Source organism: Tasmannia lanceolata, unplaced genomic scaffold, assembly GCF_043159265.1.
Source record: "Tasmannia lanceolata isolate RefF3 unplaced genomic scaffold, GAP_Taslan_0.1 ptg000013l, whole genome shotgun sequence".
In the NCBI taxonomy this organism is placed as follows: domain Eukaryota; kingdom Viridiplantae; phylum Streptophyta; class Magnoliopsida; order Canellales; family Winteraceae; genus Tasmannia; species Tasmannia lanceolata.
This window is the reverse complement of record NW_027518690.1, coordinates 38,137,599-38,209,687: the sequence shown is the minus strand read 5'-3', so window position 1 is coordinate 38,209,687 and position 72,089 is coordinate 38,137,599. Positions and strand designations below refer to the sequence as shown.

The 72,089-nt window shown below is 42.5% G+C and overlaps 2 protein-coding genes and 1 long non-coding RNA gene across 6 annotated transcripts; 2 read left to right on the top strand and 1 right to left on the bottom strand.

Moving 5' to 3' along the window:
- Positions 1-9,511: 9,511 nt before the first annotated feature.
- LOC143891425 (large ribosomal subunit protein uL11) lies at positions 9,512-20,332 on the top strand. 2 transcript variants are annotated; one of them, XM_077395998.1, is made up of 2 exons: positions 9,512-10,076; positions 20,236-20,332. In XM_077395998.1, the coding sequence occupies exon 1, from the start codon at positions 9,573-9,575 to the stop codon at positions 10,071-10,073; it is 501 nt and encodes a 166-aa protein (XP_077252113.1). In that variant the 5' UTR covers positions 9,512-9,572; the 3' UTR covers positions 10,074-10,076; positions 20,236-20,332. The 2 variants fall into 2 exon arrangements, with proteins under 2 accessions (XP_077252113.1, XP_077252114.1); XM_077395999.1 differs by having other exon boundaries at positions 20,218-20,238.
- A 12,912-nt stretch (positions 20,333-33,244) lies between these two features.
- LOC143890055 (aquaporin PIP2-4-like) lies at positions 33,245-35,802 on the top strand. The gene is made up of 4 exons (XM_077394596.1): positions 33,245-33,673; positions 34,275-34,570; positions 34,721-34,861; positions 35,449-35,802. The coding sequence occupies exons 1-4, from the start codon at positions 33,358-33,360 to the stop codon at positions 35,566-35,568; spliced, it is 873 nt and encodes a 290-aa protein (XP_077250711.1). The 5' UTR covers positions 33,245-33,357; the 3' UTR covers positions 35,569-35,802.
- Positions 35,803-54,290: 18,488 nt separating this feature from the next.
- On the bottom strand, positions 54,291-67,559 carry LOC143891424 (uncharacterized). Of its 3 annotated transcripts, none has more exons than XR_013255330.1 (4): positions 67,173-67,559; positions 54,689-55,234; positions 54,457-54,575; positions 54,291-54,381 (listed from the first exon to the last, which is right to left on the bottom strand). It is a non-coding gene; the product is annotated as an uncharacterized LOC143891424 (long non-coding RNA). The 3 variants fall into 3 exon arrangements; XR_013255329.1 differs by having other exon boundaries at positions 54,457-54,887; positions 54,984-55,234; XR_013255328.1 differs by having other exon boundaries at positions 54,457-55,234.
- Between the last annotated feature and the right edge of the window lie 4,530 nt (positions 67,560-72,089).

The window sequence follows — 72,089 nt, the reverse complement described above, 5'->3', positions numbered from 1 at the left end:
TTTTTACAACATCTCACTTTTGCGCCAGGCGGCCAGCTACTGATAGTATTTTCAGAGGTTCCTTGAATTCCAGGCGTGGGGTAGTTGTGCTCCCTGAGTGTCTCTAGTCTGTAACTCTCCGAGCGAATTATCTCTTTCACTCGGTACGGCCCCTCCCAGGTCGGGGAGAGTTTGCCTACCTTCTTTGGTTGGGAGATAACAGCCTTTCTCAGGACTAGGTCTCCTGCTTGGAATTCTCTTGGGCGTATCTTCAGGTCGCGATAGCGGGACACTTTCTGTTTGTAGGCAGCGACTCTGATTCGGGATTCTTCTCAGGCTTCCTCTAGCAAGTCAAGGTTTGCGCGGAGCCCATCTCCATTAGTCTGCTCATTGAAGTTAATGACTCTGGGAGACGGGACGCCAACATCGACGGGTATTACGGCCTCGGTTCCAAAAGACAAGTTGAATGGCGATTCCCCTGTAGCGGTTCGCAGGGTGGTACGATACGCCCAGAGGACATGATAAAGTTCGTCTGCCCATCACCTGCTTTCTCGTCCAACCTCTTTTTGATCCCCTAGAGTAGGATTTTGTTCGTTACTTCGGTTCGCCCATTCGTCTGAGGGTGTGCCACTGAAGTGAATCTCTGTTCGATCTTCAAGTCAGAGCAGAATTTTCGAAAGTTCCGGCAGTCAAACTGCCTACCGTTGTCCGTTATCAAGACGCAAGGAATACCGAATCTGCAAGCGACTGACTTTCAGAAGAAGTCTGCACGTTTTGCTTTGTAATCTTGGCCAGAGGTTCAGCCTCCACTCATTTGGTAAAATAGTCAATGGCTACCACGACGAACTCACGTCTCCCGGAGGCAGGCGGGAAGGGGCCTAAGATGTCCATCCCCCATACTGCGAAAGGGAGCGGGCTGATGATTCAGGGCCATTGACACAGCAGGTTGATGGATGGTGGGAGAGAACTTTTGGCATCTCTCGCACCATTTGACCAGGTCCAGAGCGTCCTTCCTCAAGGTTGGCCAGCACAGGCCTCTTAGCAGTACTTTGATGGCCAAGGCCTTGCCCCCCAGGTGCTCTCCGCATATTCCTTCGTGAGTCTCTTGCAGAGTGTATGCGGCGTTGCTTGGCCGGAGGCATTTTAGGTATGAAATAGTGTATGACCTTTTGTACAGACTTTCACCATCTAGGGAAAATCGGGCTGCTCTCTGTATCACTTTGAAGGCTTCCTTCTTTGCTTCGGGAAGCTTCCCACTACGCAGGTAATCAATGATCTCGTCCATCCATCACGGCTCGTGCTCGACCTGCATCACTTCGACAGCCTCATTTTCGATACTGGATTTCTTCAGAAATGCCATACATATACTCTCAAGGGTGGTGAAACCGGATGCTGCCAGCTTAGATAGCACATCCGCTTTTGCATTCTCCGTTCTAGGGATTCTGATGACCTCGAAGTTTTTGAACTTGCCGGCTAACTGGCGCACCTTGGAGAGGTACTTGATCATGTGTTCGTCGCGCGCCTCATAGACTCCTTGGATTTGGTTTGCGACCAGCTGGGAGTCGCAATACGCCTTCAGCCTTTGGGCGCTGGTCTGGACTGCTAGGTTCATTCCGGCGATGAGAGCCTCGTATTCTGCCTCATTGTTGGACGCACGGAATCCGAACCTCAGCGCATAATTCAGAACAAAGTTATCGGGTCCAGTGAGAACCAAACCGGCTCCACAACCAACCTTGTTTGAAGATCCGTCCACATATACTTCCCAGAGCGGTTCGTTGGACAATGGATTTTGTTCTACCGGTACAGGGATGTTTTCCGTTCTCACTGGTTCAGTCTCAGCTTCTGTCCGTTCCCCAGTTATAGTTGCATTCTCTACAAACGGGGTTTGGGCAACTTCGGATTTGATGCTTTGCTGGTGGATGGTGCACTCGGCCACGAAATCTGCCAGCACTTGAGCTTTTATCGCCGGCCTAGGCAGGTACTGGATATCGAATTCACTCAGCTCTACGGCCCATTTCACAAGTCACCCTGAAGAGTCTGGCATGTGGAGAACTTGTCTGAGCGGCTGATCGGTCAGGACCTTTATTGTGTGGGCTTGAAAATACGGCCTCAGCTTTCTGGCCGCCATGATCATGGCGTATGCCAATTTCTCAACCCGTTGGTACCTGATTTCAGCGTCGTGTAGGACCTTGCTGACATAGTAGATCGTTTCTGTTGGTTGTGCTCTTCTCGGATCAGCACAGTTGCCAGTGCCAGGGGGCTTACGGATAAGTACAAGAGCAGCTCTTCCCCCGGCTTCGGCTTTGTCAACAGTGGTGGAGAAGACAGATACTGCTTCAACTCTTCGAATGCGACTTGGCACTCCTTTGTCCGGGGTGCTGTCTTGATTCCTTTGACGGCGTTGAAGAAGGGCATGCATCTCTCTGCAGACTTTGAGATAAAGCGCCCCAGTGCGGCCACCATCCCGATTAACCGTTGCACTTCTCTGATGGCCTTTGGTGGGGTGAGCTCCACCACTGCTTTGATCTTTTCCGGATTGGCTTCGATCCCTCTCCGGCTTACCATGAATCCCAGAAATTTTCCCGAACTGACACCAAAAGTGCACTTGGTGGGGTTGAGCTTCATGTTATGCTCCCTGAGGACTTGGAATGTCTCTTTCAAATCAGAGACGTGATCTTGCGCGCTTTGGCTTTTGACCAACATGTCGTCTACATAGACTTCCATGTTGTGGCCAATCTGTTCCTCGAAGAGCTTGTTCACGAGCCTTTGGTATGTGGCCACGGCATTCTTTAGGTCGAAAGGCATGACACGGTAACAATACGTTCCCTGATCTGTTATGAAGGAAGTCTTCGGTATGTCTGATTCATACATCATGATCTGGTTGTACCCGGAGAATGCGTCCATGAAGCTCAGCAGTTCGTGACCTGCGGTGGCATCTATCAGCTGGTCGATTTTTGGGAGCGGGTAGCTGTCCTTGGGACAAGCTTTCTTCAGGTCGGTAAAATCAACACAGGTCCTACACTTCCCATTGGCTTTCTTTACCAAGACCACGTTCGCCAGCCAGTCCAGATATTGAATTTCCCGAATGAAGTCAGCTCTCAAGAGCCTCTCCACTTCTTCCTTGATCGCCTGCCGCCTTTCCAGGGCAACATGTCTTTTTTTTTATTTCACCGGCCTGGAGGTTGGATCAACACCGAGTCTGTGCGTGCTGACCTCCGGGTCTATGCCGGGCATGTCTGCGGGAGCCCATGCAAAGACGTCTGCATTGACTTGAAGAAACTGGGTGAGGCTCTGCCGGGTGCTACTGCCTAGAGAGGAGCCGATTTGAATGACCTTCTCACTATCGCCTTGGCACAGAGGGATGGAGATGAGGTCTTCGGCGGGCTGATTCACCTGGGCTTCATCTCTCAGATCAAGCAGCTCAATCGGCAGCGACTCTGAGGCGTTCTTGCCTTTGAGTGCCATAGCATAGCACTCCCTGGACTGTGGTTGATCTCCTCTGACTTCACCCACGTCGTTCGGTGTTATAAACTTTATTTTCTGGTGATACGCTGAGGCGACGGCGCAGATGAGGTTCTGGCCAGGTCGTCCTAAGATAGCGTTGTAGACCGAGGTGGCCCTCACTATCAGGAAGTTGACCATCGCGAAGGCTTGATAGGACGGCTCCCCGACGAGGACTGGGAGTTCAATCTGTCCTTCTACTTTCACGATCTCTCCCGAGAAACCGAACAGGTCGGAGTTTGCTGGCCTCAAGCGGTCGTCTCCTATCATCATTTTCTCAAAAGCATGATAATACAGGATATCGGCCGAACTCCTGTTGTCGACAAGGATTTTCTTCAACTCCCAGTTCGTGACGAGCATGGTCAGGACCAGTGCGTCGTCGTGAGGTAGTATCAAGTTGTCGAGATCCTCATCTTAAAAGGAGACTTCGTTCTCCGTCTTCATCTTTTTGCTGCATGTGTGCACGGCATTGACTCGGCGTGCGTAGGCTTTTCGAGCAACAGATGATGTGCTCCCGGCTGCCGGCTCGCCCATAATTGTGTTGATGACCCCCTTGGGCTGGGATCGGTGTATCTCCGGCCATGGACTCGATGGTGGGGGGGGATTGATTCCGCGCAGGGGACGGCTACGACTGCCGAGGGCTCTGGCTCTAGAGACTCTTCTCCCTGCACTCTCTCCTGTGGCTGTCATTTTTGACATATTTTTTTAAGTATCCCCGACCGATCAGTAGCTCGATTTCTTCCTTGAGTTGCCAGCACTCGTCTGTGACGTGCTCGTGGACCCTGTGGAACCGACAATACTTCGACTTGTCCCTCTTGTTTCCCTTGGAGATCATCCTGGTCGGCTACCTTACGAATTCCTCTCCTTTGATCGCGGCCAGCATGTGTCTCTGGGATGTGTTGAGAGGGGTAAAGTTTTCCTCCCTCCTCTGGGGAGATCTTTCTCTTCTGGGGGCCTTCTCATCCCTACACTGCTTGGTAGGGTTCTTTTCTTCAGAGGTTCTCCTCCGGTTTGAGTCTAAGGCCGCCAGAGTCTCCTCAACGGCTATGAACTCCTCAGCTCCAGCCATCAGATCTGCCAGTGAGCGAGGGTTCTGGCAAGCCACTGATCGGCAGAAATCATTGGATTTGGCCCCTGCGAGAAGTGCGTTCATGGCGGCTGAAGGATCCAAATTTGGAACTTGGAGAGCCTCTCTGTTGAAACGGCTGACGAATGTTTTCAGAGGTTCATTATCCTCCTGCCGCAAGGCCATCAAGGATGCTGTCGTTTTCCTTGGCCTCCGGCTGCTCATAAAATGGCGGACCAGGTCGTCCCCAAAGTCCTCAAAGTTGCTAATGGAGTTCGGCTTGATCCTCGAGTACCAGTCCTGGGCTGCACCAGTCAGCGTGGTAGGGAATGCTCTGCAGAGAAAATCGTCAGAGGCGCCGTGGAGGAGCATCATAATCCTGAACGTCTCCAGGTGGTCCACAGGGTTGGTGGTTCCGTCGTATTACGGAACCGTCGGCATTTTGAACCCTCTGGGTGCTAGCGCGTTCATAACATCGCCTGTGAACAGCGGTCTGCTTGAGAACGTCCTTGCAGCAGGTCGTCCTTGATCCTTTGCCAGCTCTTCTATTCGGTGGTCTATCTCTTCTATCCTCCGCAGCATTGGATCAGGCCTCCTGTCTGCTCGGTCCACTGATCAGTTCCCCCCCCCCCCACAGAGGGACTAGCTGCAGAGCCGGAGTGACTTTCTGAGCCTTTTTTACGATGTCCGGGCCTCTCTCTGGGTGCACGGTCCTCCTGAGCTCGGTGCCCCTGCACTGAGCGAGAACGTGACCTGTGGTGGTGGTGAGGTTCCGTGTGGGCATGCCTGGTCCTGGAATGATGAACTCTCCTCGTAGAGTGGTGAGTCTGGTCTCTACTGAGAAGTGTGGGCTCCCTCCTGTGGGCGTTCGACCTTTCCTGCGCAGGCCTTGAGGCTGCTGGGTGATGCTGGGGAGACGCTTAGATCAGATTCTGGTATTGACCAACAAGAGTGGTAATTTGTTGAAAGAGAGCTTGAACTTGCTCCAGAGTGGGAGCGGGGTTGAGGTGTTCTGAACGAGCCGGGCTCTGCTCTGCTATTGCTGAAGGAGCCACTATCTGTGAGGCCACTCGTTCGCTCCGAGTCCTGCGAGGCGCCTTAGCTCGGGCTGTCCGAGCGGTTGGTACCCGGGCACTCCTCCGTCTTGCCCTTTTATAAAAGGGGATTTGAACAGCTTTTAGTTCAGGGTCCCACGGATGGCGCCAATCTGTTAGGCCTAAAATCGGTAACAGATATGGTAGTGACGTAAGAGTTGAGCTGGAGGACCTGACGAGCTGAGTCCTGCACAAGAGCGCACGAGGTCAGAAGACCAACCCGGAGTCGTTGCTTCGGACGGGCCCTTCGACACTCAAGTCAGTATGAGCAGGAGTGCATAGCCAAAAATTTAAGAGCGGTATCTTATAAGTTATTACCCTTTACCTTGAGCCTTGAGAGGCCTTTTATAGAGGAAGGCTTGGGGTGGTTGGATTACCTACCCCAGGACAGGTGTTGGCCCTTCTCTGGGTTTAGGTTTACCTACTCTCGGGTAATTACCGGATTACCCCTGGACAAGTGTCGAATTCGTGGTGGGCCCTTCCGGGACCACGTGTCGACAACTCATTAGTTGTTGTTTTTCATACCCAGTCAGATATATCATTTCCCTAGATGTTAACCCCACCAGCATTAATCAAGAAACAATTGTTCATTGATTGGTCAAAGGGGCATAGTGGGTCCCACTTGTGATTGATCTTAACCATCTGCTTTATAGGCCGGCCTCACTTTAGGTCTCTTAAGGCTCCAAAAGAATGCCAATCATCCAATCCTAGCATCCAATGACATGTATGTTTTTGTCATTGAACATGAATGTGTGAGAATTACATATAGGTTTGAAGAAAAAATACACATGATTACCTAAGGTCCCGTTTGGATAGCACCGATTTTTTGGAAAGTCTGAAAAGGAAAAAAAATTTCTAGTAGTTCCAACCTGTTTTTGACACATGAAAAAAGAGAAGTTGTACTAATCCTGTTCAATTTTATTTAGAGGGCTTTCAATTTACGATGATATCCCCTCTAAATTAACCACAATATTATCATTCCCATATAAATAGTGAAAAGAAAACATATCCAAGAAGTAATTTTCCATCATAAATGTGTTTCTTGCAATCCAAACAGGGCTTAAGTAAAGCCCATTTTCAACCCAAGCCCAGCTCGTATCCAAGCAAACTCAAAATAAAGAGACCCAACAAGTATGTAGGGCTGGCAAAATTGGCCGAACCGAACCAGAACCGAGCCGAAACCGAACTGAAAATTCGGTTTCGGTTTGGTCAACCAAACCGATTCAAATTTCGGTTTGGGGATCAAACCGAACCGAAACCGAATACGAATATTTCCAATGATTATGAGTAAGGGGTGGCAAAATTGGCGGAACCGAACCGAACCGAAAATTCAGTTTCGGTTTGGTAAAACCATACCGATTCAAATTTTGGTTCAGTTCGGTTTGATCCATTGCCACCCCTACAAGTATATTGCCCAACCCAAGAAATGAATATGGGCCGAGTTCTGAATTTAGCCCTTTAGGTATCCAAATTCAGCTCATGTTAAGTACCTTTGTTACCTACTTATGCCCCTTATATAGTGAGACAATCTTACAATTCATTTTAGTAATATCTTACAAGGAGTTTTTTTTATGCTGTGTGCCCATGAAGTCTAGTATTTTTCAAAATGTACAGTGAGCCCCACTTCATAGGACGTTCCAAATCGTTCATTCTTTGGGCCATAAAGTAAATAGGCTGTACCCGTATCATATCCCTCTTATCTATAAAGGTTTCTATAAAGTGTAGTCCCTCAGCAGATCTGAGGGTTACAATCACCCTACAGAGATGATCTACAAGATATAGCCTATTTGTGTTGCAGCCTAACAAATGAACGGTTTAGATCATCCTATTAAGTGGGGCTACTTTTTTTTCTTCTTCTTTTCTTTTTTTTGAAAAATACTGTACTTCACATGCACACAACATATAAGATCTCATCGCACTTGGATAAGTTTACCTTAATTTTCTTCACTGTTGTTCACCACCAATTTTGTTCTTGTAATATTTTAACCTAGAACAAAAACTCGAGCATGAAAGGATACTATCTAAGGATAAGATAAGCCCTGACTTGCAAACCCCCAACGACGAGTCGATGACCCCATTCTTCCCATTCAATTCACTTCCATTGTGAAAATAACTAAGGGTACCCTATGTCTCCATGGCATATGAAAGCGACGATTTAGAGGTATTTATGGAAATACTAGGGCTACACCGTCTTTACAGAAAATTACACATTGAACCCTTCTAATTAGGGTTGCAACTCGGGTCGGACGGGTCGAGATTTCCAAAACCTTACCCTACCCGATAAATTATCTCGGGTCGGGCCAGGTCAAGTTTTTTATGGAAAAATCTGAGATTCATAAACCCAACCCTACCCGAGAAAATTTCTCGGTTTGGGTTGGGTTTTTAATATTAGGTTAGGATAGTGACTATTTTTCAAGATTGTAGAACACAACAAATCTTGACACAAAAAATCCCTACTGTTTTTTGCCGATTTTAAGTAGAAAAAGAGGCATAAAATTTGTTTTACACCCAATTTACGTTGAAAAGAATTGGGGCCTAAATGACTTAATTTCAAGTCATAAAGTGCATAAATTTAAGGAAACTACTTTCACATAACAAACTTAATTTGAAGGCAATATTATGGAAAATGTTTTGTTAAGTTATTCAAGAAATATTCAAGAATTTCATAATAGAGTAATGCTAGGAAACAGAGAGTAGGACCTAAAAGGGGACCCAACAAATTGATTCTCGCCACAACATGCCAAATGATGTGAGAAATCCCGTAGATTTAGGAACATCAAGAAAAAGTATAGTTTTTTGTACACATGTCACTTTCTCATTGCAGGTCTCATGCTCGGTGATACTCTCGGTCTCCATATCAATTTCCTTTATAATATGACTATAAGAGTCAGGTCAGGTTCCGACTTTCGGTAGAATACACTTAGACCCCCTGTGGTTTCTGACACATTCAACTTAACCCCTAATGTTTAAAAAGTTACAAGTTGGCCCTCCTGTGGTTTCAATTTGTGTAAGTTAGACCCCCTCAGTTGACGGTTCGTCCACAGATTGAAGGGTTAGGATGATCAGTACCCAAAAAGTCAGCTCCATCCGATCATCCTAACCCTTCAATCTATGGACGAACCATCAACTGAGGGGGCCTACCTTATATAAATTGAAACCCCATGAGGTCTACTTGTAACTTTTTAAATATTAGGGGTTAAGTTGAATGTGTCAGAAACCACAGGGGTCTAAGTGTATTTTTCCCTTTTTTATTTTAAACTTGACCGAACTAAGAGTTTTTCAAACCGAAACCTGACTCATGATTTCTAAACCCAACCCAAGTTGCAACCTTACTTCTGTTTCGTTTAAATGGAGTTTTTACATTATGTAAATCCCGGTATTTTCCAAAAAGTATTGTACAGCCAGCTTTGGAGCCCGGACAGGTGTGGCTCTTCGGCATAAGTCTCGGGTTTGCTCCCTGGGGACGTGCGATCGAATCCCACCTGGGGTTACCCGATGTGCGCATCCGTAGGGAATAGTCCTACTTCCGAAGGGGGTGAGGGCACCCTAAGTCACGAAAAAAAAAAAAATTGTACAGCCACACCATATGATGATCTAAGCTGGTCCATATATTGGCCACTACGAAAATAGCCTGTTGCACAAAAAATCATTTTCATAGGATGATCCCAGCCCTCCAAGATCTAGAGAAACTGCATATCATCGAAGCCTCTACACTTTGGAGGGTTTGGCTCATATATCCAATCAAATGGACGGTTTGGATGTTGGCCGTACAGTACTTTTTGAAAAAAGTACGGACTTTTCAGAGGGCAATTTGGTCACTTCGTCAACCCCTCCAGAACCCTAACTTTATAAAAACCCTATACTCAACATCATCACTCCCCTCTCTTTCCCCAAAAACCCTAGATCCCCTCCAAACCCTAATTTCTGCAACAATGCCGCCAAAATTCGACCCATCTCAGGTCATCGACGTCTACGTCCGAGTCACCGGCGGCGAGGTCGGAGCCGCCTCATCACTCGCCCCAAAAATCGGACCACTCGGACTTTCCCCAAAGAAAATCGGAGAAGACATTGCAAAAGAAACAGCAAAAGACTGGAAAGGACTCCGAGTCACCGTAAAACTCACCGTCCAAAATCGTCAGGCGAAAGTCGCCGTCGTTCCTTCTGCGTCGGCTCTCGTAATCAAAGCCCTAAAAGAGCCTGAGCGTGACCGGAAAAAGACGAAGAATATTAAGCATTCAGGTAATATATCTCTTGATGATGTGGTTGAGATTGCTAGGATTATGAGGCCGAGATCTATGGCGAAGGATCTGAGTGGTACGGTTAAGGAGATTCTTGGTACTTGTGTTTCTGTTGGATGTACTGTTGATGGGAAAGATCCGAAGGATTTGCAGAAGGAGATTTCGGATGGTGATGTTGAAGTTCCAACTGATTGATGAGTGAGGATTTTTTTTTCTTCCTGGTTTTTACTTATGCAATTATCTTTTTAATTGTTGGGTTAAGGTTGTTTTTGATACTCTGGCGATGTAGGCTTAAGTGTTAGTGTTTTGATATGGTTCGAATTATAGATTGGATTCTTATTCTGCTTTTATATATGATGCTTTGTTCTATTCCTCTGTTCTTTTAGGTGTAGTTTTTGTGTGGGTTTCTGGAAAGTATTTTAATAAGATGTTGTTTTAGTGGAATTCTGAAAATTACTTAATTACACTGTGGATTTAAGGTTGGTAGTAGATTTTGAGTTGCATTGGGAATGTATGGGTAGTAGTCCATTTTGATTGTCCAAATGTGTTTTTTCACTTTGTGCTTACTGTTTATGGTCATGTGTGGGGCTGCTGGATTCGTTTTTTAAACTAGCGGATGTGCATTTGGATCATTTACAGTGTTTAAAAACTCCTTGACTCGACAAGGAACTCGCCCGAGTCGACTCCTTTTTTCCTTGGCCGCGTTCCATGTTGCACCACATCTGCGTTCCGCGTTTTGCTCGACAGAGTCAATAAAGTCCTTTTACTCTCCCGAGTTATGACCGCGTCAACCGTGTTCTTGGCCGCGTCCGCGCCGAGTCGACAAGGATTTTTCATGGCTGTGTTCCGCGTCACATCCGCATTTTTAAACACCGACTTTTATATTGTCAAACAATTAAGTGTGAAATTTAATATTGTTATTGGACAAGCAGAAAACTAGCTCTGAGACATCAGTTTGTGCTGGTGAATTTCTTGATCATATATAATTATGTGCTTTGAGTACATTAACCACTTCATTCTTCTCTGTCATACATTTATAGAGTCCTTTATTCTTTCAGTGCTGCTAAGGTGCTCTTGTTTATTTGCATTTGCATGTCTGCATAAACGTGGTTTATCATTTGTACCACATATGAGCCAAAGTGTAACTTACCTTATACCCAATTGAGAGAGAGCACAGACATTGCGGAGTCTCAGGGCCACCTTCGTTTACCTTTTACCCAACTAGGAGGGGCTAGAGAGATAAAAGATTTGAGACCCATTAGCCTCATCAACATTATTCACAAGATTATGACCTAAGTTTTAGTTGACCAGCTGAAATCTGTGAGGGCTTTTATCAGCTCCCCGTTTCAAAATGCTTTTGTGGAAGGAAGACAGATTTTAGATGGAGTGCTTATCACCAATGAATGTTTGGAGTCATGGCATGAGGAAAAATTATCCGGGATGGTTTTAAAATTGATTTGGATAAAGCTTACGACCATGTGGATTGGGTTTTCACCATGGTTTAAAATTTCGGTTTCGGTAACCGTTTCGGACCCCACTGAAAACCAAAATTTGGTAATTTGGTTCAAAATTCCGGACCGAATTTTCGAAATGATTTCGGCGGAAATTTTGTAACATTTTTTTTTAATAAATAATGGCATTTAATCGAAATTTTGGACCGAACTTTGGTAAATGGCGAAAAATGAAATTTCGGTAAATTTCGGTTTCGGTCCCCACTGAAATCCGAAATCCGAAATTTCGGATTTCGGTCGAAATTTAAAACCATGGCTTTCACTAATTATCTGTTGGGAAGAATGGGCTTTGGGTTAACTTCGAGGAAATGGATGAAAGAATGTATCACGAACCCTTCCTTCACGGTGATTATTAACAGGAGCCCAAGGGGATACTTTCAGAGCTTAAGGGGCTTAAGATAGGGAGACCCTCTTCCCCTTTCCTTTTTATGATTGTTGGAGAAGCCTTAACCAGGATGTTAATTAAAGCTAAGGAATCTGGCCTAATTGAAGGGGTAAGGATTAGAGGCATGGGAGCCATATCCCACCTTCAATTTGCGGATGATACGATCATTTTTTGCAAAGCATCTCAGGAACAAATTGAGAATCCTCAGATCATTATGAGGTGGCTTGAAGTTGTTTCAGTATTGTAAGTTAACTCGGGAAAAAGTTCTATAGAGGGATGAAATGTGGATCAAAGTCTCCTACAAAGTTTGGCTGAATTATTGGGTTGTTCCACTGCTTCCTTTCCCCTTGTTTATGTTGGTTTACCTCTTGGATTGGGTATTCCTTGAGCAACCTTACAAAATTTGATAGTTGAGCAAATGGAGAATAAGCTGGCTGGTTGGAAAAAGACTTCTATCCTTGGGGGTACACATCACTCTCAATCTCTTAGTGTGCTTTGTGTCTTTATTTAAAATTCCAGCGTCGGTTGCAAAAAAAAAAAGAAGTTAGAATCCCAAGGAATATCCTATGGGAAGGTAAGGGGGATGACAAGAAACTGAGCGACTTGGTAAATTGGGATCAAGTGTATCTGTCAAAGAAAGAAAGTGGTTTGGGAATATAAATTCTGGTTAGAAGGAATTGCTATGGCATTTTGGTAACGAAAAGGAGGCCCTTTGGAGAGGAGGTAGGTAGTTTAGATAAGAGACGAGGGTTTGGGGGTGTGAACTGTGGAGTTCAATGTATACCCTTAATGATAGTTTTACCCAGGGAATTAGATTTAGGACAGTTTTACCCTGATCCTATCCGCAAGCTGAGCCCTGAACAAGCATCCCTCCTATCCAGAAAAATCTCTAAAGATGAAATTGAATATGTTGTGAAAATCTAGTGATGGGGACAAAGCCCCTGGTCCTGATGGTTTCAATGGGAAGTTTTTCCAGAGCTTCTGGTATCTTATTGGTGAAGACTTCATTAGAGCTATCCAGTACTTCTTTAATACCATTAACCTCCTCCCTGAAGTTAATGCTACATTCATATCCCTTATTCCTAAAACCATCAATGCATTCTCTCCTGAAACCTTCAAGCCCATATCCTTGTGTAATTTTCTTTATAAAACCATAACAAAGGTCCTTGCTAACCGCCTTCGAAATGTTATGAATTACCTCATCAGCCCCCAACCAATCTGCATTCATAAAGGGTAGGCTTATCCAAGATAACATCCTTCTGGCCCAAGATCTTGTCCACAAATTTCATCTTAAGAAGAAAAAGCCTGCAATGTGCATTAACATGGACTTAAAAAAAGCTTTTGATAATGTTAATCCCGAGTCCCTCATCCTCTTCATGGAAAAGCTTGGTTTCAATGAGGTTTGATGTAGATGGATAAGGCAATGCATCCAAATTGCTTCCTTCTCTGTTTTGATAAATGGCTCTCCCCATGGATTCTTTCGTTCCTCTAAAGGCCTAAGGCAAGGAGACCCTCTTTCTCCCTTGCTGTTTTGCATTTGTATGGAAATGTTTTCTATCATCTTTGATTCTACTCTTCTCTCTGGAAAAATCTCAACCCCATTCTCTCGGGGAACCGTCTCTATCTCCCACATTTTATTTGCAGATGATGTTCTGGTGTTTGCTAATGCTAATCCTGGGAACTCTAGAGGCATAAAAGAGTGCATCAATATGTTTAACTCCTGCTTTGGTCTGATTGTTAATGTCAACAAAAGTGAAATTTACTTCACAGCTGGAGATTTATGCTTCAAAAATCAAATAGTCTCAACCCTGGGTTATCCGGAAGGAAAACTTCCTATCAAATACCTTGGGCTCCCCTTAATCACTACAAGGCTCTCCACTGCTGATTGCCAGCCTCCTTGGAAAAATTCAAAAGAAAATTGCTATGTGGTCTAACAAGCTCCTATCCAGATCTGGTTGAATCGAGCTCACAAATTATGTCCTTAATGCTTTCAACTCTACTGGTCTGCCTCCTTCCACATCCCCTCTAAAGTGCTTAATCGAATTGAAAGGATTCTCAGAAATTACATTTGGGCTGGGAATAGTCAACAGAGATCCTATCACAATATGGGATGGGATGTAATGTGCATGCCTAAAGCTGAAGGAGGAATGGGCCTCCGAAAACTCCAAGATATCAACCTGGCCTGCAAGTTTAAGCAACTGTGGAACCATATCAAAGGCAACAACACCCTCTAGTCTCGCTGGTTCAATGAAAAATATGTTAGAAATCGAAATTTCTGGACCATCAAAGCCCCTTCGATCATGTCTTGGGGAGCCAGAACTGCTTTCAAACACAGAGACATAGCCAAAAACAGTATCTGCTACATTGTAGATGATGGTAAGGGAATTGACTTCTGGACTCAGCATCAGCACCAAGATGGATCAATACTCCAACAATACCCTCAAGGTCATACATTGAGAGCTACCCCTACAAATATTAGTGTTGATCAAATATTCTCCAATGGCTCATGCGATCAAACTCTCATTCAAAGTCGTATTCACAGTATTCTTAAAAAATCCATTTTTATTCCAGGTTCAGGCAATAAAGCGATTTGGAGAAACCCACCTCGAATGGCAAATTTACTTTGAAAAGCACCTGGAATCTCCTTCGCTCCAAATGCCAGAGGGTCCAATGGTTCTCATCCATCTGGTTCAAAGGGTTCATTCCCAAACACAGTTTCATAGGTTGGCTTGCTATCCAAAATAAGCTTACTTCTCGAGACAGATTGGTTTTTCCTGGCCCAAACAGAGATAAAATGTGTTCTCTGCAATTCCATGAGCGAAAGCACTGATCACCTGCTCTTCCAATGCTCATTCTCAGCCTGGATATGGAGAACCGTGCTTTGGAGATTCTCTATCCGTCGAAAACCCTTTAAATCCCTGAAAGATGAAGAGGATTGGATAAGGAATAACTTCAAAGGTAAGCTGCAAGCTGCCACCGCCATTTTCCATATATGGCTCGAAAGAAATTCACGAATTGAAATCCACTCACAAGCAGAGTATTCTCTCTGATATTCTCTTCTCCATTAGAACCAGATGTATCCACCTCCATCTTGATGAAGCTCCATCTTTCAGAGGGAAATGCCTAGCCAGTAATCTTCACCTCTCCTGTTTCAATGCCACAAAACCAGCTAAGTTCTGTTCTTGGGTCCCTCCAGCCACCCACCTTGCTAAGCTTAACACAGACGCATCTCTTTCTGATGATGAGGGAGGTTTAGGAGGATTAATTAGAGAAGGCTCCGGCAAGATTACAACTATTCTCCATTAATTCTGATCCTAGTCTCATCCAGGAACTTGAGTTAGAAGCCATACATTATGGTTTAAAGCTTGTCATAACTCACAACCTGCATAGTGTGTGGATTGAATCCGATTCCCTGTTAGCGATCAATATCATTAATGGCAAATTAGAGTGTCCCTGAAAAAGTTACAGACTCTCTACAACATTCAATCCCCCAGCTATCCACTATGGAGCACTGGGAAGTTTCACATGTTTGGAGAGAAGCCAACCGTGGTGCTGACTTCCTTTCCAAGTTAGATTGCCAGGTCAAGGGGGAGAACATTCCTGTGCATCTTGTTCCTAAACCCCTCGTTGACATTGCTGTGGAAGATTCCCTGGGAGTCTACCCTCGAAAATAATGTTGTGGCTCTCCTGTTTCATTGTGTGCTTGCTGCCTAGCTTGTTCTCCTCTTCTGAGGTAGTTAGGTTCATAGACCACAGTGTTAGCTATTATAATGCTGCTCTTTTGATTTATTGGCTTTTGTATTGCTGGGAGCTTGTTCCCTTTTTGCTGGCCTTTGAGCCTCCTTAACTCTTGTACATTTCCTTATTTTAATGCATCTGGTCGGGGTCTTGCCTAACCCCAATTACTTACCCAAAAAAAAAAAAAAAAGATTTAGGGCGGTGGATGGGAAGAGAGTTGGTTTTTGTTGAGATAGGTGGTGAGGTATTGTTCTGTTATGCCATGAATTCCTGAGCCTCTTTAGGATTGCCGGGAATATAAATGTGAGTCTCAGAATGCTTCCAAAGGTTGGGGAAGGTTGGTTTGGGGGTAGAGTTGTATAGTAACCTATCAAACTTTTAATTTGTTTGTTATTCTAACTTCTTTGTAGATTAGAGGATTCTTACTCAACCTAATCGATGGGTATTTAGCATAGACTCTAGGTGCATCTTCTCTTTCAAGTCTTTCTTTAGTTTCTTGGGCCACTCCACAGTCACTAATTTTCCTTGGCAGAGAATTTGGACCCTTAATCCCTTCTAGAGTTTAGGCTTTCTCTTGGACGGCTAATCAGCAAAATAAATACTTAGAACAGGCTCAAAGATCTGCATTTTCAATTGGCAAACAGATGTTACCATTGCACAAAGGAGGAAGAAACCATTTCTCATCTGTCCATTCATTGGAAAGTGGCCTCTTTTATTTGGAATCAAGTATTCAAATGGTTTGGGATCAGCTGGTTTTTTCCTAAGTCAATCCAAGAGTTGATTCAGGCCTGGGGATCAATAAGTCTAGGCTCCCTTGGATTGATACTCTGGCAACTCACACCTTTTGCAGTCTTATGGATGATTTGGACGATACCATTCCAAAAAAAAAAAAATGGATGATTTGGACGAAGGGAAATTTTAGGATTTTTCAGGATAAACCGATAAAGATTCTACTTTGAGATGGATGGTATGGAAAATCAAATTCACTGTGGTATCTTGGACTTTGCAAGTTTTAACATCGTTTTTTCATAGGTTATTCGGTGGACAACATTATTAGAAATTGTTATTTATTTCTGATTGTCATCCTCCCTAAATCAAAAGTAGTGGCTAGGTGGGAACATGATTCAGCGGAAAGTTAGATCTGAGCAGCAAGAGTAGGTTTGTGGAAGGAGATTTTCATCCTGCCTAAGTCTAGGGACTGTTGCCTTTTTTAACATAAGTTCCTCCATGAATTCGTTCCATTTCTTAAAAGTAAGGAAGATTTAAAAAAAAAATCAAGTAAAAACTCCAAGGAATGAGAGAGATATGGATCAAACAATGACGTACTATAATTCTAAAATTTCTACTGAATTTCTTGAAATGCTCGCAATTCAAGCTCAAGAACTGAGTTTAAATCTCATATCTACGAAAAAAGATGATAGCTAAGGCATCTTCAATCATGGAAAACAAAATTTCAAGGGGGGTCTCATCCAATTCATGGGAAAAGCTTCAATTTCTCCATGGATTCGACACTTGCAGCTACTATGCACTTTCTTGGAAAGATCTACACTCTGTGATGCTTTACTTGAATGTTTTTTCACCAAATCAACTTCAAATCTTTCAAGAGGATGCAAGAATTCCAGAAGTGCCAACTAACTGATGAGGACGAGAGTGAGATTGTCATGATTCTTTTTTGATTTACTTCATTGTCTATCTGTCAAAGAGTAGAAGAGCATTTGGCTGTTTTGGGATATTTGGTAAAGGACTCCGAAGGTGTAAGCTTAATTGTTAGGGTTCGGATATCATCTGAAATATAGCATGGGTTCTTAGTCTGCTTTAATATATGATCCTTTATGCTATTCCTCTGTTCTTTTAGTTTTCTTTCTTATGTGGAATTCTGGAAATTATGTAATAACACTGGGTATGTAATCCTGGTAGTACATTTTGAGTTACATTTGGAATGTAAGGGTGGTAGTATATTTTGATTGTCCAAATCTGCTTTTTACGTGTTTTTCACGTTATGCTTTATCATTGTGTATGAGGCTGCTGGCTTCATTCTTCAAAAAAATGTGCATACTTCTTTGAAGAACTTGCCCTTGAGTTCACTAGCTTCAAATTCAGCCTTATTTCTTACTCTCTTCCGTGCAAACCCCATTTCAAACAATGTAAGCCTTCACTTGCTTGCTTGCTGTCCTTTAGTCTCTTTCTTGGCATGAGAACAACAAGTAGAAGCGTTTTCTACATATATATCAGTCCCCCTGCTTAGTTTGTACATAGGCAACAAAGAAGTCATTGCCGGCAACGATTACACTTCATTAAATTAGGAACTCTATATAATCGATGGAAGAACCTTCTTTAACCTCTCCGCAAGTACCTTATTCAGTAAATACCTCACGAGGCTAATGAGGTGGAAATCCATAATATTCGTTGCACCTTTTTTTATTAGTTTTTGATTTAAAATTGGGAGAGGGCTATTTGGAGAAGGAAAATGGTGTGTTACTTGTGTTGGCTGAACTTGTGTAAGCAAGGAGATCTTTTGGAGCTGGAAACCTTAGCTCTTTCTTCTTGTTTTATCATCAATCCTTGTGTTTTTGCAAGGCATTATTCTTGCAAGTGAACAAGCATCTCCTTGCTTGGTTACTTGGTTAATTTCTGGAATGCAATCAAATTAGCAAGGAAGAATAGTTGAAATCGTCACTTTCTGTTCATGCGTGTTAGACTGCTTCCACTAGATGTTATCTCTATGCTTTGAATGTGAATTCAAGGCTATTCTTGGCAACATTCTCAATCATGTTGACCGTTTGATCTGAAGAATTCCAGAGATCAGAACCATAAGTGCATTTCAATCTCTTAAGAGGAAGGGGATGCTGTTCAATACACAAATCTTCTATGGTTGTTCGTGTTTGCCAAGTGATTGTTGCTAAATGTCTCTTTCAGGTTTTGGTCTTGAATTCCGTTTCTGATTTCTTATCTGGTAAGAATTACTTGTGTTTACTGGTTGAAGCTCCTTTAACTTTGAAATTGACATAAGAATCTCGAGCCAACACCTGAGCTATATGCTCAGACCTGATCCTGGGTTGGATCAATAGCAGATCTGAACCAAACGATCTAGATCTGGAGCATTTCGTTCATGTACAGATCTGAATGCATGGCCTTATTTCATGAAATTCTGTATAGAGCCGTGCTGTCATGCTGAATTTTGAGCTTGGGAGATGCATAGATTTTAACTGAATTGTTTTCGATCATTGAAGTGCCAATCAGACCTGGAATTCGATTATCTCATTCCAGATCTGATCCTTGAGTTTTACTCAGTAGTTTTACAACTGTAAGACAGCTGTCTATGATGAGATCAATCCTTGGAACTGGACTACAGAAGGTGTTGGATTCCGATCAACTGATTGCCGCTCGTTTCTATAGATATTGATTGGTCTAAGTTGTTGAAGATTGTTAAAACTGTGGTTTAATATCAGAATTTGATAGTTATTGTTTCCTACGAATTTGAAGCCTTAGATTTGATTTTGAAACAACCTTCCTTTGTTCACTTGGAACAAATTTCTGGCGATCGGTCTGATCCAAAACAGAATTGCATCTGCTTTGCATCTACGAGAGCCTATTGGAATTGTCGTGGTCATTATCCATTTCAGTTTCCATTAGGAGTTAGGACTACCTTATTTGCTGGGTTTGAAATACCTTTCAGTGTCAGCAGTAAGGCTGGGAAGTCTCAACTTTTTTTCAGTACTGGTTGGCATTATTTTAGAAGGAGCCTTTCACGACTTTGTTAGAATATGTTATTGACGGTAGAGCTGTAATTTTCCATTGAAAACCAGAACCATACTGCATTTTCTCGATTTTTGTTCACTTCATATATGCTGAAGAAAATTACAGGAGTTGATTTCTCAGCTGAGTCTTCATTTAGTTTTATCTTTTGTTTGCTTTGGTGATGAGAATAATTGACAGCAGGATAGTGATGAGTACGATTTCAATTTTACTCAAGTTGTAGACTTCTAGTTCCTTTGTCTACACAAGTCGCTTCCCACACCTGAGCGTTGATTCCCCTGCAAGATACTGCATCAATACCTAACCTAGCATTGTCTCATCACAGGTCCGATAAAATTTGAAAGTAATCACTTCTTGGGTGTTATCCACCATTCTACCATTAGTGTAAGGTATCCAATATATCGTTGATTTGACGACTTTCTAGATGAGTGTGATAAAATCCTATGACACTTAACAGCTTTGACAAGGAGTTCATAATTTATTTTTGAAGGGACTGGTTCAATGAAGCATGAGCCATGATGTTGTATTGACTTTGGTTACAAAGGAGAGATGGATCATGGTGTATACACGTAGATATCAATAAGTTCATAGTGAAGTACTATTTTCCAGTTTTGCAATTTGGCATATTAGACATTCCATCTGGGCTACTCATCTTCAATATTGACTTGATGTGGTATCACGAGCTTTGTATTTTAGTGCCATATGTCATTTTAGATTGAGGATGGGTTGTGCGAATTGATCAAATGCCATGTGCACTTATGTGTACAATGACCTAGGTGCTTTGAGCCTTCATTTGTAATCTTGTCGTTGTTGACTTTGATGACATACATGACACCATGGTAAATATGACTAACTTTGCCAAATAATTAGTAGTTCTACTACAAAGACATCTATACACCTTGTTGGGCTTTGCTTTTATGACATGCATCACCATAACAAACATGAAAAGTTGAACTGCCTTTATCAGGTGGTTAGATATTAACTCCAAGGATAGCTATACACCAACTTGAGGAAGTGCACCTTTGCGAAGAATTAAGTTATCTCCAAGGCTGAGGGAGAGATGTAGAGTTCCCTTGGAGCAAGCACACTTTTTTTTTGTTAATTCATTAGAAGATTGGCACACTTGTTTTGTTGGGGTCAATCTATGTATGAATGGTCCATTTGTTGAGACTAAGATGATGTGGAAAAACTTCCAGTTAGCGAAACAATGTTTCAGTTTATGACTAAACAGTAAACACCAATATGGATCTCTAGCTAGCGACTAAGGCGATATGGAAAAGCTTCTAGTTAGCAGATGCAATGTTCCATGTTATGACTGAACACCAATATGGACCTCTTGCTTAAAAATGTGTGAGGTGGATTGTGGCAGCCTGTCTTGTTAATATTGAGATTTTCTTGTGAAAATGTTAAAACTCACATCCTTCACCAAAAGCATACTAAAGCTCTTAAGCGACAGAACATAAGATATTGAAAGCTATCCAACTCTTTTGACTTGTGAATAATTGGATACAGTATTTGATACACTAGTAATTTGCCAATTCCCAATTGTGAAGATTCGTTACGTTCGAATTCATAGAATTACAAATCTCTACGTGCAAATTGTAGTGCATTTTCGTAGGGTAATACCTTCAGAATCAAGTAGAAGCCAACATCAGTAAAACAAAGTTGAGTATTTCTTGAGTTGCTGATCAATTTTATTGTGAACAATTTGGCTGACGTGGATGAATATGCTCCGATAAAGATCACTATGAAGGATATCTAGATATTTTTGCTGGGTATGCATAGAGGGACTATGATGGCCATTGCTCATTAGTAATTACATGTATATCTTCTACAGCATGCCTTTGGCATTCCAAAATACTTTTTATTTTTTTTATTTTTTATATTTTTTGAACGGCTCCAAGATAATTATATGAAGAAACTATGTCAAAACTTATTGGTTGAGGTATAAGTGGAATCTCTCTTCTGATACATCCATTGCTTTGATTAAAGGTCAGCGATGCTGTCTACAATGGGATGTTAAAAGGTCTATTAAATGTCTGAAATTTTGATTGGATGAGGATAATCCCAAAACACTGGATTTGTATTTTACTTCAAATTTGTTCATCACCAAATTGTTCCCTTGGAGCAAGCACACTTTGGTCAATCGAATTGTTGGCGAACCCCCTTTGAGGTAGCATATGAGCACAATAAGTCTTGACCTTGGACATGAAGATTGGGTTGGGGGGGGGGATGGGTGGGGGGGGTGTTAAGGATGGATAGACCAAACTCTATGTAGTCTAATGAGGAAATTGTATACATCTTTGATGTATGGAATGTGCATACTTGACAAAGGGTTGTGGCTACAACAACTTTTTGTTCAAATGAAATGGAGATAATGGATAGACCAAACTCATGTAGTCTAATGAGGAAACTGTATACATCTTTGATGTGTGGAATGTACATAGTTGACAAAAGGTTGTGGCTACAACAACTTTTTGTTCAAATGAAATGGAGATATGAACTTGGAGAGAGTATGCTGGTAACTAATTAAGGATCTTCTTCACAAACTAATGAAGAGCTACAGGAGAGGTATAAAAATTGATCACCCGAACTGTTGGATTGATTAAGTTCACTATAGCCTCTGTAGTTTCATCAACAAATAGAGTAGCAAAAAATAACTCATGGAAGATAGGGTTGGCATTTCTTGGGTCGGGCTCAACCTGATTTTGGCGTGGGTTGGGTTGGCATTTCTTCGGGTTTGGAAAATCCCAATCAGATTTAATTTTGGGTTGGGATGGGGTTGAGTCCTTGAGCAACCCTGCCGAACCCCCGATCTCAGTCCTCTAATTTTATCGTCATATCTTATGTTTATGTTTTTTTTTGGATCTAGGTTAACCTCTAATTTTATCGTCATATCTTATGTTTATGTTTTTTTTGCTCTAGGTTAACCTGAACCCAACCTGACTCAACCCGACCCAATTCGGAAAGAATAGGTTAGATGGGTTGGGTTAGGGTTGAGAGATTTTGAGGTGGGTTGGGTTGTGGTTGACCATTCTTGACCCGAGGCTCCAGTTAGGTCGGGTTACAGTTAAAGGGAATTCTATCTTGGGTTGGGCTAGGGTTGACCTCAACCAGATCCAACCCGACCCGAGTTGCACCCCTAATAAAAGGGATTTTCATATGGTGTGTGGTTTTACAGTCAAGTTTTTTTCAAAAAATGTACAGTACAGCCCACTACATAGGATGATCCAAATCGTTCATTTGTTGGGCCACGGCGTATATTTGGTATGCCCCCAAAATTATTTCCATAGGATGGTCCTAACCCTCCTATCTGTAGAGGGACTGCACATGATGGAAACCCTATAAAAATCTAACACATTGTGGAGGAGAGGGCCCTAGGAGGTGATGGTAGGAGAGGGTCCATGGGGAAAACAAGGGCCCTAGGAGGTGATGTACAAGTCTGAAATGTACAGATTGCTTTACTGAATTTATCTTCTGCATTAGAGACTCACTTCTGTAGGAAAAATACGTGTTTCTGCTTTTTGGACAGAAACTTGATTTCAGCTACTCACAAGCTCAATTCAGTACACAACATGTTGAACTGAACTTGTTCAGACAGAGTTGATACAGCCAAATTTGAGTTCTTATCAACATGGACAAAACCAAGATAGGACTGAGCTTGAATTCTTCTGCTACTGTGCTGTCTCTTGTCACAACCTAACTGAACTGAATATAATTCAGTTTTAACGAGTGGGGCAAAACCCATATACATACTTTTACACTTGTGTTGAGATTCTTCCCTCTTCGTTTCGAAGTAAAAATGGACGTAAAATTTGTTTTATGTTCATTTTTACAACACAAAACAAATTTTACGTCCATTTTTACCTCGAAAAGAAACGGAGTATAAAGTATGTGTAAATTCATTTTCCCAAGGGCAATTAAATGATGCTTAACTAGTGGCACTCGTTACCAAAACCCTTTTAACAATTGCTGCTCGCAACTTCTTCCCAAGCAAGTCATATTTGAAGGAGATCCTGTGTATGACAGCAGATCAAGAAACTGAACTTTTTATTGAATTACAGCAAATTCCTGTTAATTGTAAACAGTGCTTGATTGACTGATAACAGTTCTCATCACCTTCGGATGGAATGAACTTAGATCTGATCTTCCTCCTATACGGATCCGCACGGAATTGAATGTAGAATTTTACAAGTCGCCTGGAGGTTTAAGAAGTTTTCAGCAAAATGACTGTTTATAACAGAAACGACTTCAACTTTTGCTAATTTTAAAGGATCCAAGTTTAGTTTGCAGAGGAAATTAGATCTCATACGTAGACAGTCATGTGAGATTGCTGAAAAATCATGAGGATTGTACTAATATCAAAGGATCAAGGAATTAATTGCGTGTTGTGACACCTTAAAAACAGACAATAAGGAAATCTGAAATGCAAACTGCTGATGGTAATTTGCAGGTCATTTGAAGTAATGAAGTTTCATTTAATTATTAATTTCCTATATAAAGTTTCCTTTAACCATTAAATACTTTGTTTATGGAAGGTTATAAAATACATAATAAATGTAAATTTGTTACGGTCTTGAGCGGGGGCCTACCTAGGTACGGGACTAGGTGGGACCCAGCCTGGTATGAGACAAGTTTAAAGGGCTTCGCCTAACACGTTCCATTAGCTCTGGAGCTTTTAGCGTATTAAGGTACCTAACACTTGGTATCACAACAGTGACCACGTCCCGTGTTTGAGTCATGGAAGCGGTGACCTGTGGAGAGATTTACTTGGAAAGGGCTACCTGGGAAAAAAAACCAAAGGGAAAGCTACCAGAGTGAAGTTGCCAAAGAGGGGGCCACCATGGAAGGGGTGCCCTGTGGAAAGGCTACCTGGAAAAAAGGCCAGAGTAAAAGTCGTCACAGAGTGGGCCGCTGACGGCAGATGCGAAGCGTGGTGGTTACGGTCCTGAGTAGGGGCCCGCCTATGTATGGGATTTGGTGGGTATGTGACAGGTTTAAAGGTCCTTGTCTAACTAGTTCCATCAACTCTAGAACTTTTGGCGTATTGGTTGGCGTATTGGTAACAGTTCATTGCTTTTCAGGGGATTGAATGCATTGTAGGTGGCTTACTTGTTTTTCAAGTGTCTCATCTCACCTTTGGGTGTGATGTAAATTTTTTTACCCCGGTTGGGGGAGTTGGTTTCCCAAGTTTTAATTTCAAGTTGATGCTATCACCCTCAAGAATTGATGGATAAATAGAAGTTATTAACAAGAGTTCGGGCAACTTGCTAATTTCCAAGATGTTTGGTTAGAGAGCATATTTATTATATGGCCCTTGTAATCAGAATAAGTTGAGTTTGGTTTTAATTGTTTTTGTCAATTGAATTGTTGTTGAACTCATTTTGACATTGCATATGAACACAATAAAGATGACCTTGGACATGAAGATGAGGGGATGAAGGATGGATAGACCAAACTCTATGTAGTATAATCAGGAAATTATAGTAATTCTTTGCTCTATACAAGGTGGTGGCTACAACAAATTTTTGTTCAAATGAAATGGAGAGCATCATTGATAGCCAACGGCCTAAACACCGCGATCATTGGTGAACTTGGAATCAGTGCGGATATTGACATCGGCGCCGGAGTTCCCGTCGTAGAATGTAACTGGGTAAGGATCTTCTTCACAAACTAGTGAAGAGCTACAGGAGGCGTATACTGTTGCGAAGTTAATCACTCCTACTGTTAGATTAATAAATAGAGTAGCAAAAACAGACAAATAAAGAGGGATTTTTATTTTTTAATTACGGTACGAAACTCCATAGGATGATCCGAAGAGTTCATTTGTAAAATATGTCTGCTTGTTGAACTGAAACTTGATTGCAGTAAGTCACTAGCTCAATCCAATACATGGCAGGTCCAAATGAACTAGTTGAGACTGAAGACAGAATTGATACAGCCAAATTTGAACTCTTATCAATGGGGACAAAACCAAGACATGACCGGGCTTGAATTCTATTGCCCACTGTGTTAGCTCTTGTCACAATCGAAATGAATTGAATATATTTCAGTTTTGTAATGAAATTTTATCAATGGATGCTCACAACTAACTACTTCCCAAGCAACCTACCAAAAAAATACTTAATTCTCAAGCAGAGTTAATGCACCTTACTTGATCTTGTCTATGACAGCAGATCAAGTAACTAAACTTTGTATTGAATTAGAACGAATTCCTTTTGGATTGCATGAATTTTCTGGAAAAGTTTGGAAAGGAATTTTTTTTTTTTTTTTTTTTTAAAGTTCCCTAGTTTTTTTTATAGTAAAAAAAAAAACTTAACTTGAACCAACCCTAATCAATTTTAATTTAGAGGGACCCTCAATTTATGATGATAACCTCCTAAATTTTTTTTTTAAAAAAAAAAAAACCTCGTAAATTAATCATTATCATATTATTTCCCTCTAAATTTACGAAAGAAAAAAAAATCTCATAAATGTTTTTTCTTGCAATCCAATTACAGAAGTTTAGAATGATGAGAGGTGGGAATTATAGAATGTTTGGTGCGAGTTTACGGACCACATCATAGGATGATCCAAACTGTCCATCAGATGGAACACAACGTAAATAGGTTGTTCCCCAAAATCATTTCCATAGGACAATCCTAGCCCTCCGATATGTAGAGGTTCCTAAGATCCAAACCGTCCATAAGATGGAACACAACGTAAATAGGTTGTTCCCCAAATATCATTTCCATAGGATAATCCTAACCCTCCGATCTGTAGAGGTTTCCATAACTTGCAGTTCATTTATAGATGGGAGAGTTGAGATCACCCTGTTGAAATGAGTTTTTGGGAACAACCTATTTAGGTTGTGTTCCATCATAGGGACGGTTTGGATCATCCTATGATGTGGTCCGTACAGTATTTTTTGAAAAATAAGAGACTGTAAGGGCTTACACCATATACAATCTCGGTTTGCTACTGCTCACTTTCAATGTGTTGGTAAATAATATGAACAGTTTCCATGTTCCCAGGGTAATTCAGTGGGTAAAAACAATGAGCCCACGAGGATCAATAGTGGGTGCCGACTTAAACAGTGGTGGTGGCAATATCAGTTTCTTTCCATTTTTGAAAAATTACTTGAAATGGGAAGAGAAAGAGGTGAGGGTATCGGGTCAACAAGTCAGCATGGTAACGCCAAAAATAGCCCACGCCTAAGTGTCGGATAGTGACACGTGGCAAGCTAAAGGCCAAGTGTTTTAATAAAAGCAATTACGTCTCCAAGTTGTCAGAGAGAAACAACTAGAAAGCTGTAGGATGATTCCCACCCTTTTTTGCACATAAAAAAGTGCTAAAGTCCGCCAGAATTCTCGTTAAAAGGGGTGCGAATCATCCTACAGGGGGTGCGAATATATCATTACCCAAAATATAATCATGAGATTGCAAATTTGCTACGACCGATTATCATTTCGTACTGTTTCCTTGAGACATGGACAAGTCAGGTCGGCGATTCGTAACACGTGACAAGATATATCTTCTTAACACGTGGCATCACTGAGGCCATTAAAAAATATACAGAGAACGTGTACTCCTTTCCTTTCTCTCTCCCTACGTAACCTTTGATAAAATCAAAAAAGCTCTTACTACTTTTTGGTTGATTACAATCAATTCCAAAGAGAATTCTACCATGCGCAAGAAAACAAAAATAGATCACATCCCCACATATGCTAAAAACCATGTATTTCTTAATTTTCAGAATGGGATCTCATTTTTGAAGTGTTTTCCTTTCTTTTTTTTAATCGGCTTCTTAGAGCTTTTTTTGGGAATTGTAATACCTAATAACAGTTTTTTAAATAATAAAAGAGAAGATGAGTTGGTGCAATTATCAAACCATGGTATATCCTTTCCATAATGATAGGTACATATTGTTAAAGTATAAAAGATATATAACGCCTTTCTCCAACAACTTAGTTATTGGAGAAGTTGGTTAGTTAACTTCCCGGATAGCAAAAATCCACATGCGATGGTAGGCCTAAAGTGGGACCACATGTGCCACATGCTTGCCAAGTGGGTCACACGTGCGGAGAGTGTTAATATATAAAAGATATATAACGTTTTTCTCCAGCAACTTAAGCTATTGGAGAAGTTGGTTAGTTAACACATATTAAATACATGAATCATTCAAATTTGGGACCACATGTGCCACATGTTTGCCAAGTGGGCCACACGTGCTATAATGCCTTTCTCCAACCGCTTAAGCTATTGGAGAAGTTGGTTAGTTAACACATATTAAATACATGAATCATTCAAATTTGGGACCACATGTGCCGCACGTTTGCCAAGTGGGCCACACGTGCTATAACGCCTTTCTCCAACAGCTTAAGCTATTGGAGAACTTGGTCAGTTAACACATATGAAATGCATGAATCATTCAAATTTGGGACCACATGTGCCACTTGTTTGCCAAGTGGGTCACACGTGCGAGAGAGTGTTAAAGTATAAAAGATATATAATGCCTTTTTCCAACAGCTTAAGCTATTGGAGAAGTTGGTTAGTTAACACATATTAAATACACGAATCATTCAAATTTGGTTAGTTAACACATATTAAATACATGAATCATTTAAATTTGGGACACATGTGTCACATGTTTGCCAAGTGGGCTACACGTGCGGGGGAGTGTTAAAGTATAAAAGATATACAACGCCTTTCTCCAACATCTTAAGCTATTGGAGAAGTTGGTTAGTTAACACATACTAAGTACATGAATCATTCAAATTTTAGATCATCTGTACTTGGGAGGATAATGTCTGTATATTTTATTCCGCGAAGTAGGTAATGCAACTTTGTGTAATCAATATTTTATTCTATTAATCCCGCAATTAGTTACTATCATTCTATTATTCCGTGATGGGTTTCTTGTTGTTAGGACTAATTTATTGACCTTAGTACATTTCATATGTTTCTTTAATTTTACCAGCGGATCGGTGATGTGGCAACCATGTAGCACAAACAACCTAACACGTGGCAATATGCTTGAGTTTTTACTATTTTTTAGAGTGACACATGGCGTTTCTAAGTGCATTACAAATGCCATGTAGAGTTATTTGCTGCTACAATTCTCTTATGCATATCTTTATGTGCACTATATGTTAGTGATTTTAGATTTTCAAAATCATGTATTTTGCATATTTTAGTATTTTGGAAAATGTTTTATCAAAAGCGTTTGGAAAAAAGAAAATGTTTTCTTGGAAAGATTTGCTTCTACAAAATGATGTAGGAGTGTAGTTGAAAAGATAGTCCCGTACTGGATGAGAGAAAGGAAATAGAAGGGCTTATAAAGCACTACACTTTTCTAATACTTGTTAATTGCACATTGGGTTGAACTCATAGTTGGACCCGCGGGACGGTGCAACGCACCGTTCGCACGCGCGCACGCGCGGCGTGGGCAATGGGTTATAGGGTTATAGTGGCGCTTTTTTAGGCGCACTTGGTGGTCTACAAAATGTGCAGAATTCAGTCATTTCAATATAGAGAAACGAATTGGCAATTCTGACAGACTTTACACTCTCTTCTACACTCCTACAAAATCCCCAAGTATTTCTACATACTGTTCTTCTTTTGTTTATTGTTCTAGATACTGTTTTTCTGCAGAAACAGTATCTATGAATTTCTCTAAGGCTTGAAATTTCAGAAGGGCATTTCGGGTTTGATTCCGCTAGTGCTTCGCGTCATCAAACATTAGTAGGGCTTCCCTACTAGGCTTCATTGTATCTTGGAGGCAATTCGCGGATCCCCTTTGCATACTACTAGTGGGGGCGAATCTTGTCTTAAGGAAAGTGATATCACGCCTTGAAGCAACAAGTTTCTGTTTTCTATCAACAACAATACCCTCAATTTTTTCTAACACTATATATTGAAAACTTGCAATAGAGTCCACCTGAGACTCATCGAATGTTCCTAATCGTTAATCAAATCAAACCAACTTGTCTTTGAAAGGTAAGCAAAACTAACACCTAACGTTCCATTGAGACAAAACGTACCCTTGATGGGTTATATTTAAAATCATTTGATTTATCCCAAATGCATTTCCACCCTTTTGTTAATCTTTTCCTGAAAATGGTTATATTCATGAAAACGAGGTAAAATCAAATAATAGAAGGAATAAAATGCTGAAACCCCTTTTGATCTTGAACATTAGTTTGAAAGATGTGATGACATGGCGTGACACTTGTTTCCCTAAAAAAAAGGAGGAGACAGAAAAGGGGATATATTCATAATATTTTGTTTCTTAAGTGGGCTATATTTATATGGTCGATCTACCAGAAAAGAGGATATATTCATGATATTTTGTTTCTTAAATATGAGATTTTATATGGTGTAAGCCCGTATAGTCCAGTATTGTTCAAAAGTTTTGGACTGCCCTCACCATAGGATGATCCAAGCCGTCCATTTGATAGACTGCAGCGTAAATAATTTATGCCCCAAAAATCATTTCTGTAAGAAGATCCCAACCTTTCGATCTAGACCGAGTTCCTCTATAGATTGGAGGGCTAGAATCATCCTACGGAAATAATATTTTGGCCATGACCTAAGGGCTAGCTCATGCCAATTTGTTCTACACTCGGTTTCCCTAGCATTACTCTTTTGAAAAATTTGATTAAACCGGCTTACGCCATATAAAATCTCCTTAGATATTTTTATGGAAATGATATCAGCACACTAACTTTTTGTTATGGGGTGCTCTAGCTTGTTTTTTCTTTTCTTAATTGGCTTGTAATAGTCTTTTTTGGAACCCTAATGACCTTTTGACAGCTCTTTAAATACTGGAGGAAGACAAGATAGGTGAGCAAATATCAAAACATGGTTGTGGTGATATCATTTCCCTATCTCTATGTAAAGTTTCAATTTCTCGCGAGAAACTCGGAAAAAACCTGGCACGGAAAAGCAGGCGGTCGAACTCATGGGACGGTGCCGGATGAGCTTCGCTGGCTAGCCAATGAGATTCGTTGAAAGTGACTGTACTGTGTGGGTCCCACATTTTATGTGTTTGGAATGATGAGGCCGAAATCCCTTTTATAAGCATTGTCTTTCTTTCTTTTTCTCATCATTCTCTTATTTTAAGCGTATCTTTCAATCTATTCTCATCCACTAATCTTAGCTGCGGAGTCGTGGGCCTCATCCCACCAATAACATGAGGTGTAAAGTTGTGGGCCTCACCATATGGATGCGTTGGGGTGGAGATCCTGGGCTCACCACATCAAAACATGAGGTGTAAAGCGGGGACCCCGCCCACGTGACACTGCTATGCTTGGGTTCCTATCAAAACAAAACATGAGGTATAAAGAAAAGGTTTTCCAATAAAAAATTTCTATGGAAAGACACATGCTTAGTATATATTAATGATAGATTAGAGGTACTTATGTTGGTATAAAGTTACTCATATTGGCACTGCCATGTTTTAATAATTCCACTAAATCATCCTCTCTTTTAAAATTTATACAGGTGTCAAAGGCTAGTATAATTCACAGAAAGATCCCAAGAGTCCAACACCCCCAGTTGAAAAAGAAAATAAAAGCTGAGTTTAGACAGTTATTAAAACATGGTAGTGCCAATATGAGTAACCTTATATAATTATAAATTTGAAGTAATAGCCTCCTGGTTTTGATAGCTACAACCATCTTGTTATTCAAAGCTCTTTTACTCTGGCTATTAGGACTCCTTTGAGGCTATAAAATTAAGAGAATCTACATATCTAATCTATTTTCCATATAATGAGAAAACTTGGGCGGCCGCCAATGTTATTTAAAAGCATATATAATTTTCATATGATCATTGCTCACGTATAGAGCATGTCATTTTGTTGTAGTGGTATGGATATAATTAGGGCTGCAACTTGGGTCGATCCGAAGATAGCTTGGGTTGGGTTCATGTTTCTCGGGTTTCGGGTCGAGCCGGGTCTACGATCCAAAAGCCCGCATGAATCTCGGGTCGAGCCGGATTTGAAGGGGCCCGACCCGAGTTACTTAAATTATAATATGTATTTTTTTTTTCTAAAACTTTGTTACTTTAAAAGTGAAAATTTAAATATAAAAGTCACGCTCGCACACAATCACAGAGACTTTTTCCATCTTCTGTTTATTTCCCCCCTTTAGCTCTAGGGTTTCAAGTTCAACTAAATAGTTAATGCATTAAATAGTTTGTTGTTTTTCTCATATGAGTATAATCATTTTCATTTGGTAATGCATCAATTTATTCTCTTTGAACTAGTTATTAGTTAATGCACTAAAGAATTTGCCATGCTTGAGTTTTTCTACTTTTATCAATTAGTTGCCTTGCCAAACAAGAGTTTTTCTTAAAAAATTAAGTCAACGTAAAAAACCTGACCTGACCCGAGATTTATCATGGGTAGGGCCGGGTTTGGATCGTGGGTTTTCAAGAAAAAAATCCGACCCGAGATATTTTTCGGGTAGGGTTGGGTTCTTCAAAACCCGACCCGCCCTACCCGAGTTGCAGCCTTAGTTATAAGACATGTCTTAGGGTGTCATGTTGCTAATGAAAAGTATAAGAACATTATTATAAAGAAAAAGAAACAAAAAGCTCGTGTATTGGTTTAAACTGTACAAATGTACATAACATTTCTTTCTTTCTTTTCTGTCAAGGACATTTTCGTGCTCTTATAAATATATGGCAGAGTCAGAGCACAGTACGAGAGACGCCGCGGGGCCCCACTTTCTAGAGACTTCCTATTGGTACAGCCAACTGAATCGCCAGGGGATCAGGTACCGTTGATTTTGACACGCGTCGAAATCCCTCGTAACTGTCGCCATCTCTCCCGTTCTTTACGATATATATTCGTTGTTTATAAAAACAACTGGTCCTTATTTAGCCACGTGTCATCCATGTTAAATCTGAAGTGAAGGCCACTTATCTTTGAAGTAATTTCTAAGCAACGTACAAAGAGTGCTAGTCTTCTACTTTTCTACGCTCTTGTTTTGACCGTTACCTGCCACATATCAAATCAGAGTAAAAGTGCAAGAAACGCAAATATATGGGTGCCATATTCACACACCCAAGTTTTGGTATGAACACTCTCTCTCTTAATTACTACGCGTATGCGAATATTACTCCTTAACATTTCCACCCCTTTACTTTGTCTTTTCTGAAATATCCTTTGTCATTCTCCTAAAACAGTAGTCTGCTATTTTTTCATGATTTCTTTTCTAATTGCTGTGTCTGAGAAAAATAAAATAAAATTATATGATCCAAATTAACTTAAATAACTAGAATACCCTCATCCACACAACTTTCAGATGTTCTCGTACTAAAATGACGTAACCCTCATCAATCTCCACGTTTCTTAAATTTACACGACAAATGACTAAAATGCCCGTACGAAACTAAACGAAATATTTAGGGTTGCAACTCGGGTCGGGTTCAACGTGTTGAGTTCAGGTCGGGTTCAGGTTCGGGTTGACTTTTCTCAACCTAGGTTGAGTTCGGGTCGAGTTCGGGTTGAGGGTTTGGCAACCTGAGTAAAATCCGACATCTTTTATTTTTGTAAGCTTAAAAACTCGGGTCAGGTCAGGTTCAGGTTCAGGTTGGAAAAATGGGTTCCTTGGGTCGGGTCTTGTCTGCCTCAATCAGACCCAACCTGACCCGAGTTGCACCCCTAAAACGAATGTTACTTGTCTCAAGTCCAGTTTCTAGGGAATGCAACGCAGTAAGGACACCCAGAGTCGCATGCCCCCATCCGGACTTACAATGAAGCTAAGGGTATTTTTGTCATTACAAGTGGTTTTAGCAATTAAACTACTTTAATTCCGGTTCTGAAAAAGAAATATTCGGTAAAAAGGCTAATAAAGATCAACAAGAGAGAGCGAGAGATGGGCCCCACGAAAGCGAAATAATCGAATTAGTCGGTATTGGGCGGCAGATTTAACATAATTAAGCTCCTTTCTCCACTTTCTTCATTCCCATAAATATCCTCTTCTCTCCCCTTTCTCTCCCATTCTCAAACAAACAATACACACTCTCTTGAAAGCTCTTCTAATTTATCTCAAAACGGTGCTTCTTTTTCTTGACACTTTCTCTACAAAAATCTTCTGAAATGGGGAAGAATGAGGAGGTAGCTGAGCCAGGCGAGTTCTCGGCCAAAGACTACACAGACCCACCTCCAGCACCACTGATAGACTCCAAGGAATTGACGAAATGGTCGTTCTACAGAGCGTTGATCGCCGAGTTCATAGCCACACTGCTGTTTCTCTACATAACTGTGGCAACTGTAATTGGGTACAAGAGCTCGGTTGACCCCTTAACACACACTGGCCCTGATGTGGCCTGTGGTGGGGTCGGAATCCTCGGCATCGCTTGGGCCTTCGGCGGGATGATCTTCATCCTCGTCTACTGCACTGCCGGTATTTCTGGTCAGTATATGACAAAACCTAACAGTGGCTAAAACCAGTATCGCTCGGGAAGTCACTAAAAATCAGGAAACAAAATACTCTACTAAAAATAGTATGTACTTTTTCCTGATTTTTAGCCACTTCTCATTCTCCTCTTTGAAGAAAGGAAAAATTTCCATCAGAGATGTTTTTCTTGCAATCCAATCAGGGCCTAAATAATCTAATCTCTCTCGTATTTTGGAGTTCTTGTGGAAGGTCCGTCGTAAATATAGGAATTGTAGTCTCTCTTTCGACCTTTTTAATGTCTTCTACTCTTATTGTTTTTATTATTTGTTTTGTCTAGAAAATAGATGGCTTTGGTTAGTGCTAGTAGGATCGAAACTCGGAGAACACCTTCCATTTTTCATTATTTTTTCCCAAGCCTATTCTTTCATTACAAAAAAAAAATCTTACCAATTTCCTATAAATATCAACTTCGTTTTCCAAGCCTCTTCTTTCAAATTTCTGACTTGGGTTCTCTTCTCTAACCGTTTTTTTTTTTTTAAAAAAAAAATTATTATAGACGCGATCTCAAGTAGGCGCAGATTAGCACAATGTAATTGACGTTTTCTATCGTGTGCAGGGGGACACATCAACCCGGCCGTGACGTTCGGTCTGTTCCTAGCGAGGAAGGTATCTCTGATCCGAGCCGTGATGTACATGGTGGCTCAGTGCCTTGGAGCCATATGTGGAGTGGGCTTGGTGAAGGGCTTCCAAAAGTCTTACTACGTTAGGTACGGGGGTGGAGCCAACGAGCTGTCACATGGCTACAGCAAGGGCGTGGGTCTAGGCGCCGAAATTATCGGCACCTTTGTTCTCGTCTATACTGTTTTCTCCGCCACTGATCCCAAGAGAAGCGCTCGAGACTCCCACGTCCCGGTAAGCTACCCTTTAGTCCTTAGCTAACGTGCGCCCCCACTCCCTTCATGTTGCGTATCTTCTTGTGGTGCATAGTACGCATGGTGCAGGTTTGGGGGATAATTTGAACATTTGTTATGAAATTGATCTTCAATTCAATTTCTCCTGCAGGTTTTGGCACCACTCCCAATTGGGTTTGCTGTTTTCATGGTTCATTTGGCTACTATTCCGATCACAGGCACCGGAATCAACCCTGCCAGGAGCTTCGGCGCTGCGGTCATCTACAACAAGGATAAGGCTTGGGATGATCAGGTCTATTGTGTTATCCTTTCACCTTTGTCACTAAAATAGTTCACGAGAGTATTTTTGACATCATATGTTAGTGGGTATTTGGTTGTTGGTTGGGTGTGTGGCTCGATGTACTTTGAGGAGATTTTATAGGTGTAAGCTTTAATAGTCCATTATTTTTCAAAATGTACTGTATGGCCAGCACAATAAGATGATCCAAACCGTCCATTTGATGTGGCCCAAAAAATTACCATATCCTAGCACTCCGATCTATAGAGTTTTCCAAAATATGTAAATCACAATAGATTGGAGGGTTGGAATCATCCTATCTAAATGAATTTTGGGCGACAAACTATATACGTTGTGGCCCATCAAATGGACAGTTTGGGGCATCCTATGGCGCAGCCCCTACAGTACATTTTGGAAAATACCACATAAAAACTAGAGCTCGAAAACTTCACACCCTTCATTCTCACTTCAAATTTTAATTACTCCAATTTTTTCATTGGCTAGATAGAATGGCTAGATTCCATTCCCCGAGGCCGGAATCAGCCAAAAGATCGATCTTGATCGATAAACTCATAAATTTTCTTTCTATGTGTTTGTTTCAGTGGATCTTCTGGGTGGGGCCTTTCATCGGCGCCGCCATTGCTGCCGCCTACCACCAGTACATTCTCCGAGCAGGGGCCATGAAAGCTCTAGGGTCCTTCAGGAGCAACCCCCGCGTCTGATTTTCCCTTGTTTTTCCTTTGTTGTTTGGTATGGTGAACTAGAAGGATCTTTCCAAAGAATAATGGAGTGGAAGTCTTTATAGGTGTGGTCATGTGTAGAGTGGGGGGAGAGAGATGAGGACCATGGAATTGTAGATAAATCCCTTGTGAGGCTTTATGTAATCCCATTTCTCTGTCTCCATGTTATTAGCTTTTTCCTTGAATATATTCAAGTGTTTTCTTCTTCTTCTTAAAGATGGTATATGCTGTTATGCTTTCATTACAGAGTAATGTCCTGAAGTTAACCTCCGGCCATGGCGATTTCATCGTTAGGGGTTATCTTTTCTACAGAGAAATGGTAAAAAGTTTCAAATAAACAAAGTTTTGGCTGAGCTCAAGGAAATTTGAATTTTAGCCAAAATTATTAGGAGGTAGAAATCAGAGGGGCTCTTTTTCAACTACTCACCTACCTTCATTTTGGGGAAAAATATTCTTCTATTGGTTTGGTTTTAAATTCCACACAAGCCCCGGTTTTAAAAAAGGGTTATTGGTTTTAAAGTTATATGGTAATAGAAGTAATTATAGATTAATGGGTAGTTAAAGTTGGCTTAACTACTAGTTGTATTAGAATAATATTCTATCTATAATTCTAGTCTATCTTTGATGGATGCATATCTCTTTTCAGTGATTAAAATTAATCAGTGAATTTTGAGAATTCATGATAGAAAACGGTTTGTTGTAACTTGAGTGCCTAACCCCTTCCAATTCCTTAAATAGACATTGTACCCATCTCTTGATGGTAGACAGATTAAATTTGAGTCATGTTTATTATTTTAAGAGAACTAATGAGCTATGTATAAGTTTGGTCTAAACATTTTTTTTGTGACACTTATAAGAAGCATTTTGATATTAATATTAGAAGAAGATGAAAGAGAGAGGACAGTGGAGATTTTTCTTCTTCTTTGGGGTTGCTATGAGCAGATGGATTTGGGTTTATCGTCATCCATTAATGCTTAATAAATAATTCAGTAAATATGACGAGATTATTAGTTTTGAGTTTCTCCGAGGAGAAAAGGAATAGGTTTTTAAGGCAGCTTCGGATTCCTTGCTTTGAGCTGGAATTTTCAGTTTCCAAGTTTGTGTGAATAATTAATTAGTTTATCAAACTTATCTTCTACTTATTTTCATGGCCGTTTAGCCTTTATTTTATGGACTTGGTAGCTTTGAACTGTTGGGTGAAGTTCCTATGTTTAGTGGTTAAATGGCGGATGACCTCTTTCTTTAATTAGTTTAGAGAGAGAGACTTTTTTGCCTTTGTTTTATGGGTTTTGCTAACTAGTTAAGGAGAATTAAAAGCTCTCTGTTTTACTCGTTTTCAGATGGCAGCCCATCTTTTCCCACGTTTCATTAAATGCCCGCTACTTTTGTCAGAGGGGTGTCTATATCAAAAACAGCTTTCTATTATTAGCATAGTTAAATAGTAAGAATAGTTGCTTTGATATTGACACTCCTCAAAAGCCTCTCTTTTCTAAGGCTGCCAATGGGGCGTGACCGGATGTTGTATTCCCCGTGTCCCCGCTTCGGGGATGGGGGGGAATACCTAATCCCCATCCCCGCCTCACACAAAAATTCTCACTTCAAAAAAGCTTTTTAACACCCAAAAAAAGGAAAAGACAAGCCGTGTTTGTGCACTTATAAAAATCTGGTAGTGCCAATATCACTAGCATAAAAAAATAATTACTGTTAACTTAAAAAACACTAAAAAAATACTAAAATAAGAGGATATTAATAATGGCTTGCATATTAAAACGGGTCGGGGCGGGGCGGGGCCATCTCCATCCCCGCCCCCGCTTCAGGGAATTTTTTAAGTCCCCATCCCCGCCCCGTCCTCTCTCCAAGTTGGGGAATCCCCGCCCCTTACGGGCCGGGCCGGGGCGGATCCTCGTTTTAACAGGGGAAATTGCCAGCCCTACTCTTTTCTTATCCCTACCTATAATAGAGTTAGTATAGGAAAAGACAAACAAAAGGGTGAAAATTCAGGGAAAGGGTAGAAGAGAAATCATGTGATGGGTGCCCATACACACCCGTATTTTTCAAAATGTACGGTTTGGCCCACTCCATAGGATGTTCCAAACCATCCATCTGTTGGGCCACAATGTAAATAGGTTGTGCCCCAAAAATCATGTCCATAGGCTGATCATAACCCTCCTTAACCTTCAATCTATTGAAGTTTGCTATGGATCGGAGGGATATGATCATCCTATGGAAATGATTTTTGGGGCGCAACCAATTTACGTTGTGGCCCAATAAATGGACGGTTTGGATCATCCTATGGAGTGGGCCGCATCGTAAATTTTGAAAATTATGGGTTTGTATTGCCACCCATTAGCCCATCACAACTAGAAAAAATGGAAAATAATGACGATATATTTTTGGTCCATTTTTTTTTACTTTTTACAGCCCCGTCCAGTGCATTTATGACTCATCTTTTACACTAAAGTGGGTTGTCCCAAGTAATAAAAGGGTTGAATATGTCATCCCCTATATTTGAAACCGGAAACTTCTCGTTTAGGCACAAAAACCGCATCCTCTTATTTTGTAGAACGAATGGGACATTGGGACCTAGACCTAGCAAACGCGACCTGTGCTTGCGGGTCGACCTAACTCACCCGCAAATTTGCGGGCACGGGTCGGGGTTTTAGTGACCTGCTGTGGACCCCGATCCTAAGAGGACGGTGAGGGAACGAGTCCCTAACACCCTCTGGATCTCCACAACGTGAAGGAGAGCTCTGCCAAGGAACTCTCGAAACTGTTGCCACCCTCACAGCATAGCATGAGTGACGATACAAAACAAATGAGATACATCCTGATCGGGAGCCAAGGCTCGAAACCGAGATGTACCTAAAAATAACTCAGAGTCGCCATCCATGGATGCGCCATGTAACAAAAAACAAATGCTCTGTTTGCAATGGATAACCAGAGATACAAAAGGTCTGTGCCTGATGACGAATGGAGAAGGTCCGAAGAGCGCCCCCAATTCGCCCGAGTGCGAACACTTGGTCTCTTATGCCATTTATTATTAACTTCGAAGAATTTTTGGGCAAAAATCATGTGAAATGGGAACAATCCTCAGGAGTCGTCTATCTAAGCATGCATTTCCTGAGAATAAAAATAATAAGCATACACAACATAAATGAAAGAGGTGTCACCTAAATATTGCTAGGTTATGAGTGACATACCTAACTGGTGTCTAAGTTCTGGTGGACGAAAACATGCATGCTACAGCTACAGGTATAAGGTCTGCGCATGAAAGTAAGAAAACATAGCAAAACACACAACATAACAAAACAACAAATCCTAAGACTCTAAACGATTTAGCCCGAGTCCTCGGATGGTCTGATATTCATCCAAAGAAGCCTACGTATCCCCGCCTCTACGAGAATCAAGGCAACGTAGTTCTTCGCGCCTATTCTAAACTAGGATGCCTAGACTCGATTTAAAAGACCGGACCAGTTATTAAAGTTTCTTGAACGATTATTTAAATTCCAGTGAATTGTAGATTTTAGGACACCCTATATGCCCTAACTAAATGCAGGTTAGCCCTAAGCTAATGCAGGTGGTTCCTACAACCTATGTGTAACTAGGCTGTGCGTCCTAAGAAAAACAATGTGATCACTAGCGTATCCAAGACCTAGTCATCAGTCGGCGATGTGAATCGCCAACTGACCGGACGGAGGCGTAACAAACCCCTAACTCTAACACAAACACAAACAAACACACAACAAATCAAAGACAAACTCCTAACTCTAAACCTAACTCTCTATCTAGGAGAAACTCCTAACTCTAAAGGAAGAGCTTTTTAAAAATACGGTTTTTAAAGAAAAAATGGTTAAAGTATATTTATTTAAAAAGTTTGGCTGGACTTGAGATATGTATCCCATGCTGCACTACGTACCTCGTGGAAGAGGATCAAGTCAACGTAGTTTGAAACGAACTTTCCTAATACTCTATAAAACTCAACACTTTAGATTTTTTAAAGGTTTTTTATGTTTTCAAATGTTTTTGAAGTGCTTTTATATTTTTGACGTTTAAAAAGTGTGTTAACACCCTTCAGCTAAAGGGGATCCGATAGAAGAGCCTCCTTACCAACCATATCGCGGTAGAGTAATTTTAGAGGGAAACGGGATCCCTAAAGCTTAAGGGGAAAGAAATCAAAGCAGAGGGGACTAAAATCCCCAAAGAGCAGAACAATATCAAAGAGACGAAAACAAAACTAACGAGCCCTAATCAATCTCCAAAGGAGACGATATCAAACCCGCGAGGAAAAACCCTAAACAAACGATAGACGAAAAGCTTCCTAAACAAAAAGGGACCGACAACAACTCTATAAGAAAAACTATTAAACGATCAGTCACTTAGAAAGGGTCCTAACTGGCTAAACACTCTAAGAGGAGAGAATCCCTTAACCTGCGAAAACTCTAAGGCAGGAAGAGAAGAGGCTGGCTTAAGAAACATTCCATCGTTGCCGAACCCAAGAGAAGTGTTCTCAAAATCGATGGAATCTCGAAACTCGAAAGGATCCCGAGGAACGTGCAAAGAATAGTCCCGAAAAAGAAACAAAACCCCTCAAACCTTGTGAAGACCCTAAGATGGGAAAAAAGATAGGAAGGGCAAGGGGCTGGCTCAAGAAATATTCCGTCATCACCTGAACCCTACGGAAAGCTACTGAAGGCCATCTCATACTTCAATGAAAATTTTAACAACAAGAGGAAGACTCAAAACTTGATGCGAATATCAAACACCAAGACAGCCTCGAATTCTAATGAAATTCCTAAAAGCATCTGACGAAAGTCTGAAAGAGAACAATACACCATTCTAGGATAACTTGCAATAATGCTCCACAAGACATATATGATTTCATGAAGATAGAGGAGGGGGACAATCCACAGGGTGCCAAGATATCAGCTTGATAAAACCAAAGATATTTCAGAAGCAAGACATAAAATAAGGCAATTTATGCCCTTGCACCCACAACACGGGGCAAAGAAATCATTTAATCACTATTATCCATTCATCCTACATTACTCTCCAATAAAAAAAATAAGAGAACAAGAATGTAACTCAACAAAGAAACTGCCAACATGCATTGGGGAGGGTCAAATTTAAGAAATCTGCAGATGCTCCAGAATCCAAGAGAACAAGCAAATCAGTTATCCATCTAGTAACACCCATAGCATGGGGTCTCCTGTGAAATCAGATGATACTTGTATCATCTGATTTCTTACATCAATTAGGCATACGCCACTTCAACCTCTATTCACCATAGAAATTGAAATTGAAATCAAATCCAATAAGCAAATTGACATTAAACCCATGAAAGAATGATATACTACCAGTAAACGAAGTAAATATCTACACATAATTCGGCAGTAGAGAAGAGAATTAGGAATATTACCTGAGCTTGTCGAAGGTAGAAACCAACAAAGAAATGACCAGAGAACAATTGTAATACCGATGAGACTGACGATCGGAGAAGATGAGATGATGGTATAGCTCAAATTCCAGCGCCTGAAGGGGAATCCAATGGAGTTTGCAGATGTGCGAAGATAGTGATTAAGAAAGAGGTTTAAGTAGTGAGATAAGTGGTCAGAGGCCGGTTAAAATTTCCAGAGAAGAGGGTTCTGAAATGGTCTCCAAAATCTAAAGTTCAAAGAGGGGTTTTTGAAATGGGTTTCGGAAAAGGGGTCCGTGAAGATGGAAAGGGATGTGGAGAATGGAATCTGCTATGAAATGGAAGATGGGGTCTGAAATAGGGGTCGATTCGAACGGACGAGATGATCAGAGATATCATGAAGATGGGCTGGAGTTTAGAGACAATGGTGGCAAACTAACAGCAACGACAGGTCTCCAAACCCTCCTCCTTGATATTCTACATGAAGTCACCGATCCTACACTTCTCCTTCTTGCTGATTTGAAGATGAAAATGAAATCGACGGTGGCTGGTTTTAATGGCAATCGGTCGGATTCCGGCAAGATTGCCGGAATAAGTGGATTTGGGTTTGGAGGTGCCGGATTTAATGGGTTTTGAAGTGGTTTTTAGTAACAGAGAAGATGCCGAAGGAGGTTGGGTACGAAAATGGTGGCGGTGGCTTGTGGTGGTGGTTGGGGTTCTTAGGATCGGTTGAAATGGGTTTTTGAGGAGAGAACGAAATGGGTTTGAGGGAGAATGAAATGGTGGGAATGGACTTTATGGAGGTTGGGGTGGAAATGGGTTTGGGTGTTGCAGGTGGTGGTAGAGGGATGGGGGTTGTCGGATTCCGGCGAGAATCCGACCGGAGAAGAAAGGTTTGGTTGGAGGGAGTGGCCGGATTTAATGGCGGTGGGTGGTGGTTAAAAAAAAAGAAGAGGAATGAGAAAATGGTGGCTGTGATGGGGGCGATGGAGGTGACCACAATGGTAGGTGGGTTTTGAAATGGATGGAAGAGGGTTTGAAGAGGGTTTGAAGAGGGAGTGGTAAAGAGGAGGTGGCAGTTAGGAGAAAGGGTTTGAGATGGGTTTGCAGAGATAGGATGGGGAAGAGGAAGATGGATGTGTTGGTGGTTGTGGATTTGGATAGCCGGATCTTGACCAGAGCACGGCCGGAGCTCAACCGGAGAAGATGAGAGGGGGAAATGTTAGGGTGGAGATGTGGGTGTCGGCTGGAGGAGAAGGAGTTGTGGCGGCGGGTGGGTTAAGACCGGCCTTTTCTCTCTCTTTGTATTTCTCCCTCTGCTCTGTTCTTGCGGCTGCCGATGAGGTCCCCTGTTGGGGAGAACAAAATGAAGGAGAACCTCCCCCAAAACCCTAGTCGATTACCCTTTTAAAGAGAGTGCGAGGGCTGATACTTGCACCCCCAAGTTTTGGTAATAGCACCCGCCCAACTTGTCTTTTCTCTTTTGGTTATATACTTGCAGGAATTGGTGTTGGCACACCCATGATTTGATAAACTAACCTCCTTTTACATGGGAAATGATATACTTTACCCCCCATATTCCACGGACAGACCCTATGGTGCATTTATGACTACTCTTTTAACCTACAAAGGGGGTGACCCACATAAAACATTAGCACACCCAACCTTGATAAATCACACCCCCTTATTGCACTACACTACACTACCAACTCAGCTTGTCTAATTAAACAATTTTTATCGGATTTTCCTGAAATTTTAATGGGACCTACCTGGGACAATAAACTACCCTAGAAAGAAATTTGGAACTATAAAACACTAATTTACTAGGTTTTTTTTATTTAAAACAAGATATTGGGGTTCGGTCAAAATGGGGTGTCTACACCTGCCAAAACCGATCTGCGAGTGACCCAACTCGCAAAAACACGGGTCGGGTTGGGTCAACCTGCGGGCACCCGCGATTTTTTGTTTTTTTAACATTTCTTATTTTAAAATAGAAAATGAGATCAAGGGCTAAGAGCATCTCACTTTTTGAGCTGGAATAGTGCACTTGTGTTTGGAAATCAACCCTTCTAACAACATCTCACTTTTTGAGGACTCCCAACTTCCAGCAGCTCATGGGCATTACTAATTTACTATGCATGAATACACTCCCTATTTTTCAAAATGGATGATTGGAAGGTACAGAGAGGGACTGAAAATATGGAAACTTCTATAGATCGAACGGTTGAGATCGTCCTATGGCAATATTTTTGGGGCACGATCTATTTACATTGTGGCCCATCAATGGACGGTTTGGATCATCCTATGGTGTAGGTTGTACCGTCCATTTTGAAAATTAGGGGGTGAATTTATCACCGCCCAATAAAAACTCTGTTTTGGAAAAACATGCGGGTAACCCGCGGGTCGACCCGACCCACCCGCACTGGGTATGGGTCACCTGGTTGCTGACCCGTAGGAATGCGGGTCATTTTGACCCGCAACCTGCGTGACCTGCACCAGCATGACCCGCGGGTCGACCCGACCCGACCCACCCGTTTGCCAGGTCTATTGGGACCAAAAGCCCTCCCACTAAGCCGCTAACTTTTCATTCAGGAAAAAGGGAACAAAAATCCGGCTTCCTAAATTGGACCTATCCAAACCCTAAATGCAGAAAAAATTTCGGCAAAACTCGAGGGGGGGGGGTTCAAGTTGCCCCCCCACCCCCTGGCTCCGTCCCTGGACTCACCTTTCACTCCGGTATAAAACTCCCGTAGAATATGATCCAGCTATATATATGGGAGACCCATTGTTGTTTTGATATGGGAAACCTTTTCCTGATATATAAAATACAATGTGGGCCCATTGTATTTTAAGCCGGCGGTGTAGCTTCACTTTCCCTCTTGTATTATATATATATATATATATATATATATAAACTAGTAAAAAACCCCGTGCGATGCATGGGGGACTGTACGGACCACGTCATAGGTTGATCCAAACCGTCCATGTGATGGAACACAACATAAATAGGTTGTGCCCCAAAAATCATTTCCATAGGCTGATCCTAGCCGTCCAATCTATAGAGGTTTCCATAATTCCTCTTAAATCGGACAGTTAAGATCACCCTATAGATTTTTTATTAAAACACCATAAAGGAGGGGGGTAAGATTGAAATTATGTGGCTTTAATGGGTGCATTTGTTAAAAAGCATAAAGGAGGGGGTAGGATTGAAAATATGTGAGTTGAATGGGTGCATTTGTTAAAAAAAGTCAAAAAAAGTGATGTGTAATTCTCATAGAATTTTCCAAAAATTCAAAAACTTCTCTTCTTTTCTCTTCTCCTATATAGTATACTAGTAAAAAACCCGTGCGATGCACGGGCAGACAAAGAACTGTACGGACCACGTCATAGGTTGATCCAAACCGTCCATGTGATGGAACACAACATAAATAGGTTGTGCCCCAAAAATCATTTCCATAGGCTGATCCTAGCCCCAAATCTATAGATGTTTCCATAATTCCTCTTATCTTAAATCAGATGGTGAAGATCACCCTATAGTTTTTTAATTAAAAAACCATAAAGGAGGGGGCTAAGATCGAAATTGTAGGGCTTTAATGGGTGCCTTTGTTAAAAGCATAAAGGAGGGGGTAGGATTGAAATTATATGATTCAATGGGTGCCTTTGTTAAAAGCATAAGGAGGGGGGGGGGGTAGGATTGAAATTATATGAGTTGAATGGGTGCATTTGTTCAAAAAAGTCAAAAAATGTGACGTGTAATTCTCACGTGATTTTCAAAAAAATGAAAAAAACTCTCTTCTTTTCATCCCAGCTTATTGTGTGTGTGTGTGTGTATATATATATATATATATATATATATATATATATATATATATATATATATATATATATACTAGTTAAAAAAACCCGTGCTATGCACGGGCCGATGAAGAACTGTATGGATCACGTCATAGGTTGATCCAAACCGTCCATGTGATTGAACACAACATAAATAGGTTGTGCCCCAAAAATCATTTCCATAGGCTGATCCTAGCCCTCCAATCTATATAGGTTTCTATAATTCCTCTTAAATCGGATGGTTAAGATCACCCTATAGATTTTTTATTAAAAAACCATTAAGGAGGGGGGTAAGATTGAAATTATGTGGCGTTAATGGGTGCCTTTGTTAAAAAGCATAAAGGAGGGGGTAGGATTTAAAATATGTGGGTTGAATGGGTGCATTTGTTAAAAAAAGTCAAAAAAAGTGATTTGTAATTCTCATAGAATTTTCAAAAAATTCTCTTCTTTTCTCTTCTGCTATATATGTATATACTAGTAAAGACCCGCCGTGCGATGCACGGAGTGCCCAATAAAATGCTTTATAACTTAAAAAGAAAAGAAAAGAAAGAAAAAACATTCATAAGGAAGATATATTTGTAAATATAGAGATTAGAAATAAGTATTACATAGTTGAGTAGAAGATAAACCTGAACAAAGAAAAGGCGCATAAATTATACGCAGAAATCCCGACTATTATTTTGCCTATTTTAATAAAGAAATCGACCGGCTAGTGGAGATGTCAGAAATTTTGAATAAGTAACTCCGATGATCCAAATTTTAAAATACATACCATTTAGGACAAATGTGACAATGATCAAACGAAATGTTGTTTTTCTGATAATGATCCATACAGTTGGTTATTCAAGCACAATAAAGAGATCATTAACCTTGGTATGGTGGGTTGAACAGATGAGACTCCACAAACACCCTTTGTTCGGTCAAAGCTGTACCCACTTGGAGGGTAAAGCCAACTCCTAAAGAATGGCCAGCAACACATACATTGGAGGTTCCTAATCTATCAACCGCCAAATTTAGTGCCTTCAAAGCTACATTATATCTGACAGATCCCTTGAAACTTTCCCATGCTAAAAAGGAAGATCCTCCTCACAATCTATAGATGTTTCCATAATTCCTCTTAAATCGGATGGTTAAGATCACCCTAAAGGAGGGGGGTAAGATTGAAATTATGACTTTAATGGGTGCCTTTGCAGGGATGGAATTGGCACTTGACAGCGTGCAAATTAAAGGTAGAACACATATGCATACATTTCAAATGAATAATGTGCATGGGGCGACAAAGAGAATAGAAAGTCATCACACTGGGTGACAAAGTAAATGAAGTTGAGTCATAAAATGAATGCATTAAAACTATTAGAAAGAAAAATCATGCATGCATTTTATAAAATATAATCCCCGAGAAAAAGTTCTGCGAATACAGCACAACACGGGAATGCAGCCAAGGTAAAAGGGGGTCGACTCGGGCGAGTCGATGCAGACACGGGGGAGTTTTAAAGCTATGATTCAAATGAAAGAAGGTTGTACAGAGGGCAATGGTTTTAAGTAATGAATGCTTTAGTTACTGATTTAAAAAAGTCTTTCTTTATAGGAGTATGGGATCCTGGCTTGATGTTATAGGGTATACCATACGATTATTTATATTCGGATATAACACCCGTCACAAAAGTCTTCATTTTTCCAAATGATATTGATTCTAGAAACTTTATCTGTTGTTAAATATTCTGTAGATTCTTTAGTTTGGAAGTGAGCACCTATCATGCGAAGTTTGTAAGTTCATGTGGGTGGGCTTGGATTAGACTTCTTGTTCGCGAGAAGCCTCTTACATGTCCATCCAAATGATGACAGTTCAATAATGCTTACAACAACTTTGAAATTGTTAATAAAAATGATATCATTCAAAAAAAATGATCATTATAAATTGAAGGTGTCTCTAAATAAATCTTGGACTGCATAACAGGAATGCAAGCAAGCTACAATGCCATTCAAGAACGTTTATAACAACTTCAAATCAAGCATGCACTAATAGACATTATGTAATACCTCAAAGAATCACCAGTCCTTAGTTGCAATATAGGAGATGTTGATTGTATTGCAGATTGAAATGGTAAGGAAAACATCTGTTCTCTAAATGTTGTCATCCATGAAGCAAATTCACTTAGCCTGAAAGGAGAATATATATATATGCATACATCAGAAGAAAGCAATACAGCAAAGGTTACTCAGAGAGGCTTTATCTTGAACAAAGATGAAGTTTAAAAGGTAACTTGGAACACGTAAAGAATAAGTTTAAAAAAAGCAGCGGTTCTTCCACCAATGAGCTCAATACCCCGCTCCCACCAAATCAAAGAGACGTAGATCATATAAACCCAAGATCCCACTCACACCAATTCCTCTCTGCAAAGATCCCAATTCCCTTTTTTAACATTAGAATCTAGAAAGATCTGAAGCACACAACTATCAACTATGAAATAAAATCCTGGCTAAGATATCAAAAGAAGGATTACCTAAATTATTTTGGGCAAATGCCATTCAGAGCTATGATCTGTCTTCTCCAATATCAGACACGATCACCCGGATCCTCTCCTTCCCCAGATAAATGGTTTGAAAATGAAAATCTGCAATATCACATAAAAAATCAAAAGGTTACTTTAAACACACAGGAAAAAAGTATAAAAAAATAACAGCTCTTCCACCAATGAACTCAAGAACCCACTATCTCAGATCACATGAAACGGAGTGAAGACGGTAAAAATATATCAGTGAAGGCACTAAAATATAGCAGAAACAGAGAGAAAACACTAAAAATATATAAGTTTGCTTATGGGCCATATCCGGTTTCATAACCCTGTTTTTAAATGATTACATGAAAACTTCCATAGCAATATATAAAAATCTAAGGTCAAAAGAATTAATCAGAACATGAAACGGAGTGAAGACAGTAAAAATATATAAGCTTGCCGAGAATGAAGATGTCTAAATTTTTTTTTTCCAGCTATATAAATTATTAGTTTTCCTTCTGATACTTTTCCCAAAAAATGATAATATAAGGACAGTTTCAGAGCTGTAGAGGTTACAACAGCTATACCTTAAATTTAGAGCCCAACTGGAATAGTCTTAACAACACCCATGACATGACCACTGCCATTTTTCACAGAACTATCCTCTGCACATCAAATTAATTAGAGAAGTAAATGCATAGAATCAAAATATACAAAGAAAATGTAACAAAGGAGGTTCAAACATCCCAAACAAAAAGCAAAATAATTGGAAGTTGCTGAGCTAATCACAGATTTTCAGCAGTAACCTAAAAAATCACTACTGAGATGGCAGATTTGAACATAAGACAAAAAAACCCCTTAAGCTTCTTAAAAATATAATTACCGTCCTTAACTCCTTATCACAGTGTCATGACTTGCAACCATAGTGACCATAATTAAATAAAAACTGCAGCAAAAAAAAAGCAGAGGAAAATAGTCAGTACACCTTTCTCACAGAAGTTTGTTGTCCTTCATATTTAGGGATGATATGTCTCTTTGATGTGCCTTGTTTGTTGTGGTGTCGTTTGTTCTTCAGTTAATGAAGGAAATATTTATTTCATTTAGTTATTAGAAAAATAATGAAAAAATTGTGTGAGTTTCAGATACGTCAGTTCATATGTACTTAGCCAATTTTCAAGCTTTTGTATTTTTATGCGCTTGGTATAAAGATTTTCATCTCATCTCTTGATTAATAAATAGAAAATCCAAATAAAAATTGTGAGGCTGTTGAGAGAAGAGTAGGAACAAACAAATACATATGTGTATCTGTATTTGTTTTGTTTCTTGTTATAGATACCGAAGTTTGAATTTGCCAATTAAGAAACATTATATAAGATGATCCAACACATAGTGTGAGAGACCTAAAAATCAGTTGATATTAGGAAAAATAAATCAATAAAAAAATATTAGGAAGAGAGAGCAAGAACCTTAGAACTATCAATCAGAAATTTCTGGCTTTCCTCAAAATGAGTATATAAATTGAATTTTCTATAGTAGACACACACATGCGAAAAAAAAATAGCAAAAAAACTTTCAAAACCCGAAATTTCGTGAAATTTTAGATCTAAACCCTCGAATCACGGATTTTCGTACCTCAATTGAGAGGGATTTTCAAGCCTGAAATTGGAGGTGGAAAGCTATTTGGGGTAGAAGAATTGAGATTGAGTAGGAAATGGAAGCCGATCTTCATCATTAGCACACCTGAAGAAAAGCATTGAATTATAGCCTTTTTTGGTGGTAAGAGGAAAAAGATTGAAAAAATATTTGAATTGCATTTCAATTAGAATTATGAAATTCTACTTGAAACAGATATGGACTGTTTTATTGGCAAAAATTTATAGAATTTATGTAAGCCTTTGTGTAGTTTAAGGTCACATGTCCATGTCTTGCTAAAGATAGAAAAAGATGGTGATTCATGTTCTTCATTCAACAATTGATCTCTATTTTCAAAGTATATTACCATAGCTGATAGAGAAGTGTCTATTGTTTTGGAATATATCCATTACCTGATTCTTCCTAAATTTGTGTGGTTTGCATTGATATGACTCCCACCTTTCTATCGTCTCACCTTCAACCATAGATCTATGACTCGCAGCCTTCTATAGTCTCACTTACATGATCACATGCACGATCTTCCTCTCTTTACGTCATTTGAATTTTTTTGTGTCATTGATACATGCATGACACATACGAATGTTAAATGTTTGATACTATAGAAGGTGTACATGCACGTGGTTCAAATAAATAGCCAAAACGAAATATCAGGCAAGAGTGAAGGAGTACATGGACGTAACAGGAATGTTAAATGTTGTTGACCTTTTCATTAGCTTTGGTTATGGAATCCATACTCTGGCAACCTGGAAAATTTAAAAAATGGGAAGCAAATCAAATACAATAAAGTTGTTAAAAAAAAGAGGGAAGAAAAGAAACATAATGAAATAGAGGAAAAAGTTAGGAGAAGGAGAACACATCACAATTTGCACTCAATTAAAATCCATATATTATACGACCTAATAATGATATTCAAAGAAGTGATAAGTACCTGTTTGGGTTCAGCTGTTGTTCATGCTCCCATTAAAAATTATATGAAAGTGGGGACTTTAACATAAGTTACATCTATAGTTTAAGATGAGCTTAAGATACAGACATAGCTTAAGCCATATAATTTCAAAAAAATAAAAAAATTCTCTTCTTTTCCATCCAGCTTATATTAAAAACCATAAAGGAGGGGGGTAAGATTGAAATTATATGGCTTTAATGGGTGCCTTTGTTAAAAGCATAAAGGAGGGGGTAGGATTGAAAATATCTGAGTTGAATGGGTGCATTTGTTAAAAAAAGTCAAAAAAAGTGAGAAGCCTCTCAAATATGAAAAAAGAAAGTCCTAGAGAACTATGGATCTATTGCGATAAGCAAAGAAAAAAGATAAAATAAATAAATAAAAATTCTATTAAAACTGTTAAAAAGGAAAACTAAAGCTTAGAGTAATCTGCTGGTGATCTAAACTATCCAATCAAGATATGTAAATAAACTATTCAAGAATTATGTTTAATGCGATATCAAGGATTGGAGGTAGATTTTGGAATAGTTTTGACCAAATGTAAGGCCTACCAATAATCAACTAATTAGATATTATCAGATTTCAGCTGTGCATAAGTCACATTTATGTCTCTAAAAGGGACCAAAGGTCAATGACATCAGCAAAACTAAGAGATAATGAAAGAGCTAAAAAGGGACCAGATGTCAATAACATCAACAAACCAAGAGATAATTCAAAGAAAAGGAACAAAAACTCAATGGCCCTGGTTATTCATATTTCATGGCTTTCCAATAGGAAAACCCAAAGGTGATGGTATTATGTAAAGAAACCAACTGCTATGAACTACACACGGGCTCGCCAGAGTAGAGAATATTAGGATTGGTTAGCATCCGTAAGATAGGGATCACTTGCAGAGTAAATATCAATTCCTTCCTACTGATGCCATCTTACTGATAAACGGAAGCCTTGACTAACTTATAAGGGCTCTTAAAAAATCCACAACCTAGCTGATGATTTTTTCTCATAATATCTACTCTAGGAATAAATCCAAGGAGTGCATATTTGCAGTCCACCTTAATCAGAGTGACTTGAAAAGAAACCATCCACTTTTAAAAACCATACCCACAAATTAATTGAATAATATTAAGCAGTAACAATCATATTCACCTAGGAATCCAAAAAATAAATTTAAGAAACAGAAGAAATACATGAGAATTTCAAAGAATATGCACCATAGTGTAGACACCCCATTTTGCTCTGCTTTGATTAAAAAAGAAATTAGGGTTTCGCTGTCAATTTTTCAATGTTTTCTATTCCGGTGTTCGTCCCTTACGCTTTCTCAAATCTTTCTGGTCATTTCTGCATTGTTCTGATTTTTTCCGCTAAAGTGCGGAGAAGGGTTATTCGTGAGAATCCGAGCAAGGGAGAATTTGTACCCGTTTGGTGGGCCCGCATTGAACATTTGTTTAAAATTGAATCAACCGGGGCCCACATTGTGGGGCCCACGTTGTGGGGCCCACGTTGTGGGGCCCGCGTTGTGGGGCCCGCGTTGTGGGGCCTCAATGGGGCCTCTTGTGAGGCCTCTTATGAAGAGCAATGATGGTAGCTCTCCACTAAGACAACATGATGGGCCCTCCACTAAGAACAATAATGATGGATTCTCCACTAAGAAACATGATGGGCCCTCCACTAAGAACAATAATGATGGATTCTCCACTAAGAAACATGATGGGCCCTCCACTAAGAACAATAATGATGGATTCTCCACTAAGAAACATGATGGGCCCTCCACTAAGAACAATAATGATGGATTCTCCACTAAGAGGGACAACATGATGAGCTCTCCACCAACATATCTCTCTCTCTCTCTTTCTCTCCCTATATATATCTTCCTTCCCATCCATAAAAAAAAAAAAGAGAAATTTATCTTCCATTATCTCTTTCTCTTCCATTATCTCTTCTAATCACTCCCTCCAATCCCTTTCCTCAATATATTCTTCCATCCCTCTCCCTAATATTCTTCTTCCATTATCTCTTCACTCCCTCAATCACTCCCTCTAAACACTCCAGAGAAAGCGAAAGACGGCGGAGCGGATCGGCGGCGGCAGGATTTTTTATATTTTTTTGGATTGGGCGGAGATCTTCACCACAGGTAGGTGCATTGTTCTCAAAATATTTCTGTATTTTTCCGAATTTTTCTGATTTTTTCCACAAATTGTGTTTTAAAAATGGAAAACTCTTCAAAAAACATCTTTTGACGAAGAAAAATTAAATTATATACCAAACAGATTCTAAAATTAATGAAATTTCGTGGAAAAATAATATGTTACTGATTCATTTTACCATGAATTTATAAAGATTTTTGGAGTTTATTTGGTATATTATTTAATATTTTCTTTGAAACTTATCAGATTTTAGGAGAATTTTTACTAACATCAGATCATCATTAAAATTCATAAAATTTTTACAGTAGTCTTATCTTCCATATTACTTGTTACTGTAAAATTTTCGTGTTATTTGGATCTGTTTTAATATGGGATGTAGTGTTAATTTATAATCTGGTCTGGAAATAGTAAAATCCGAAATTGGTAGTAAATAATTTCTAAAATTCATGAAAATCTCACTGCATGCTATTTTGATTCATATAGTATTTCTGTAGAAATTTCATAGAATTTAGAGTTGTATTTCTACTAGTTTATGTGTTAATTGTGCAATCTGGACATTTAATGGATTAATCAAGATTAAATGTGAATTTAATGTAAAAATATGCAAAACTCATCCTGTAAGATACATACATTTTCATCTTGCTGCTGTAGAAATTTCAAATCATTTCGAATTTATTTGCAACAATTTCACTTGTAAAACCGCTCATATGCTTAAAATTGATAAAATCCATGGAAAATTCGAAATTAATTGAAAATCATATAAAAATTCCTAAAGAACTTTAAAATTCTGTCACATGTTCACTCCTTAATCCATTAAAACAGAAATTTTAGGATCTTTAGATTTTCCTGGAAAAATGGCCAGTGCATCCATAATCGTATCCCAATTGCAACTTGATCTTTGACAATTTGAATATTTAAGTTATAGCATGTTGTTGGCTCCGAGGTTATTGTCCACGGAAATCCTGAGATTCTGCCAGGCAATAAGATGCTATAACCTAAGTATTAAATTGCACAAGGAAAGAGCGCACGATTCCCTCCTTTGGATGCCATTCAAGGCCGAAATTGCTGAACCCTAGAACCATTGGTAATCCTTAAATGTCTAGAAACTGAAAATCTTCGAAATCTGAAACTCATTAACCTCGAGAACTTAAATCGATTTATCTTGTGTCTTTCGGAACCATTGGATTATGGTTTCCAATCTAAGAACCATTAGAGCCCAATTTAGGAACACTGGTGTCGTGCCGTGTCCTAGGTTTTAGGGAGTCCTAGAGTTAGGAGTCCAGCCTCATCACGGACGCTTGCTATGAATAGCAACCGTACCATAGGTCTAGTTACACTAGTCACCCAATCTTTCCTTAAGACAAGCCTAGTAAACTAGGATGTAGGCAAACCTGCATTAGTCTAAGGAACAACTTGCATTTAGATAAGAATCATACAGCATCTTAGATGAAATCCTAAGATAATAAAATCCTCAACTTGAATTAAATAACTACTTTTAAAACTGTTGAAACAGTCAAATCCGTTTAAGTCGGTGTCCTAGTTGAGTTAGGCATAAGTAGCTTAGCTTAGGTGCACCGAACTACGTCGACTCTGATCCCAGTGAGGCTTGGGTACGTAGGCAGCTTGGATGTCTGATGGCATACCACCCGCGAGTCGGCACCACAACAAATTGTGGTGTTTTGTATATTAATTTTCTTGTAAATACTTAATCAAATCAGTTAGGGTTTTCCATGAAATTAGAATTCTAGGAGAACTTTCACTTAGAATGAATCCAGACAAATTAATAAATCAAGATACACATCTAGGATTCACATTGAAATTAGATTCTAGGATGCATGTCACTTAGTTCGCACATTAACATAGAGTTGAATGAGCCATTTAAAATAAATTTAAAAGAGTTAGCTTTTGGAATCGAAGACCGATTATCGGACAGGAATGGTGCATGTGGTGGATAACTCCCCATACCTTCCATTCTTGTAACCAGGTAGCGAGTCTAGATTTCTGGTTAATTACGGGTCCTAGATCCCACATCTAGGTGGCGACTCTGTCAGTCTCTTTCGTGTGGAATTCGGATTGCCTTAGTGATCCCAAGTTTACAGGAAAGACAAATTCAAATCAATAATTAAAATGCACACGCCAATCGCGTGGGTACGAGAGACCAAGAGAGAGCGCGCGGCGGCTCGCGCCCCACGCCCCTCTCGCGGGATCTGGCTCCCACACATAGAAGATAACAGTTAACAAATGAAATAGAGATGCCAAATCGTGTCGTCCATCTTCCCTCTTACTTGTTATTCTCGAGAACACATTAATCTGCAGGTAAAAAGGAAACTTATTAAACAAAAATTGATCCCACAAAAAAGACAATAATAAACCTAGAAATTTTACCATCTGCCCAGCGCTTTCTTGGACAGCTTAGAGCTTAGCTTTTCTACACCATCTGCCTCAACACTTTCTTGGCCAGCTTAGCTTTTCCAACTCTTGATGATTAACAACCTAAGGTCTTGCTACAATGGGAAGGGAAGAAATTAGTACAAACAACTTATGTGAAAAGTTAATTAAAAAACATAGGTTCATCTACACAGATTGCATATATTTGGAAGAAGAAATGAAGAAAGACCATGATATTCTTGAGCAGCTCTCCTGCTGGAGACATTCATATTCAACTTGAAACCCTAAAAGTAACCTAAAAAAAAAATCACATGAGAATTTCAAAGAATATATGCAATAGAAGGAAACAGTTAAAACTTAAATGAAAAAGAGATGCAAATCGTGAAACCCATCTTCCCCCTATTTGTTATTCCCAAGTACATATTAATCTGCAGGAAAAAAATATCAATACATAAATTGAATCCACAAAAAAGACAATAATGAATTGTAAAAGAATTCAACCAAATTTATTGTAAAAGATTTACCTTACGACAATCTTGAAAGGCCTGTGTTTTTATCAACATCATCTGCTAACTTGTTCTAAAAGCCAGAGAATATTGAAAACCCCTGTTTTATGACAGGGTATCCCCACCCCAATTTTTAGGGCAAGACTATTCATATGTGAACATTTTTATTAAAATATAAAAGGGCTAGAGGGAAGGCAAACTCTCCTTTTGATTCTAGAGAATGACCAATCCTTTCATCACCTCCTCCTTCAAGCCCTCTACGCCAAAACCTTCATTGAAGAAAGGGGAATTACATCAAAGAAGATTATACCACTGTGAATCAAAATCCAAGACAAACCCTTAAAAAAGAAGCTAGTTATATTTATGCCATTTTGATAAACCATTATGAATCAAAATCCAAAGCAAACAGACCCTTAAAAACATCAACATAACAGTCCTTCAAAACCCAAGAACTGATAAAAAAAGACCGAAAGGACTTCAGTAAATAATTGAACCTAAAGGAAGTAGAGAATTTATAATCAAACACCCCTTCATGGGTGTTAGGCCTAAAATCGGTAACAGGTTATGGTAGGGCTGGGTGGTCCGGGCTAACGAGCCACGGCTGAATGGCTGGTTGAGTCCTGCGCTGCACACAGTACAGACAAGAAAGAAAAGGGTCAGAGGACCAACCCGGAGTGATACTCCGGACGGGCGCTTCGACACTCAAGTCAGTATGAGCAGGAGTGTAGAGCAATGTCAGAGCAAAAAGCTTAGAGTTTTGGTTCTCAGATTTTCAGGACCCTCACCTTAGAACAAGTGAAGGCTATTTATAGTGATTCTGAGCCACCTGTCTAGGACAGGTGGTAGTTGTGAGCCAGGTGGTGGCCTCTGTATGGACCAGGTTTCATACCTAAGGAGGGCAGGTGGAGGTCCCTGATTGGTCCAGGTGTCACACCTAGGGGAGACAGGTGTTGGCCTTCCAACGGTCCTTGTGAGGGCCACGTGCCAGAAGCTAATTGGATGCTGAGTTCGGACCCCTCAGTGCTGAGTCCGGATTGCTGAGTCCGGATTCCCTCAGTGCTGAGTCCGGACCCTATCAGTTGCCCCCTGGTTCTTCAAGCCATGAAAGTGGCTAGAAGAAGCAAAGAGAAGGTAAAGACAGCGTCGGGCCGGCCTTAAGACCTCCAGGCAGCTGAGGCCGGGCTCAGACTCAGCTAGGAGAAATAGTGGCTGGACAGGAGACTCCTGGCGCCCTGGCCTGGCCTTGGCGTTTAGCCTGAAGGAGTACGGCCGGGCAGAAGGCATTCGACTATCCAGCATGGCTGAATTTTTGACCAGGGGCCTGGGCGGCCAGGGGTCCTGGACGTCCTTGGTTCAGGAAGTCATGGGGTCCTGCTCGGCTAAGGCTGTGAACGGCCAGCCGGGCAGGTCTTTGCTGGTGAAACTTTTTGTCGCCTAGCGCTTTTGTCGTCTAGCGAACGCGCCATATCCTGTCCGGACAGCCGGACAGGTCTTTTGTCGTCTAGCGCTTTTGTTGTCTAGCGAACGCGCCATATCCAGTCCGGACAGCCGGACAGATCTGTGTCTTTTGAATTATCCTGTCCGGACAGCCGGACAGGTCTTTTATCCTCTTGAATCATCCTGTCCGGACAGCCGGACAGGTCTTTTGTCGCCTAGCGCTTTTGTCGCCTAGCGAACGCGTCATATCCTGTCCGGACAGCCGGACAGGTCTTTTGTCGTCTAGCGCTTTTGTCGTCTAGCGAACGCGCCATATCCAGTCCGGACAGCCGGACAGGTCTCTTGTCTTTTGAATTATCCTGTCCGGACAGCCGGACAGGTCTTTGTCCTCTTGAATCATCCTGTCCGGACAGCCGGACAGGTCTTTTGTCGCCTAGCGCTTTTGTCGCCTAGCGAACGCGTCATATCCTGTCCGGACAGCCGGACAGGTCTTTTGTCGTCTAGCGCTTTTGTCGTCTAGCGAACGTGCCATATCCAGTCCGGACAGCCGGACAGGTCTCTTGTCTTTTGAATTATCCTGTCCGGACAGCCGGACAGGTCTTTGTCCTCTTGAATCATCCTGTCCGGACAGCCGGACAGGTCTTTGTCTTTCGAATGCCCCATATCCTGTCCGGACAGCCGGACAGGTCTTTGTCTTTCGAATGCCCCATATCCTGTCCGGACAGCCGGACAGGTCTTTTGTCTTCTGAATGCCCCATATCCTGTCCGGACAGCCGGACAGGTCTTTTGTCTTCTGGCGCTTTGGGACCTGTGCCTTGTATTTAATGCAGGCGGCGCATTTAATGCGAGCGGCGCATTTAATGCGAGCGGCGCATTTAATGCGGAAGGCGACGTGGCGCACTCCGGCTGGCGGAAATGGGCGGGATTTTTCCCGCTCTTCCCAGCTTCTCTATAAATACAGGAGTTTACTCTTCATTTCTTACTTTTCATCTCTTACTCTCCTCCTCTTCTGTTCGGCTGCTCAAGTTTTCTGCCCGCTTCGGATCAGTGAGCCCGGAGGTCCTCGTCCAACACTCCAGTTCGGTAATCTTTTTTAGCTTTTAGCCTTTCTTTCTTTTTTTCCTTTTTATGTCTAGCACTAGTTCGGAGACGGACTCTAGTTCAAGGGAGTCCGGTTCGACCAGTACCGCATCGGGGTCCGAGGCATCAGAGAGGGCGGTTCCGGCCTCACCTATAGTGGAGGCCGGTGTTGAGGGCGAAGAGCTAGTGATCATAATAGACGAGGAGAGCGGTGAGGAAATGAGTGTGGACTTAGACATAATCCCGGCCTGTGGGGACGGACCGGATCGGGTAGAAACCAGCGACGATGATGAGGACGTCGAAGCGGCAGTCCCTCAATCGTCGCGCATGCCAGTCGAGGTGATAGCGGAGGCACAGATGGAAGCCAACCCGCAGTATAACATCGGGGCCCTATACGAGGTGAACCATCTGTGGCCGAACAGGCTTCAGATCGTCAGGGACAAATACTGTATTCCTAGCCGGTACATTCTGAGGGCGGCTGTCGAAGGGGATCGGGCCAGCAACGATAGCGCAGACCTCTGCGTGTATGAGGAGGCCTTCCGGGCCGGGCTTAGGCTCCCCTTCCACCCCTTCTTTGCGGATGCACTGAATTACTACGGGCTGGCAGTTACACAGGTCGTCCCGAACTCTTGGAGGACACTGATCGGCTTCTTGTACCTTCTTGAAGTCCGGCTCCGTAGGAACCCCACCGTGCCCGTCTTCAGGATGTGTGCGCACCTGAAGAGGCATAAGGACGGCGGCTGGATCTACATTAGCCAGAGGCCTGAAATGAAAATGATCACTGGGATACCTTCTTCCATTCACACATGGAAGAACAGGTTCTTCTATGTAAAGGACACCGCGCCGGGCTCGCAGTGGCCGTTCTCATTACAATGGAGAACGCCGGACACTCGCCGCCTTAGTAAAAAACCAGCTCTCGAAGACTATGACCATATGACCTTCGCTCTGATCAAAGAAGAGCTCAAGCGAGGTCCAGTTCACTGCTCAGAGTTCGAAGAAGAGGCCGAGCTGGTCGCACTCGGGGTCAGCCGTGCGACGCCGGCACGTACGTAGACACTATAGGATAGCATTTATTTTTCTGAAGTATTTTTCAACTTTCATATTGCTGACTGCGCTCCGTTCTCTTTTGCAGAAATGGTGAAGCAGATGTCCCTCTTGGACAGAATCAAGCAGTCTTCGGGCGCGTCCCCAGCGCAGGAGCAGCCCCAACCAAAGGGCAAGAAGAGGAAGGTGCTGGAGTCGACCCCGCCGATGGTCGCGCTGGCTAAGCCTCTTAAAAGCAGCCGGGCGACGCATAAGCTTGCCCTATCTAGCCGGGCAGACACCACGGGTCAGAGCTCCAAGTCCGGAGAGGCGACGGGGTCAAAGCACGGCGGGGCAGTACTGGGTATGCCGGCTACGGCATCGGTTGGAGGCGACAACGTCTTCCGCCCGAACTGGGCCGTGCAGAAAACGGACACCGGCCTGGGGGATACCCGGGTGGCCGCAGAGTTGATGTACAAGGGTGTCCTCGCCCGCGACCGGCTAGCAGTCGAAAAAGAGGTGCCGGAGACCTGCGAGGCGGCAATCAGCTCCGCCCTCTATCAACTCCAGGTGTACTCAAGGGATATGGCCAAGAAGCGATATCTCTTCTCTGAGACGATCACAAGGATCGAGTCCGAAAAGGCCCAGCTCCAGAAGGAGAACGGCGAGCTCAATGAAGCCGTCCAGATCAAAGAGGCCGAGCTCAACAGCTTACAGGACGAACTGCAGAGGGTCAAAAACCAGGCCGTGCAGGATCTCCTGAGTGCGGCTGAGAGGGCCGGAAGGAAGGAAAAGGCGGCCGTGGAGAAGGCCGTGAAGGAAACTGAGGAGAGGAAGGAGGCCCAGCACTTCGACTTAGGCCTCCAGGCCTACAGGGCGGGTTTTCTTCTCTGCTCCGAGCAGGTGAAGAGGATTCACCCCGACATCTCCTTGGACGGGCTAACCGTCCCGTATGCACCTCCAGAGGATGAGGAAGATGAGGAGGAAGACGAACCGGACTCCTCCCGGCCTATTGAGGTGGATGCGGAGGTGACTGTGGCCGCCGTCTCCTCGGCGGAGGGTGGCGAGCTCGCAGCCCTCACTCCCGCAGGGGTCGTCACCGAGGTTGTGGCCGACGAGGAGGCCTGAGCAGCAGCCTTCTTTCTTTTTTGTTTGCACAGTCGGTGACGCCTATTCTTTGTAAGCCAGCTCGGCGAAGAGAGCAATTTTGTAATACGAATATGAATACTGAATACAAATACATTTTTTGTTTAACTGTCTGTACAACCTTCTTATTTTTTTGTACGTATTATTTCTGTGCTGCATCGAGAACCGAGCTGGGAATATTTGAAGTTGGTTTCCACTGCGGGCATCCTGGCTGGAACTGATCTCCAAGCCACTAGGATGAGCCGGAGTGCACCACTGCTGCTCGTCCTAAGTCTGCGAGAACCGAGCTGGAAGCTTGGTACTCAAACACTTAGGAAATATTTGAAGGTGGTTTCCACTGCGGGCGTCCTGGCTGGAACTGATCTCCAAGCCATTAGGATGAGCCGGAGTGCACCACTGCTGCTCGTCCTAAGTCTGCGAGAGCCGAGCTGGAAGCTTGGTACTCAAACACTTAGGAAATATTTGAAGGTGGTTTCCACTGCGGGCGTCCTGGCTGGAACTGATCTCCAAGCCACTAGGATGAGCCGGAGTGCACCACTGCTGCTCGTCCTAAGTCTGCGAGAACCGAGCTGGAAGCTTGGTACTCAAACACTTAGGAAATATTTGAAGGTGGTTTCCACTGCGGGCGTCCTGGCTGGAACTGATCTCCAAGCCACTAGGATGAGCCGGAGTGCACCACTGCTGCTCGTCCTAAGTCTGCGAGAACCGAGCTGGAAGCTTGGTACTCAAACACTTAGGAAATATTTGAAGGTGGTTTCCACTGCGGGCGTCCTGGCTGGAACTGATCTCCAAGCCACTAGGATGAGCCGGAGTGCACCAACGCTGCTCGTCCTAAGTCTGCGAGAACCGAGCTGGAAGCTTGGTACTCAAACACTTAGGAAATATTTGAAGGTGGTTTCCACTGCGGGCGTCCTGGCTGGAACTGATCTCCAAGCCACTAGGATGAGCCGGAGTGCACCACTGCTGCTATATACTGATGCCTAAATGAGTTGCTCAAAGAAGGACAATCATTTGGGAAACTTATTTTATTCATTACAGAATTTGGATGATTACAGCAGTTCTTTACAAGCCTATGAAGGCAAACAAAATTACTGGTAGTAGATCCGAAGATTTCTAGAATTCCAAGCATGTGGCAGCATCTGTTCGTCGAGGGACTCTAACCGATAGCTTCCTGGGCGGATGACTTCCTTAACTCGGTACGGTCCTTCCCAGGTCGGAGAGAGCTTGCCCACGCTTCTTGGCTGGGAAACGGAGGCTTTCCTCAGGACTAGGTGGCCTGCGCGGAATTCTCTTGGTCGGATCTTGACGTCATGATATCTGGATATTTTCTGTTTATAGGCCGCCGCCCTGATTTGAGATTCCTCTCGGACTTCCTCAAGCAAGTCAAGGTTGGCACGGAGTCCGTCCCCGTTGAGCTGCTCACTGAAATGGACGATCCTTGGGGAGGGGACGCCGATGTCAACCGGGATCACTGCTTCTGTTCCGAAAGAGAGATTGAATGGTGACTCGCCTGTGGCCGTACGCGGAGTGGTCCGATACGCCCAGAGCACATGATACAATTCGTCTGCCCAACGCCCTGCCTTGCCATCCAGTCTCTTCTTTATCCCCTGCAAGAGGGTCCTGTTCGTCACCTCTGTCTGCCCATTCGTCTGAGGATGTGCCACAGATGTGAATCTCTGCTCTATGTGCAGGTCAGAACAAAACTTTCGGAAGTTCCTCGAATCGAACTGCTTGCCATTGTCCGTTATGAGGACCCGGGGGATTCCGAACCTGCACACCACTGATTTCCAGAAGAAGTTCTGTACATTCTGTTCAGTGATCTTGGCCAGAGGCTCTGCTTCTACCCATTTGGTGAAATAATCAATGGAGACAACGACGAACTCACGGCCTCCTGAGGCCGGCGGAAAGGGGCCCAGAATATCCATTCCCCATACTGCGAAGGGAAGAGGACTGATGATCGGGGCCATCGGAACGGGTGGCTGGTGGACGGCTGGAGAGAACTTCTGGCACTTTTCACACTTTTTCACAAGGCTCAGCGCGTCCTTCCTCAGCGTAGGCCAGTACAGACCTCTCAGGAGGATTTTGATGGCCAGGGCCTTGCCCCCGAGGTGCTCTCCGCAGATTCCTTCATGGGTTTCCTGCAGGGCTAACAAGGCATCACTGGGGCGAAGACACTTCAGATACGGGAGGGTATACGACCTCTTGTATAGAGTCTCGCCATCCAGTGAAAACCTCGCTGCCCTCTGCATGACCTTACGGGCCTCCTTTCTCTCTCCCGGGAGCTCTCCGCTGCGCAGATACCTGATTATCTCATCCATCCAGCACGGTTCATCGTCAATCTGCATCACCACGACGGACTGGGCGTCGATACTGGACCTCTTCAGAAACTCCATGCGAATTTCCCTGAGGGCGGTGTAACCTGAGGCTGCGAGCTTTGATAGCACATCTGCCTTTACATTCTCTGCTCGGGGGATTCTGACGACCTCAAAGCTCTTGAAATAAACGGCCAGACTGCGAACCCTCCCCAGGTACTTGATCATTCGCTCTTCACGGGCTTCATATACTCCCTGGATCTGACAGACGACGAGCTGTGAATCGCAGTACGCCTTTAACCTCTGAGCACGGGTCTGCACAGCAAGATTCATCCCGGCGATGAGCGCTTCATATTCTGCTTCATTATTGGACGCACGGAAACCGAACCTCAAGGCATAGTTCAGGACGAAGTCCTCTGGTCCAGTGAGAACTAGCCCTGCACCACACCCTGTCTTGTTCGATGACCCGTCCACATAAACTTCCCAGAGCGGCTCTTCATCAAAAACTGGGTGCGGGATGACGGTCTCAGGCCCGGGGGGCGGTGATGCTCTGGAAACGACCCGAGGATCTGGCACGGTCAGCTCTGCTTCTGGAGAGGGAACTGCTACTAGTCCGGGGTCTGGGTCCGGAACTGTGCACTCGGCTATGAAGTCAGCGAGGATCTGAGCTTTGATCGCCGGCCTGGGTAGGAACTTAATATCAAACTCACTGAGCTCCACGGCCCACTTGACAAGCCGGCCCGAAGTGTCTGGCCGGTGGAGGATCTGTCTGAGAGGCTGTCCTGTCAGGACCTTGATTGTGTGCGCCTGGAAGTACGGCCTTAGCTTCCGGGCCGCCGTAATGAGGGCGCACACGAGCTTCTCTACTCTCTGATATCTGGTCTCTGCATCATGGAGGACCTTACTAACATAGTAGATCGGCTTTTGCTGATTAGATTCTTCTTTGATCAGTACTGCTGCAACCGCCAAGGGTCCCGCTGAGAGGTACAGAATCAGCTCTTCTCCTGGCTCCGGCGTGGACAACAAGGGAGGGGAGGACAAATACTGCTTCAGCTCCTCGAACGCTGCTTGACATTCCGGAGTCCAGGGCGCGGTTTTTATACCTTTGATCGCATTGAAGAAAGGGAGGCATCTCTCGGCGGATTTTGAGATAAACCGCCCCAGAGCTGCCACCAGCCCGGTCAGCCGCTGTACTTCTCTGATAGTGCTGGGAGGAGTCAGCTCCATTACCGCCTTGATCTTCTCCGGGTTCGCCTCTATTCCTCTCTGGCTTACCATGAAGCCCAGGAACTTGCCTGCTCCGACGCCAAACGTACATTTGGTCGGATTAAGCTTCATGTTGTGTTCCCTCAAGACTTGGAAGGCCTCTTCGAGGTCGGAGACGTGGTTAGAATCACTTCTACTCTTCACTAGCATATCATCAACATAGACCTCCATGTTCCGGCCAATCTGATTTCTGAACAGCTTGTTGACGAGACGCTGGTAAGTGGCTCCCGCATTCTTCAGTCCGAAAGGCATCACCCGATAGCAATACGTCCCCTGGTCGGTAACGAATGATGTCTTTGGGATGTCAGACTCGTACATTCTGATTTGATTGTATCCCGAGAAAGCATCCATGAAACTGAGCAGCTCGTGACCTGCTGTAGCGTCAATGAGCTGGTCTATTTTTGGAAGTGGGTAGCTGTCTTTTGGGCAGGCCTTGTTCAGGTCTGTGAAGTCTATACAGGTCCTCCACTTCCCGTTGGACTTTTTTACCATTACCACATTCGCGAGCCAGTCCGGATACTGGATCTCACGAATGAAATCGGCCTTCAAAAGCCTCTCCACCTCTTCTCTGATGGCTCTCCGTCTCTCCGGTGCAAAGTGTCTACGCTTCTGCTTCACGGGCTTGCAGGTCTGATCGACACCGAGCTCGTGGGTGCTGATCGACGGGTCAATGCCGGGCATGTTTGAAGGAGTCCAGGCAAAGACATCTGCATTGGCCCTGAGGAACTGAGCGAGATCCTGCCGCGCGGCCTCTGGCAGGGCAGAGCCGATCTGGACAACCCTCTGTTCATCATCGATGTTCAGTTGAATAGAGATGAGGTCCTCTGCGGGCTGGTTGACTGTGACCTGCGCTTCGTCTCTCAGATCGTACAGCTCGATTGGAAGAGACTCAGACGCATTCTTCCCTCTCAGTGCTGCCGCATAGCACTGTCTTGATTGGGGCTGATCCCCTCTGACTTCACCTACGCCTCCTGGCGTAATGAACTTCATCTTCTGGTGATAAGCGGAGGGAATCGCTCGTAGGAGGTTCTGGCCGGGGCGTCCTAGAATGGCGTTATAGGCCGACTTGGCCTTAACCACCAGGAAGGTCACCATTGCGAAGGACTGGCAGGGCGGCTCCCCGATCAGAACTGGAAGCTCAATCTGCCCTTCGACCTTGACAACTTCTCCCGAGAATCCGAACAGATCTGAGTTGGCCGGCTTCAGACGGTCAGCTCCGATCATCATCTGTTCGAATGCGTGGTAGTAGAGGATGTCGGCGGAGCTCCCGTTGTCGACCAGGATCTTCTTCATTTCCTAGTTCGCCACTAGCATTGTGACGACCAGGGCATCATCGTGCGGGAGGATCAGACCGTCAAGATCTGCCTCCGAAAAGGATATCTCATTTTCTGGCTCGGCCCTCTTGCTGCAGGCATGGACGGCGTTGACCTGCCGGGCATAGGTTCTGCGGGCCGATGAAGAGGTCCCTCCCGCGGTCGGCCCTCCTGAAATGGTACCAATAACACCATGAGGTTGGAGTTGAGGTTGAGGTACCTGAGGAGGGAGAACGGCCGGGGCTGGAGCCTGGATGCGGTCGCCCAGGGGTTGGGCGTCTCGAGGACTTCTGTCTCTGGATCTCGGGTTGTCCTGGCGCTCCCTTCTGTTGTCGTTATTTTTTAAGTACCTCCCGAGGTACCCTCTGCTTATCAGCTGCTCGATTTCCTCCTTGAGATGGATGCAGGCGTTGGTGTCGTGGCCGTGGCTCTTGTGGAACCGGCAATACCTGGACATGTCTTGGGTGCCTGCCTCCGACGTCTGCTTCTTCGGCCACCGGATGAAGTCTTCTTTCCGGATGGCTGCCAAAATTTGAGCCCTAGACGCGGTGAGGGGCGTGTAGCGCTCCCTCACCGGGGGGCTACTCTCCTTTCTAGGCCGGGGGGAGCTCCTTTCCTTCCGGGACGGACTGCTCTCCTTCCTCTGGGGTCTGTCATCCCTACGCTGCTTGGCGGGGTTCTTCTCCTCTGGTCTTCTCTTGCTGACGGAATCCAGGGCAGCGAGAGTCTCCTCGACGGAGATGTACTCTTCCGCCCCGGTCATCAGATCTGCCAAGGACTGCGGATTTCGCCGGGCGACTGCTCTTCGGAAGTCGGTGGACCGGGCTCCGGCCAGAAGAGCATTCGTTGCCGCGGAGGGATCCAGGTTAGGTACCTGAAGGGCCTCCCTGTTGAACCGGCCAACGAACGCTTTTAAGGCCTCACCGTCTTCCTGCCTCAGGGCCATCAGGGAAGCCGTCGTCTTTCGAGGCCTTCTGCTGCTCATGAAATGCCGGGCCAAGTCGTCCCCGAAGTCGTCGAAATTGTCAACGGACTTGGGCTTCAGCCGTGAGTACCAATCTCTCGCGGCTCCGGTTAATGTGGTGGGGAGTGCCCTGCAAAGGAACCCGTCCGACGCCCCGTGGAGAAGCATCGTGGTCCTGAAGGTCTGCAGATGATCCACGGGGTCGGTGGTCCCATCATACTGCGGGATCTGCGGCATCTTGAAGCCCAAGGGGACTGCCGCACCGAGTACCCGATCTGTGAAAGGGGGATTGCTACTAAAGATCCTTGAAGCAGGGCGGCCATGATCTCTAGCCAGCTCCTCGATTCTGTTATCGATCTTCTGGATTCTTAGCAACATCGGATCATCCCTCTGTTCGGCCAGACGGGCAGGTCTACTTCTTACGGCTGATGGGCTCCTTGCGGATCCGGACTGGCTAAGGGGACTCCTTCGCCGGTGCCGCGATCCTTCTCCGTGCATAGGGTCTCTCTTGCTGCCCCGCTTCTGCACGGAGGGAGATCGTGACCGGTGATGCTGTCGACGAGGCTCAGGGCGCACGCTCCTGTCCCGCGACTGGTGGTCTCTTCGAGTGGAGAGACGAGTTTGGTCGCGGGGTGGAGACGCGCGTTCTCTGCGGGAGCTTTCTTCCCTCTGAACAGGTCGAGAAACCTCGACGGGGTGTTGCTGGAGTGCGGGAGCCGCATTCCTGAACTGCGCGACTACCGCGGTCATTTCCTGAAAAAGAGCCCTCATCTCCCTCGGGGTCGGGGTGGGGTCTGAACGGTCCGAGTGGGGCGAAGTCCGCTCCACGGCCGCCCCGACCTCCACCTGCGAGGCCAGACGCTCACTTCGTCCTTCACGGGAGGCCGTAGCCCGAGTAGCCCGAGAAGTCGGAGGTGCTCGCTTGCCGGTCTGTCCTACCATTTTTATCTGGATGAGATTTTCGAACAGCTTTTTGTTGTGTAGTCCCACGGATGGCGCCAAATCTGTTAGGCCTAAAATCGGTAACAGGTTATGGTAGGGCTGGGTGGTCCGGGCTAACGAGCCACGGCTGAATGGCTGGTTGAGTCCTGCGCTGCACACAGTACAGACAAGAAAGAAAAGGGTCAGAGGACCAACCCGGAGTGATACTCCGGACGGGCGCTTCGACACTCAAGTCAGTATGAGCAGGAGTGTAGAGCAATGTCAGAGCAAAAAGCTTAGAGTTTTGGTTCTCAGATTTTCAGGACCCTCACCTTAGAACAAGTGAAGGCTATTTATAGTGATTCTGAGCCACCTGTCTAGGACAGGTGGTAGTTGTGAGCCAGGTGGTGGCCTCTGTATGGACCAGGTTTCATACCTAAGGAGGGCAGGTGGAGGTCCCTGATTGGTCCAGGTGTCACACCTAGGGGAGACAGGTGTTGGCCTTCCAACGGTCCTTGTGAGGGCCACGTGCCAGAAGCTAATTGGATGCTGAGTTCGGACCCCTCAGTGCTGAGTCCGGATTGCTGAGTCCGGATTCCCTCAGTGCTGAGTCCGGACCCTATCAATGGGTTAAGCTCAATTCTCTTCTTCACCCACCCCCAAAAAATATGTGCAAATACAGAGGGAAGAAGAAAATAGAAAAATCAGATGGATATGCACAGCAAATGAACCGACAAAATACAACCATTTAATGAGTTATACTATATAGGAAATGATGTTTCCACCACGTTTTGCAGCATTTCCACCCTCTTTTGATTGTCTCCTAAAAATGATTCCATTTCCATTCATTCTAAACTTCGTTTTCAGTAAACTGTCGGCCTGCTTTTTGGGTTATTTGAATGAGGCACTCAAACTATTTGAAGAAATTCCTCAGAATGGTGCAGAGAGAGAAGGAAAGAAACCCTTTTCTTCACAAAGTAATGGATGAGATGAAAAAAAAGCAAAAAGAGAGGTCGGGTTTGAAGAAATTGCTCAGAATGAAGCAGAGAGATTGGAAGAGGTTGTGGCGGTGGATGTGCTTTGTTGCCGGTGGAGAGAACGGAAAGAGGATGCAGAGAAAGAGAGGGCCAAAAATATCGCTGATGCCAAAAATATCTTTGATGTATATACACAGAAGCTGCGTGTATAGTACCACGTGGCATCTAATCTGAGGGCACATGAGGTATTTAAAATTCAGAAAAGTATGAATTTGAGGGCATAAGAAGCATTTACCTGTTTCAGCTGATGTGTAAATTCGACAGAATTTTCAGGAAAATCAGAAAAGCCTGGGCTTTTCTTCCCAGCTTATAGTAGTATATATATATATATATATATATATATATATATATATAGAGAGAGAGAGAGAGAGAGAGAGCGAAAAGTGTAGCTACACACTCGTGTAGCTAACTTAGCTACACCGCCGGCTTAAAATATGAGTGAGTCCCACATTGTTTGGGTGATGCAAACCATTCATTTGATGGACCCTCACATAGATAGGGTGTGCGCAAAAAATCAGCTCCATAGGATCATCCCAACCCTACGATTTGTGGAGGCAAAAATGGACGTGTAAAAACCTTCACAAATTTGTTCATTTTTGCCTCCACAGTTTGAAGGGTTATGATGATCCTATGGAACTGATTTTTTGGGCACACCCTATCAATGTGAGGGCCTATCAAATGAATGGTTTGGATCACCCAAACAATGTGGGCCCACTGTATTTTAAGCCAGCGGTGTAGCTTCACTTATACACACACACACACACACACACACACACACACACACTAGTTGAGCACCCCGTGCGATGCGCAGGCGAGAAAAAAAATTAATGGTCATAAAAAGATGCCTTACTACCGTTCTTTAACAAAAAAAGAAAAGAAAAGAAATGCATTGATTATCATTATTTCAATCGGAAAGAAAATAACAGAAGGAGGTTTGGATCCAAAGAGGTTAAAAGGGGGCAAGGCGCACGATCATACCATAACAAAGCGTCTAAAATGGTAATCCGAAAGCAAGATGGGAAGGAAAAATGTGACTGAACTACTGGAAGCCAAATTTACCCCTTAAAAAAAATACTTGGAATTCATTTAATAAAAATAATCAGATTCTTTTTTTTTTCAATTAAACATATAACTTTCTCAATCAGTTTGCATAGCATGAATAGCATCGGTCTTCTTCATAATAAACCAAGTACTAAGCTTGGTAACTACATATTACATAATACTTTATTAAATACAAAAGGGAAGCAATATTTGTAAATAATTAAGAGTCGGAATTAGATAAAAGAATTAGAGAAATTCAATAAATGAGCCTGATTTCAATAATAACCAGAATGAACAATGCACAGGAGAAATAGCAAATGATTTTACCAATTAACATGGGTGCATGACTACGAATAAGAGCTACTTAAAAGGCATCTAAAAGTTCTAATTTGAAACATATCAAGAAACAATTGGCATTGTCTAATCACCATTAAAAAAGCTTACTTTTTAAGTGAAATGAATACACTGGCATGCACAAATTGCATTCAAATAAGAAATAGATTTTTGGGGCACAACTTATTTACGTTGTGGCCCATCAAATGGAAGGGTTGGATCATCCTATGGTGTGGGCTGTATAGTCCGTTTTGAAAAATAAGGGGTGAATTCATCATAGAAGGGGGTCAATTTATCACCGAACAAAAAAAAACTGGTTTGAAGGATCATCAAATTGACGGTTAAAGTACTCAACATAATTAGTATCTAGAAAATACACTCAGATACCAACAACTTTAATGCCACAGACACAGACTTGCAGTTCTAAACATGCTCACTTCTTATAACACCTATTCAGTCCACAAATGGAGTTTAATTAACTCAATCCACGATTCCAATCAATCCAACTGAAAAGAATGACTAAAATGTATAAAATCATGATGATACATAAGTGTGGTTCTAATTAGATACCATACGTGCCATCGGGGGCCCCGTTGGGCTGTGCCACGATGCACAATTGGTTTCTACTTTAGAAAACACAATACCATGATTATGAAGAGACACCGGTGGATCATCGTGGGTCGTCCGTTGGGCCGTGCCACGACACACAATTGGTTCTGACAAACAATACTCAGTCATTCATCTTTAGGGAAATATAGTTGGATTGCCCAGAACCACAGAAACACATAAATGTGATTCGTACGAAACATCAGACGTGTCATTGTGGGCCTTCCGTTGGGTCGTGCCACAATACACAAACGATTTTCAATTTAGGCAACACAATACTGTGATTCTGGCGAGACACCAGGCGTGTCACCGTGGGCCGTCCGTTGGGCCGTGCCACGACACACAATTGGCTCTCCCATGAGACCGACTAAGGCCAAATAACCTAGTACTAGGGGCACACATCACCGTTGGGCAGAAGCACAAGCCCAAACCAAATTACCCAGGCCTAGCCTCCTCTCACCGCCTATTTGTGCAAAGCAACAGTCATCCGTTAGGCTGAGTGTTGCTCTTGGACAAACAGACGCAACCGAAAGTGGTTTCATAGTTCTTAAGGTGCCACCATATATGACACGGTTAATTTAACCACTAACCCTTAAGCAATTTTGTTTCCCAGTCGGAATCGCAATTCTTTGTTCATTCATTTAGTGACTAATCATAACAAGATATAGTGCAATTTCAACTAAAATAATGAACAATGTAATAAACATGTGTATATAAAACTCGCCATCAAGTTCCTTGACATATCATGTCATAGAGTTTGAAAATATATACACAAAATCCAGTTTATTATAACCATAAGCTTAGGGTTTCAAGTGTATTTAACAAATAGAATATATGTTCTAGTTAGAAGTTTGGTTCCGTATAAATGATTTCAATCAATCAATGAAACCCCAAGTATCTCAGTCAAATGCACATAAACTAACTTGGTTTTCTAGATTTCCAAATATTAGAAACCAAAAGGGGTTCAATGATTGAATTTTTAATCATTAATCATAGCCAAAACATCAAAATAAACAATGCCGCATTGCATTTGTTAAGTATGATAGGGATTTGAAAACAAAGCCAAATAAAAAAACCCAACTTTAAAACCCCAAAGGCCATGAATATGCACTAAAACCTTAAAAACATTTCTCAATTGGCAAAACAACCCCCAAAATTGAGATCAGAAGGGTCCAAAAACCTAGGAACCGATCCAACCCGAGCCCAAAACCCCAAAACTTTTGACTCAAAACCAACTTGAAAAATCAAAAGTTTTTGAGTTTACACTATACCTGATACAGATCCCAAATGTCAAAACCGACCTCAAAAATGGATTCAGAAGGGTGCAAAACCCTTAGAACTACTATAATCCGGCCAAAAATCTGTTGGGTATATAATATAACCCATGTATGTTCTAATATAAGCCCAATAAGATAATGGACCGGTGTAGTGGGCCTATTTGGGGCTTACTAACCTATTAAAACCCTAGTGTATCTCTATATATATGGGCTGGAGGCAACAAACTTGGTATAGATATCTTGGGTGTAATGCTTCAAGCAACCTCTTGCTTGACCTAATTACTCTAACAATCTTGAAGCATTAGACAAAAACCCTAATTTTTTGTTTTTGGAACGTCTCTCCCTCTCAAAGTTGGACGTCTACCTCATCTCTTCTTGATCTTGCTTTTCCTTTCTCGTCTAATGAATTTGGGTCTCTTCTAACGTGGGTTTAATCCTTGTAATCGACCCATCCGTTCTGAGGAACAAATCCAACAAGAAAGTATTTGAAGCGGCTCCCTGCTTTCGTCCTCCATCGTCCAATCTGTTTTTTGGATGAATCAGTGGTGAGTTTGTCTCGTTTGGGGGTTCTCACGGTGGTGGAGTAGGTTCAAGGCAGAGACGAAAGATCATCTTATCTGGTGGTGGTTCTTGCCTACCCCACATATATTTCGGGTTGGAACGGTTGGAAATCTGCTCTAGCAAGAAGAGGTTGTTGCCCAACCCGACTTGGAGCCCTATCTCATCTCATCTCTACACAACAATCAATTTTTCTTTGCTCAAATCGTTTTTGGCCTGAACAACTTTGACCGACCTCCTTCTTTGAAGTACAAAATCGTTGGCCAAACAACTTTGCCACTTCTCTTTGAAACCGATTTGAGAGATTTGGGCATTGGGTTATATACTCCCCAAGCAATCGTTTGGGCAATTTGGGCGTGGGTTGTTTTCCACACGGACACAATTTGCTAGTGAGTTCGTCTCAATCCAAATTCTGTTTTGGTCGTGGGTGGTTGATCCTTTCACTCTCATCTTGGTGGTCGATACCCATCTTGCAGATAGCCTCTTTTGCCGAATCCTTTGGGGTTGTTGAGTGCTGACATCAAGCCGTTTGGAGCTGAATTCCGTTGGGGCTGATTCCTTTGGTAATCGTTTTGCGATCGTTCTTCGCGGTTCGGTTCGATTCAGTTTTTGGATTGGGTTCTCGCGATTCGCCAATCAGGTGCACTCTTTTCAACTTTTATTTCCTATACATAATACAATAAAAAAAAACTTCTCTTTCCGCTTGAGATGGTTAAACTTCAATCCTTTGGTGGGACTTAGTTTAATTCATGGACGCGAAAGACTCAATTTGGTCTACAATATATGAATTGTTTTTACACCGTTTTGAGT

Bases quoted from the DNA above. Each gene is read 5' to 3' on its own strand.
- LOC143891425 (XM_077395998.1), top strand. From the start codon at position 9,573: ATGCCGCCAAAATTCGACCCATCTCAGGTCATCGACGTCTACGTCCGA.
- LOC143890055 (XM_077394596.1), top strand. From the start codon at position 33,358: ATGGGGAAGAATGAGGAGGTAGCTGAGCCAGGCGAGTTCTCGGCCAAA. The intron at 33,674-34,274 runs GTCAGTATATGA...TATCGTGTGCAG, and splicing joins CTGCACTGCCGGTATTTCTG to GGGGACACATCAACCCGGCC. The intron at 34,862-35,448 runs GTCTATTGTGTT...TGTTTGTTTCAG, and splicing joins ATAAGGCTTGGGATGATCAG to TGGATCTTCTGGGTGGGGCC.